This window comes from Dendrobates tinctorius, unplaced genomic scaffold (assembly GCF_039654945.1).
Source record: "Dendrobates tinctorius isolate UK_male_01 unplaced genomic scaffold, ASM3965494v1 ptg000243l, whole genome shotgun sequence".
Taxonomy (NCBI): Eukaryota; Metazoa; Chordata; class Amphibia; order Anura; family Dendrobatidae; genus Dendrobates; species Dendrobates tinctorius.
Genome location: NW_027361910.1, coordinates 10,082,680 through 10,154,768, shown reverse-complemented (window position 1 = coordinate 10,154,768; position 72,089 = coordinate 10,082,680). Strand labels below are relative to the sequence as shown.

At 42.1% G+C, this 72,089-nt stretch overlaps 1 long non-coding RNA gene across 1 annotated transcript; it reads left to right on the top strand.

Annotated features, from left to right (window-relative positions):
• Window positions 1–20,769: 20,769 nt before the first annotated feature.
• On the top strand, window positions 20,770–66,274 carry LOC141060696 (uncharacterized). The gene is made up of 2 exons (XR_012222749.1): window positions 20,770–21,012; window positions 65,307–66,274. It is a non-coding gene; the product is annotated as an uncharacterized lncRNA (long non-coding RNA).
• The last annotated feature ends 5,815 nt before the right edge of the window (window positions 66,275–72,089 follow it).

Here is a 72,089-nt window from a genome sequence, read left to right as displayed (position 1 = left end):
TATATTTCAGAGTGCTGATATAGTGGGAGAAGTCTAGTGACTTTAGGGTTAATTTTGCTATCAGAAGTATTGGACTTTATTTTTGTAGGGTTTTTTGCAGATTGCAGACAGTGTCTTTCCTTTCCTATCCTTTCTAGTTAGTTTGGGCCCCATCGTTTGCTCAGCCTATGTTTGTGCCTTTGTTTGTGCTTTCATCTTGTTTCACTGTCAATACATGTGTGGGGGCTGTCTTTCCTTTGGGGTCTGCTCTGGGGCAGTTAGTTTTCCCCTTTTCTTGCTTCAGGCTTATTTAGTCCTCCGGCTGTGATGAAGCATTTAGGACCATCGTAGGTATGCTCCACGGCTGCTGCTAGTTGTGTGGTTAGGATCAGGGATCTGCAATCTGCATAGTTACCAACCTCTCTGGTTTTCTGTGACTTAGCTTGCTTAGTTTTTTTCTCCTCGGTGACCCATTCATAACAGTGATAGCCATACAGAAGACTTGTGTAGATGCCTTCATTCAAACAAAACTCACATCAAGTACTGATTTTGGTATGTGGTAGAGTAAAAGGAGCAAAGGCAATTTGGCTATTGTTGAGGATCATCAATCTTGTTATATATCAGTATGCTATAAAGCCACTGTCGTTAAAGTGTGGACAATGTATTTCCTTGTATCATTAGCTTAGGCTGGTAATCCCCATCACAGCTCATATTTAGTATGCAATGTAAATTCATGGCCTTGTTCTGTTTAGTACTACTAGTGGGATTTATCCCAAGTGAGATCTTTGTCACTGCTGTGTTTTTTTCTCAGGGGCAAAACATTAGTTGTACATGAGGCACTGAATATATTGGGAATCACTCTGATTTATGTTTTACTAAACAAAATTGAAATAAACTGAGATACACAAGTCGAAAAATATTAAATGCTAACTAGAGCTTTTTTGCACAATGCTGAAACAATCAAGTTTATGTAAAATTATGCCAATTATATTAACTATACTATGTAGACTTCAATCCAAAAAGTTCTAGTCAATCCCAAAGATCATAATAAAGAGTAAGCGGGATAATGTGACATTTCAGAAGACCTCGGGCTTCTACTTCTCCAGCACAAGAATTAATGAACCCGTTTTCTGCATAGCATTAAAGTGTAAGTCCATTTAAAAAAATTGCTGATGTATCGAAAAATTGATTTATGAATTTACTACGCATTCTATAGGCAGAAGAATGTGACTGTCATTATCTCACAAAGGCACTTAATATGATAGATTGAAGTTTACTACATGGTGAATAGCAAAAAGCAATCTGCCAATAATGAAGAGGAAAATCCTCTTAATAAACAACTTAATACTTTTGACTGATAAAATAAATATTTAAACTATTTAGCAAGGAATACATTTAAGGAAGAAAAAAGCCAACTAGAAACTGCCATTGGAATGTTTAGTCTATACACAACTTCCATGATCATTTCTGTTCTGGCAAATTCTAAAATGATTTATATATATAAAATATTTGTCATTAATCTTGCATGTGGGTTTGTCATCTGCAGGAAGCATTTGTAATCTGGATGTCTAGTCCTACCTTATTATTATGTGGCTACTGTATGGAAAGGTAATTTACTCTCATATGAATGTATACTTATGAAGGTACATGTTATGCTGTTTACGGTGTTTGTTTTATGGCTTGCATGTAATATTTAGAGTATCAAGTATTCACTCTATGGAGCCATTAATTACATTACATGACTGTATGATTTATATAAGAGTTTTAATTCTGCCCTGCAAGGTGATAAATAAGTTCTGTATGATTTTTTCACCGGTGTATGGCAACATTGATTTGAAAAGTACAGTCTATATCTTTTACATCTGGCCCGTTTTTGGACCTTACCAACATTAAAAGGTTATTCCACCAATTAATAATGTGGTCTTGTAAGAATGATAATAATTTACATGTACTAAAGTTTGCCCAGTTTTGCACATATCACACCCCCAAGGAATGCCCCTCCCATCTCTATTTTCCTTCACATTGCCATTGGAAGAACCTTGCTGTAGTTCCATAGTTCCATGCCAAGTGCAATTAATCCCAGCTGACTATCTTCCTATCAGCCTAGCGCTGGGGTCTCTGTTATATTACCGTGGAAAGAATTCATACCAGGAAGTAATGATGTGCCTGTGTCCTGGTAAGTAAGAGCAGTAGGTGGACAGTAGGATTTAGATGTAAATAGAGGCACTGAGAGGAGTAATACACTGTAGGATGGGGCTGAGAGGAGTGATGTATTGCAGGATGTAGCATTGTACAGGGAGGGATGAGAGGGGAGATATATTACAGAATAGGGATGCATAGAGGGGAACTGAAAGGAGTGATGTGCTGCAAGATGGGTCTGTATATAGCGACTGAGAGGAGTGATGAGGCTGTAAATAGAGGGGCTGAGGGGAGAGAAGCTGTTTCTTGCCTCCTGCTAACAGATCATGGATGTGAAACTCCAACTCAGTTGATGCATATGACAAAAGATAATCTTGTTTTAAAAAACCTAACAATTGTAAAATGATCAATCTATATTTTTAAATGTTTTTAATTTGTTGTTTTTCTTGCCTTTTTCTGTAATTATAACAAACATAATCTGTTATTTATCTGGATGTGCAGTCTTTCATATACACATGTTCTTTTCTGATTTTGTTTGATATCTCATAGCTTGCGTGTCCGACTTTAAAGCACATATTAAATAACTTAAAAGCCCGTTGTGAAAAAATTCCCACTCATCTTTTGAAAATTGTGTAATGTAAATAGAGATTGTTCGCCCATTTAACAATTAGACCGGCAAAACAGAAGAGTGGAAATTCAAATCCTAAATAGATATGGCTCTCAGTGATTGGTTGATGTTGTTCCGAGGCAATTGTTCAGTGCAGTTGGAGTTGGAGTTAAAAGTGAAACAGCCAATCAGAGCGATAGTAATATTTCATCAATGAAAGAAATATTACTATCCAGCCATGGCCGATGCTGCAATAGCATCGGACATGGCTGGAGATCGTGATCCGACCCCCCCCCACCAGGCTGGTAGTGGCGATGTGCCGCCGCCACCTTCTGACGGTGGCGATCGGCAGCCGCCGCAATAATCTGCTCCCCCTCTGCTTCTCCCTGCCTTCCGATTGCCCCCTATAGCCTCCCCCGGTACCTTATCAGTCCCGGTACCTCCCGGTGTCCCGCTGTCTTCTCTCCATGGGCGCTGCCATCTTACAAAATGGTTAAACTGAGTTCCTGAGTTATTACCTCATAAAGGGACACTGGACAGAATTGCAAAAAATGGCCTGGTCATTAAGGTCAAAATAGGCTTGGTCATGAAGGGGTTAAGGACTAATTTTGATTTTGATACTGCTCACTATGTAATCCCCTACATCCTGGACCTCCGCCTATGACATCAGCCAGTGTTTGTAGTTTTCTCCCATAATTTTTGATTTACCTTTGTTAACCATGTACATTTAGTTGGCAAACAGATTCAAGATTTCCAGAAGAGTGTAGCAAAAACTAAATGGGTTGTCTACTGCAGAATATTTTTTAGGCAAGGATATTTGCAAAAACTTCGCTTCCATTGTCCTTGAGGACTAGCGCAGGCTGCTCTATAGGTTTGCAATGGCTACAGAAGCATTATCTGCACTGTCCAGGACCAATGAAGTCTGTAATTATCTAGAAAGTCATGTTATCAGAAAGACAACAGATGATGATCTCTTTTAGTCAACACACCACTGCAGCCAATCACAGGCAGCATCCATCCTATTTACATCCAGGCAACACAGACATTGCTTCCTGAACTTGCACAGACTCCTGAGTGGCCTGCACTAGACCATAGGGATGACAAAAGGGTGAAGATTAGTGATGAGTGAGTGTGCTCGTTACTCGAGTTTACCAAGCATGCTTGGGTGTTCTCTAAGTATCTTGGGCGTGCTCGTAAATTGTGTCTGAATCCCCGTAGCTGCCTGATTTGCGGCTGCTAGACAGCCTGAATACATATCATAGAATCATAGAATCGTAGAGTTGGAAGGGACCGCCTGGGCCATCTGGTCCAACCCCCTGCTCAAAGCAGGATTCGCTAAATCATCCCAGTCAGATGTCTGTCCAGCCTCTGTTTGAAGACTTCCATTGAAGGAACAACCCCCTGCTCAAAGCAGGATTCGCTAAATCATCCCAGTCAGATGTCTGTCCAGCCTCTGTTTGAAGACTTCCATTGAAGGAGAACTCACCACTTCTCGTGGCAGCCTGCTCCACTCATTGATCACTCTAACTGTCAAAAAGTTTTTTCTAATATCTAATCTGTGTCTCCTCCCATTCAGTTTCATCCCATTGCTTCTAGTCTTTCCTTGTGCAAATGAGAATAAAGTTGATCCTTCTACAGTGTGACAGCCCTTTAGATATTTACAGACAGCTATTAAGTCTCCTCTCAGTCTTCTCTTTTGCAAACTAAACATTCACAAATCCTGCAACCTTTCCTCATAAGACAGGGTTTGCAGACCGGTCACCATTCTGGTCGCTCTTTTCTGAAATTGCTCCAGTTTGTTGATGTCTTTTTTAAAATGTGGTGTCCAAAACTGGACACAATATTCCAGATGAGGTCTGACCAAAGAGGAGTAGAGGGAAATAATGACTTCACGTGATCTAGACTGTATGCTTCCGTTAATACATCCTAGAATTGCATTTGCCTTTTTGCTGCTGCATCACACTGTTGACTCATATTCAGTCTGTGATCTATTAGTATACCCAAGTCTTTTTCACATGTGCTGTCACTTAGCCCTATTCCTCCCATTCTGTATATGCTTTTTTCATTTTTATTGCCCAGATGTAGTACTTTGCATTTCTCCCTGTTAAAAACCATTCTGTTAGTTGCTGCCCACTTCTCCAGTTTATTTATATCTTTTTGAATCCTCTCTCTCTCTTCTCTAGTATTAGCTATCCCTCCTAGCTTTGTGTCATCAGCAAATTTAATCAGTTTACCCTCAATTCCTTCATCTAAATCGTTGATAAAGATGTTGAACAATACAGGGCCCAGGACAGAGCCCTGTGGTACCCCACTTGAGACATTCTTCCAACTGGATGTGCAGCCATTTACGACCACTCTTTGGGTCCGATCACTAAGCCAGTTATGAATCCACCTAACAGTTGCCTTGTCCATTCCATACTTAGTCATTTTTTCAATAAGGATTGTATGAGAGACTTTGTCAAATGCTTTGCTGAAGTCAAGATATACTATATCTACAGCATTTCCTTGATCCACCCAATCAGTGATTCCGTCATAGAAGGAAATTAAGTTAGTCTGACATGACTTATTAGTTACAAACCCATGCTGACTCTGTTTAATCACTTCATTCTTATCCAGGTACTGACATACATGTTGTTTAATAATTTGTTCAAAGATCTTTCCTGGTATAGAAGTCAGACTCACCAGCCTATAGTTGCCTGGGTCCACCTTCTTCCCCTTTTTGAAGATAGGAACAACATTTGCTCTTCTTCAGTCTTCTGGCACTTCTCCTGTTCTCCAAGAATTTTCAAAGATTATGGAGAGGGGTTCAAAAATTTCTTCTGCTATCTCCTTCAGTACTCTGGGGTGTAATTCATCTGGACCTGGAGACTTGAATTCATTTAGGTTAGCTAAGTGTTTCCTCACTATCTTTCTGCTTATAGATATCCTGGATTCTTCTATTCCCTTAATAGGACAGTGAAGAACAGTTGATGTTACATTTCCTTTGTCAGAGAAAACAGATGCAAAATAGGAATTTAAAAGTTCAGCCTTCTCAGCATCCTGTCTTACCATTTCATCATTTTCATTCTGTAAAAATCCTATAGCATCTTTGACTTTTCTTTTACTTTTGACATATCCCCAAAATCCTTTATTATTGCTTTTGACATCTCTTGCAAGCCTCAATTCATTTTCAGCTTTAGTCTGATCTGTGCCCTGCAGGTTCTGCAGACAGCATTATATTCTTCTTTAGATATGCCTCCCTCTTTCCATTTTATAAACATTTTATTCTTCCTTTTTAGCATGTGCTTAAGTTCTGTGTTCATCCATCCTGGTTTCCTTAAATGCTTCCTATTCTTCCCTCTTTTCGGAATTGTTAACAACTGTGCTTTGAGAATTTCATTTTTCAAGATTTCCCATCCTTCCTGGACATTTTTGTCTTTAAGGATATCCAGCCATTGGATCCCTCCAATTCTCTTTCTGAATCCCTTAAAATCTGCCTTTCTGAAATCTAACCTTGACGTCTGAGTCTTCACAGGTCTTCCGCCTCTTGTTATGCAAAATTCTAAAATAGCATGGTCGCTACCTCCTAGGGTCCCAGCCACTTTTACCTCCTCAACCATTTCCTCCCCCTAGCAAACAGGCAATCCTTGCATGTATTGAGGCTGTCTAGCAGCTGGAAATCATGCAGCTGCGGGGACTCAGACATAATTTATGAGCACGCCCGAAATACTCGGAAAACACCAGAATATGCTTGGAAAACTAACAAGCACACTCGCTCATCACTAGTGAAGACGCCTTTTTTTTTCTAAACATCCATGTCTGCAAGGAAGAATTCCTTTAAATTCTCATGTCAAAATTTATTATCAAGTTAAAGTAAACAAAATAAATGATCAATGTTATAATGTAGAAATGTTTGCATTATGTCAGGGAAGTGATGGAGTATGGGTTCCCATGAATATTAATATTGTGACCACGGAGTGGTTGTGAATTCCCTATCTGTTTCAACTCTCTAAGCAGTTTTTTTTCTCTATAATATCCACTGTGTTATCCAATCAGGCTATAAGCTAAGAAAAAACAGTAGTCATTGTATATGTATCTCTAGATACTGTAAATGTGCTTAGTTTAGAATCTGAAATCTATTTCTACATGCTGTGTGAGCCCTGCTCATAGACATGTGTTAGAGAAGCTCAGAATATCTTATTTAGAATGCTGAATTGTGGTTGATGAGAATTTAATAAAGGAGAGATGGATTCCCAGTGTGTTTTCCGATAAGACTCCCTTCTATTTAGTGTCAGTGTAATGATATCATGAATTGCACAACACATTTTCCCATTCCAAGGAGTTTAGAATTACAATACGCACGTTGGCATTTTTAAATGCCAGCATTGTGTATGGGTTGTCAGCTGCAAACCGTAGCACAGGTATTTCTTACAGCTGAAAATCGTGCAACTGTTAAAATACATGTTCATTTGCAGATGAAATTTACAGAATGCAGTAACCTTTTGTGCAGCTATGGGAGGAATTATATATGTGCAGTGTAATTGCTGCCACTTCAGCCAAGTTCAAAGCAGTTACTTTCCTGAAGAGACAGAAGACCTTATCAGATTCCTTATAGTTTATATGAGCGCTGAAAGCAATCAGACTCCTACCAATCACTGCAATTTATTCCTCTTTACAATATTTATGTTGGCATTTAGGAATAACCTGTGTTTCTTGTATGTTTAATAATAGCAGCAAGATTGGAATGTGATTTCTGATATGGTAAAACTAACAAACAAGTATAAAACTAGTAATTCTCATTAACTGCATTTTCCTAAGGTATGGCATGAAATACAGAGATTTGCATAAATGACTTTCATTCCTTTTGTGGAACTCTGTTTTCATTACACATGCTGGTTATATTATCAGTAGTGTTGAGCGATTCCTTCTGATATTAGGAAATATGGAATCGGATTGGTTCGGACCGATACCCCAAAAATATCGGGTATCGCCGATTCTGATACCGGAAACCAATGCAAGTCAATGGGACACAAATATCGGAATGAAAATAAACCCTTTCTTTCCTTGCACATCCTGTTCGGGAGGGGGGGAAGAGTGTGGGCGGTGCGTGGGTGGAGACTGTGCGAGTCTGTGTGTGTGGACGGGGGCTGTACAGGCATCTCGGGGGTCTGTGCGGGCCTGCCGGGGGTCTGTGCAGGCCTCTCATGGGTCTGTGCGGGCCTGCCGGGGCCTGTACGGGCCTCTTGGGGGTCTGTGCGGGCCTGCCTGGGGTCTGTGCGGGCCTCTCGGGGGTCTGTGCGGGCCTGCCGAGGCCTGTACGGACCTCTCGGGGGTCTGTGTGGGCCTGCCGGAGGTCTGTGCGGGCCTCTCGGGGGTCCTTGTGTCTGTGTGCAGGCATCGTCCGATGGGACTACAAGTCCCATTGGGCTATGCCTGCTACAATGACAGTGATTGACACATTAGCCAATGATGGGACAGTAGTAGTGTGTTGAATGTAAAAAAAACAAAAACACAAACATACATACTACATACATACAACATACATACATACATACAACATACTACAACATACATACAACATACATACTGCATACATACATACACACAAACAGTTATGGCCAAAAGTATTGACACCCCTGCAATTCTGTCAGATAATACTCAGTTTCTTCCTGAAAATGATTGCAATCACAAATTCTTTGATATTATTGTCTTCATTTAATTTGTCTTAAATGAAAAAGCACAAAAGACAATGAAGCAAAAAGCAAAACATTGATCATTTCACACAAAACTCCAAAAATGGGCCAGACAAAAGTATTGGCACCCTCAGCCTAATACTTGGTTGCACAACCTTTAGCCAAAATAACTGCGACTTTAGCCAAAATAACTGCGACCAACCGCATCACTGAGTTTCTTACAATGCTCTGCTGGAATTTTAGACCATTCTTCTTTGGCAAACTGCTCCTGGTCCCTGATATTTGAAGGGTGCCTTCTCCAAACTGCCATTTTTAGATCTCTCCACAGGTGTTCTATGGGATTCAGGTCTGGACTCATTGCTGGGCACCTTAGAAGTCTCCAGTGCTTTCTCTCAAACCATTTTCTAGTGCTTTTTTGAAGTGTGTTTTGGGTCATTGTCCTGCTGGAAGACCCATGACCTCTGAGGGAGACCCAGCTTTCTCACACTGGGCCCTACATTATGCTGCAAAATTTGTTGGCAGTCTTCTGACTTCATAATGCCATGCACACGGTCAAGCAGTCCAGTGCCAGAGGCAGCAAAGCAACCCCAAAACATCAGGGAACCTCCACCATGTTTGACTGTAGGGACCGTGTTTTTTTCTTTGAATGCCTCTTTTTTTCTCCTGTAAACTTTATGTTGATGCCTTTGCCCAAAAAGCTCTACTTTTGTCTCATCTGACCAGAGAACATTATTCCAAAACGTTTTAGGCTTTTTCAGGTAAGTTTTGGCAAACTCCAGCCTGGCTTTTTTATGTCTCGGGGTAAGAAGTGGGGTCTTCCTGGGTCTCCTACCATACAGTCCCTTTTCATTCAGATGCCGACAGATAGTACGGGTTGACACTGTTGTACCCTCGGACTGCAGGGCAGCTTGAACTTGTTTGGATGTTAGTCGAGGTTCTTTATCCAACATCCGCACAATCTTGCGTTGAAATCTCTTGTCAATTTTTCTTTTCCATCCACATCTAGGGAGGTTAGCCACAGTGCCATGGGCTTTAAACTTCTTGATGACACTGCGCACGGTAGACACAGGAACATTCAGGTCTTTGGAGATTGACTTGTAACCTTGAGATTGCTCATGCTTCCTCACAATTTGGTTTCTCAATTCATCAGACAGTTATTTGGTCTTCTTTCATTTCTCCATGCTCAATGTGGTACACACAAGGACACAGGACAGAGGTTGAGTCAACTTTAATCCATGTCAACTGGCTGCAAGTGTGATTTAGATATTGCCAACACCTGTTAGGTGCCACAGGTAAGTTACAGGTGCTGTCAATTACACAAATTAGAGAAGCATCACATGATTTTTCTAACAATGCCAATTCTTTTGTCCACCCTCTTTTTTATGTTTGGTGTGGAATTATATCCAATTTGGCTTTAGGACAATTCTTTTTGTGTTTTTTCATTTAAGACAAATTAAATGAAGATAATAATAACAAAGAATTTGTGTTTGCAATCATTTTCAGGAACAAACTGAGTATTATCTGACAGAATGGCAGGGGTGTCAATACTTTTGGCCACAACTGTACATACTACATACAACATACATACATATAACATATTACATGCATACTACATACATACTACATGCATACTACATACATACTACATACATACAACATACCACATGCATTCTACATACATACTACATACATACAACATACTACATGCATGCTACATACATACTACATACATACTACATACAATACATACATATAACATACAGTACATATAACATAGATTACATACTCACCATCACTTGTCACTTTGTTCCCCGAAGCCAGTGTCACCTGTAAAAATATTAAAATAACAAACAAACAATATACTCCCTGATCCGCAGAAATCCACGAGTATCCCACGACGATCTCCCATGGAGAACAGCAGCATCAGCTGATGCGACCGCACTCTAGGGGCTCTGGGAATACATTGACGGGAGGAAGGTATCCTTCCGCACTGTATTTCTTCGCCACTGTAAAAAAATAGTCCCTAGTCTCACTTTTGGCATTGCTGTGTGAGAAAGTTCCCATGCAGCTTTTGCCATAAAGTGAGACCAGTGAACTATAGTAACCTCTCAGTGATGCACTGCAGGAGCCATTGTCTCCTGTCAGTGTGTCACTGAAGGTCCTATAGAGTAGTGACATAACCCGATGTCACTGTTCTATAGGGGAGATCGTCGTGGGACACTCGTGGATTTCTGCGGATCAGGGAGTATATTGGTTGTTTGTTATTTTAATATTTTTTACAGATGACACTGGCTTCGGGGATCAAAGTGACAAATGATGGTGAGTATGTACTCTATGTTATATGTACTGTATGTCTATATGTATGTATTGTATGAATGTATGAATGTATTGTATGTAGTATGTGTGTATGTATGTATGTATGTAGTATGTATGTTTGTGTTTTTTTTTTTTACATTCAACACATTAGCCGGATGATGGGACTACTACTGTCCCATCATTGGCTAATGTGTCAATCACTGTCATTGTAGCAGGCGTAGCCCGATGGGACTTGTAGTCCCATCGGACAATGCCTGCACACACAACCCACGAGAGGCCTGCACAGACCTCCGGCAGCCCGCACAGACCCCCGGCAGGCCCGCACAAACCCCCAGCAGGCCCGCACAGACCCCCAGCAGACTGCACAGTCCCCCGGCAGGCCCGTACAGACCACCCACGGTCACGCAAAGACCCCGCCCACGCACACAGCACGCTGTCTCTGCCCACGCACCGCCCACACTCCATTATAGCGCATCATGACATCATTTCAGCAGCCAATCACAGCCATGCCATTAGTTAACATGGCTAACATGCCTAACAGGATGTGCCCACACTTCTTAGGATCTCATTGCATTATGGGAACTTCCGGTTCCGGTATTCGATATTGTAAAAATATCGGAACTCAGTATTGGAACTCCGATACAGCGAATATCGGCCGATACCCGATATTTGCAGTATCGGAATGCTCAACACTAATTATCAGTAATACAAATAATCGTTTGTTTTTTATACATTTACCCAAATGATAAAATCTAGCAAAATCTTAAAGTCCCATGCGTTATTGAGAATCACAGACTCCATGGCTGGAGCAACCAGATATCCTTCTGTATCTCTGATGTGCTAGTCCAACCTGCCTATTATCTATTATTCATACTTTTCTCTGATACCCAGCCCATGTTTTTAATCATGTCTTGTGTCATCGCATGTTCTTTTACCAAATATGTCAACAAAGAAATACTATTTTTGAAAATGTTGGTCATCTTTTTGCTTTTATTGGGTATATTTTTGCTTTAATTATTTTTCATTATTTTTGCCACTTATGGTACTTCCATCTAAAATGTATTTTTATACATAAATATATATATATATATATATATATATATATATATTGTGAGGTAGCGCTGTCATTTAAGTAGGGGATCACTCGCTTGGCAGCCACAAAATCAGATCCAACACAGGTTTTCCATAAACCAGTATAGTCCACGCGGTTTATTAACCCCTTCACTACCAAGGGTGGTTTGCACGTTAACTACCGGGCCAATTTTTACAATTCTGACCACTGTACCTTTATGAGGTCATAACTCTGGAACGCTTTCATGGATCCTGGTGATTCTGACATTGTTTTCTCGTGACATATTTTACTTCATGTTAGTGGTAAAATTGCATTCAAATAACTTGCGTTTATTTGTGAAAAAAACGGAAATTTGGCGAAAATTTTGAAAATTTTGCAATTTTCCAACTTTGAATTTTTATGCCCTTAAATCACAGCGATACGGCACACAAAAAACTTAATACATAACATTTCCCACATGTTTACTTTACATCAGCACAATTTTGCAACCAAAATTTTTTTTTGCTAGGAAGTTATAAGGGTTAAAAATTGACCAGCGATTTCTCATTTTTCCAACACCATTTTATTTTTAGGGACCACTTCACATTTGAAGCCACTTTGAGGGGTCTATATGATAGAAAATACCCAAAAGTGACACCATTCTAAAAACTGCACCCCTCAAGGTGCTTAAAACCACATTCAAGAAGTTTATTAACCCTTTAGGTGCGTCACAGGAATTTTTTGAATATTAAAAAAAAAATGAACATTTAACTTTTTTTCACAAAAAAAATACTTCAGGTTCAATTTTCTTTATTTTACCAAGGGTAACAGGAGAAATTGGACTGCAAAAATTATTGTGCAATTTGTCCTGACTACGCTGATACCTGATATGTGGGGGGAAACCACTGTTTCGGCGCATGGCAGAGCTCAGAATGGAAGGAGCGCCGTTTGACTTTTTCAATGCAAAATTGGCTGGAATTCAGATCGGACGCCATGTCACGTTTGGCGAGCCCCTGATGTACCTAAACAGTGGAAACCCCCCCAAGTGACCCCATTTTGGAAACTAGACCCCCCAAGAAACTTATCTAGATATGTGGTGAGAACTTTGAACCCACAAGGGCTTCACAGAAGTTTATAACGTACAGCGGTACAATTAAAAAATCATATTTTTTCCACAAAAATGATCTTTTCACCCACAATTTTTATTTTTCCAAGGGTAACAGGACCCTAAAAGTTATTGTGCAATTTGTCCTGAGTACGCTGATACCCCATATGTGGGTGTAAATGACTATTTGGGCGCATAGCAGAGCTCGGAAGGGAAGCAGCGCCATTTGACGTTTTTGGCTAGAATTGAGATCGGACACCATGTCGCGATTGGAAAACCCCTGATGTACCAAAACAGTGGAAACCCCCCACAAATGACACCATTTTGGAATCTAGACCCCCCAAGGAACTTATCTAGATGTGTGGTGAGAACTTTGAACCCCCAAGGGCTTCACAGAAGTTTATAACGTACAGCAGTACAATTAAAAAATCATATTTTTTCCACAAAAATGATCTTTTCACCCTCAATTCTTATTTTTCCAAAAGTAACAGGACCCTAAAAGATATTGTGCAATTTATCCTGAGTACGCTGATACCCCACATGTGGGTGTAAACCACTATTTGGGCGTATGGCAGAGCTCGGAAGGGAAGCAGCGCCATTTGACGTTTTTGGCTGGAATTGAGATCGGACACCATGTCGCATTAGGAAAGCCCCTGATGTACCAAAACAGTAGAAACCCCCCACAAATGACACCATTTTGGAAACTAGACCCCCCAAGGAACTTATCTAGATGTGTGGTGAGCACTTTGAACCCCCCAGTGCTTCACTGAAGTTTATAACGTCCGGGCGTGAAAATAAAAAAATCGTATTTTTTCCACAAACATGATCTTTTAGTCCCCATTTTTTTATTTTCCCAAGGGTAACAGGAGAAATTGGACCCCAAAAGTTGTTGTCCAATTTGTCCTGAGTACGCTGATACCTCATATGTGGGAGAAAACTACTGTATGGGCACACGTCGGGGCTCGGAAGGGAAGTAGTGACGTTTTGGAATGCAGACTTTGATGGAATGGTCTGCGGGTGTCATGTTGCGTTTGGAGAGCCCCTGATGTACCTAAACAGTGGAAACCCCCCACAAGTGACCCCATTTTGGAAACTAGACCCCCTAATGAACTTATCTAGATGTGTGGTGAGCACTTTGAACCCCCCAGTGCTTCACAGAAGTTTATAACGACCGGGCGTGAAAATAAAAAAATCGTATTTTTTCCACAAACATGATCTTTTAGTCCCCATTTTTTTATTTTCCCAAGGGTAACAGGAGAAATTGGACCCCAAAAGTTGTTGTCCAATTTGTCCTGAGTACGCTGATACCTCATATGTGGGAGAAAACTACTGTATGGGCACACGTCGGGGCTCGGAAGGGAAGTAGTGACGTTTTGGAATGCAGACTTTGATGGAATGGTCTGCGGGTGTCATGTTGCGTTTGGAGAGCCCCTGATGTACCTAAACAGTGGAAACCCCCCACAAGTGACCCCATTTTGGAAACTAGACCCCCTAATGAACTTATCTAGATGTGTGGTGAGCACTTTGAACCCCCCAGTGCTTTACAGAAGTTTATAACGACCGGGCGTGAAAATAAAAATATCGTATTTTTTCAACAAACATCATCTTTTAGTCCCCATTTTTTTTATTTTCCCAAGGGTAACAGGAGAAATTGGACCCCAAAAGTTGTTGTCCAATTTGTCCTGAGTACGCTGATATCTCATATGTGGGAGAAAACTACTGTATGGGCACACGTCGGGGCTCGGAAGGGAAGTAGTGACGTTTTGGAATGCAGACTTTGATGGATTGGTATGCGGGTGTCATGTGCGTTTGGAGAGCCCCTGATGTACCTAAACTATTGAAACTCCCCACAAGTGACCCCATTTTGGAAACTAGACCCCCCACGGAGCTTATCTAGATGTGTGGAGAGCACTTTGAACCCCCAAGTGCTTCACAGAAGTTTATAACGCCTGGGCGTGAAAATAAAAAAAACATTTTTTTCCGCAAAATTATATTTTTGCCCCCAATTTTTTATTTTCCTAAGGGTAACAGGAGAAATTGGACCCCAAAAGTTGTTTTGTAATTTGTCCTGAGTAGGCTGATACCCTACATGTGGGGGTAAAACACTGTTTGGGCACATGGCAGAGCTTGGAAGGGAAGGAGCACCATTTGACTTTTTCAACGCAGAATTGGCTGGAATTGAGATCAGACGCCATGTTGCCTTTGGAGAGCACCTGATGTGCCCAAACAGTGGAAACCCCCAATTATAACTCCAACCCTAACCTCAACACACCCCTAACCCTAATCTGAGCCCTAGCCCTAACCCTATCCCTAACCCTAACCCTAGCCCTAACCCTAGCCCTAACCCTAACCCTAGCCCTACCCTAACCCTAACCCTAGCGGGAAAATGGAAATAAATACATTTTCTTTTAGTTTTATTATTTTTCTCTAACTAAGGGGGTGATAACGGGGGGTTTGATTTACGATTTATGGCGGTTTTTATGTTTGGCGGCTGTCGCACGCTAAAAGACGCTTTTTATTGTAAAAATAGTTTTTGCATCACCACATATTGTGAGCTATAATTTTTCCATATTTTGACCCACCGAGTCATGTGAGGTCTTATTTTTTGCGGGACGAGTTGACGTTTTTATTGGTACCATTTTCGGGCACGTGACATTTTTTGATCGCTTTTTATTCCGATTTTTGGGATGCAGAATGAACAAAAACCAGCTTTTCATGAATTTCTTTTGGGGGGTGCGTTTACACCGTTCCGCGTGCGGTAAAATTGATAACGCGTTTTTATTCTTCGGGTCAGTACGGTTACAGCGATACCTCATTTAGGTCGTTTTTTTATGTTTTGTCGGTTTTTTGCAATGAAAACAATTTTATATAAAAAATAATTATTTTTGTATCGCTTTATTCTGCGAGCTATAACTTTTTTATTTTTTTGCGGATGATGCTGTATGGTGGCTCGTTTTTTGCGGGACAAGATGACGTTTTCAGCGGTACCATGGATATTTATATGCGTCTTTTTGATCGCGCGTTATTGCACTTTTTGTTCGGTGGTATGATAATAAATCATTATTTTTTGCTTCGTTTTTTATTTTTATTTTTTAAGGGGTTCACTAAAGGGGTTAACTAATGGGACAGTTTTATAGGGCAGGTCATTACGGACGCGGCGATACCAAATATGTGTACTTTTATTGTTTTGTTTTTTTTTTATTTTCAAAAAATGGATTTATTGGGGAATATTTTTTTTTTTTTTAACTAATTTATTTAGCGATTTTTTTTAAATTATTTTTAACACTTTTTTTTTTTTTTTTTTTACTTTATTACCTTGTCCCAGGTGGGACATCACTGTCCTGTGACAGATCGCTGATCTGTCACATCACAGATCACTGTGACAGATCAGCGATCTGTCACAGGCACTGCTGCAGACTTCCTCATGCCTGCGCTTTGCAGGCACTGAGGAAGCCAGCTTCCTCAGGCCCCCGAAGGCCCCCGTCGCCATCTTGGATTCGGGGGCCTGGAGGAAGGGAGTCCCCCGCAGCAGCGCTGCACATTGCGCTGCCGTGGGGGGCTCAGGGAAGCATGGAGGGAGCCCCCTCCCTGCCGATGCTTCCCTTTAACCCCCGGTACACCGCGATCGCGTTTGATCGCGGTGTGCAAGGGGTTAACGTGTCGGGGGCGGTCCGTGACCGCCCCTGACACATTGTGCCGGGTGTCAGCTATGATAATTAGCTGACACTCGGCCGCGATCAGCGGCGCTCACCACGTGGGCGCCGCTGATCGCGATGACGTAATATTCCGTCCATGGTAATTAGGTCCATGGTCACATGGACGGAATATTACGTCAATTGTAGGTAAGGGGTTAACCATCATAAATCATGACCAGCAATATATAAACAGCATAGCGACCATGACAGAGTTTCACTCTGTTAGCAATGTCCATTACGCAGGCTTTTCAGCCTCACAGTTATATCTCACCCCGTCAGGGTTCTCTCATGGCTGCTTCTCCATACTGCAGACATTCATTCCCTCCAGGGAACTCTCAGGCACTTGCAGCCATTACTCACAGCGTCCACACGTGCTGTCAGGCTGGAAGCCCCATCTCAGTGGGACCTTCCACACTGGACCAACCAGGTCCAAGTATTCACCACCTGTGACCTACCCAGGCCACATTATATGGTTCATAGCCACGCCCACCAGGTCACATGACTCTGACCTCATCACAGGTCCTTCAAGCATTTACACACTCTTTCCAACAGTGCTTTAAACACACCCCCTGGGTGGGTTTGTAGGTAACCCATCTCTCTAGTTACCTGGAGACTTCTCCCTTACACATTGAAAAAACACCTCAGCAATATCATTGCTGAACAACACATAAGTCTCCATCCCAAAGCCACCCACTTTGGGATACATAATGGCCATTCCGTATTCTGTCATTCATCCTCTCTCCTGGGACATCCACACAGCGCCCCCTAGCGGTCTCAGTGGTTACTACACCACAATATACAGCTCTGGAAAAAATTAAGAGACCACTTTCACATAAACAATTTGTCTGATTTCTCTCTTTCTAAGTATATTTTTGAGTAAAATGTAAATTGTTCTTTTAGTCTATAAACTTCTGACAACTTGTCTCTGAATTTCCAAGCAAAAAATTTAGTATTTATTTTCTGACAAAGAAAAATGGTCAAAATTAAAAAAACCCCAGTGCTTTCAGACCTCAAATAATGCAAAGAAAACAAGTTCATAATCATTTAGATGCAACAATACTAATGTTTTAACTCAGGAATGTGGGAATAACCATGATTTTTAAAACAGCTTTCATACGTCTTGGCATGCTTTTCATCAGTCTTTCGCACTGCTTCTGGCACAAAAATTTAAGCAGTTCTTTTTTGTTTTATGGATTGTGACTATCCATCATCCTCTTGATTACATTCCAGAGGTTTTCAATGGGGTTCAGTTCTGGAGAATGGGCTGCCCATGACAGGGTTTTGGTGTGGTGGTCTCTTAATTTTTGCCAGTGCTGTATATGTTTATACGCTTACCCTAAGCAACTGGCCGTCACCGTCCTGTCATCGCTCTTCACAAATGTTATTTCTTTCTCTTTCTCCATAAATTAGCAATCCGTCTGACCAAAATGTCTATTGAATTGGATTACAATACATTTTCACATTTATTATATTGGAGTTCTGAGTTATTGTTCTTGTGATATACATGGGATGGAACCCTACTCGACCACCCATCTTCCAGCGTAGATGTGCCATACAACTATACTAAGTTTCAGTGTTTTGTGCATCTGAGTTGACAACCTGCTTTTCAAATTTTTTTGGGAAGACAAAAATCTTACTTGTTTTTTTCAGTGATGTTTTGAGGATTTATTTTTCAGTTAATTGATTTTAATTTTACTATAGGGACTTATATTAGGTGTATCCTTTATAAAGTTCGCCAGTTACAGTATTTTGGCCAAAATATCAACTAATATTTCATGCATTTTTTTAATCTTTGCTTGATTCAGCCATGCTCTACAATATTGGTGAGAAAAAAATGGGGTGTTTGTATTTGTGCGAGTGTGCTTATGTAGGTTCTGAGTGGTCTGCCTAATCTGATATTATAGGCGTGACCAATAGGCTATTAGCCAACATGGTGCACTACACTGAACCGTGAGACTGGTAGGTTATAATAGCCTTATCTGTGTGCATTTAGAATTCTAAGCATCTACCAATTTCATGGATCATGGGGAGTGGTGTTGTTCATTATTTTCCACCTGTCTTACTTTCATTATATACTATTAGGGCATATCTACAGTCTTCTCTGAATTGTCATGTTACGTGGAGTACAAAAAAGCCACCGTATTTGTTGGTGGGAGGCACTGTGACAAGGTAGTCTTTAACTGATGTAATTAGAATCAGCATTGAATCTTCTAACCACTTCATACTAAGTGCATTATCTTGTACATGTATGGTATAAATTAGAAATATATAGCTTTCTTCTAGTCTCTCCATTCCATATTGTGATATTGTGCCTTAATCTTCTACTCCCACTACTTAGACAGAAGCCAAATGTCAATTACTGGGCAATGTGCCACTGCTACTACAGCTGGCTGTCATCCAGGCAGACTCCAGTGCAGGGCCTAGGGCCTGATGCTGCATTATTATTACCAACTTGAGAATGACTAATGAGTAGGACATTCCAAACCATTCAGGGTTGACTGCTCTCTTTCTCCACGCTTTGACTACCCATCTTTCATCTATACAAACTCCAGCACCATGCTTGTTGCTGCAGTTACCAAACTATTGGTCATGGAGTTGCCTGCATTACTCTCTGAGCCAACCAGCTTCTTGGGTGCTGGTGTGAAAATAATAAAACAAGTGCAGATTGGCTGAGTGACAAAGGCGCATGTACAATGTAAGCTTATTAATAGACATACTTGTGTTAACATAAATAACAGACTACATTTTTTCCTAACAGACACTAAACTGGACAAAAAAATGTTTTTTCGGTGGATTGTGTGAGGCAGTGACCCCTGTTACAGCTAGGGGGCACTGTATGTTCTCTCCAGGATGCGCACGGAGGCATATTGAGGCTATGAGGATGCATTGCGGTCACAGGTGTAGCTGGGATTGCAATGGGGTAGCAGTGACTGATGTCACAGGTAGGGGTCGCTGTATAGTCTCCCCAGGATATGTACGGAGGTGTATGAAGGCCATAGGTGTACATGGCAGTCATGGGCATAGGTGTGCATGGCAGTCACGGGTGTAGCTGCGACTGCAATGCAAACTGATAATAAAAGTAAGTGTAAGGCTACTTTCACACTAGCTTTTTTTGTGCTGCGCCTCATGCGCATTCCAAACGCATACAAAAAATGCATTAAGTGTTTTGTATGCGTTTGCTGTTTTTTGTGCATGCGATTTAACCAGTTTGTCACCATTTTAACTCTAAAAGCGCATGCAATTTTAAACGCATGTGTGCGCATGTCCTAGCGCACGCGTGCGATCCCATAGACTTTAATGTTATTTTTTTGCGAATTCCGTGCGCTAACATGCGCATGCGTTTTTTGGCAGCAGTTGGGCGCACAGAAAAATGCAACATGTAGCGTCTGGCGTGCCTGGGCGCACACCTGGAAAAAATGCAGCACACGAAAATGCACATGAACGCATACACGCGCTATACCATGCGCCCACCATGTTAAAGATAGGGGAGCAATGCGCATGCGCATAATAGCGCACGAGGCGCAGCGCAAAAAAAGCTAGTGTAAAACCAGCCTGAGGCTAGTTTCACACTAGCGTTTATGAGCGCAGCGACGGCCTGCGCACGGCCGCCGCTAAGCCCTGCCCCCTGCTGCGCCTCCGCCGGTAGCTCCGCCTACCGGCGCATGACGCTGCATGCGCCCTGCGTCCCCTATCTTTATCACTGGGGGCGCAGGCCGTGCGCAGTATGCGTTTGGCGGCGCATGCGCCTTCCTGACGGAGCGCCGGTGCAACCAAACTGCAGCAGGTTGCGTTTGGCGCAGGTCGGCGCACCGTCAAAAGGACGCATGCGCCGCCAAATGCATACTGCGCACGGCCTGCGCCCCCAGTGATAAAGATAGGGGACGCAGGGCGCATGCAGCGTCATGCGCCGGTAGGCGGAGCTACCGGCAGAGGCGCGGCAGGGGGCGGGGCTTAGCGGAGGCCGTGCGCAGGCCGTCGCTGCACTCATAAATGCTAGTGTGAAACTAGCCTTAGTCTTGGACATGTGAGTGTCCAAGACAGAGGTAGGGAAAACCTGTTCTGGATGTTGTGTTTGAAACAGATTGCAGTATGATAGTGATGCAGTCTGTTCCATTACGGATCCAGGTTTTCCATGTGGCTGAAAGCCACAGGTTTCTGTGATAAATGCCCTGCAGGAAAGGGCTAGTGAGATCTGAGGGATTTGAGTAAGGGCTTAGTGAGTCTCAGGTGTGTCAGGGCCAGAGTGAGGCCTGGCAACCTGCAGTGTACACAGGGATATAAGTCGTCCACGGTGACTGGTCTCGGATGTGGACAGTCCTGTGTCCAGAGGTGAACCAAAGGTGGATGTCCTGTGCCCGAAAGAAGACTGGCATGTGTAACCATTGCAAAACAGGTGGATATGGTGTCCGACTGTGAACCAGAGGATATCCTGGACTGTGTATGGCTGTGTGAGTAAAGAGACTATTATGCAGCGATGCAAAACACCCATGGGAACTAGTCAGAGGAGGACTAGCGTGTGTAGTGCCTGCAACATGTAATGCTGTGTGAATAGAGTCTTGGATACGGTGCATAGACACCCATTGGAACTAGTCAGAGGAAGACTGGTGTGTTTAGTGTCTGTAGAATGAACGTTGACATATAATATATACTCTGAAAATGATGAAATGGATACTAGTTATATGCTCTGAAGTTATATGCACTTGTGTGGATTGGACTTTTAATGCTGTTAGGAAAAACATTAAAGAGACTTTTGTGTTTGAATTTTGTGGGTCACTGCCTCTTCACTGTGTACGGTGCTACCGCACCCTACAATTGTCAATAAATTTGTGGTGGATTGTCAAGTTTGATCTGCATCTCAGAAGAGTAAATCGCATAGATAGTTGAACACAGGCTATTTCATGAAAGAGCATAAGCTTATTAATTTTCTCTTGAATTTAGAAATGTTCGATTTGGATAACTAATTCATGTCAAACTTTTGTCCTACTGTCTTGCGCTGACTGTATATTGTAGATGATTAATAGTGAAGGATTCTTACTCTATATAAAAGTCTTGGAGTTTATTTTGTATGAGCAGTTATTTCATTTTCTGATATTTATTACCCTGAGTCACGCTCACATGTGGGAATGTGGGTGGAAGCATTGCGTTTCCTTTTAATTCCAAGCTATTTGCTGACATGCGGAAGTTATGTAACTTATACTCCTGAAAAGTGTTACTTTAACTGTATAGAGGTATAGAAATATATGTAGCTGTATTGATATATCCATTAATTTCAACTTGAATTTCTTAGTATGTAAACTAACTGCATGGCTTCATTAGGATTTTGTACAACAGGGAGATGTATATCAAATTATCTCAAATCTCCAAAGATCAGTCTCAAAAGTTTAAGCTCTAATTCTATTCCAGATTCGGAAATATTTATTTTAAAGCAAAAATATAAAAAAAAAAAAATTGTTACTTAACTTCTATGCATTGGAATAATTTTATTGTTTTGATCTCCAGAATTCATAATGCACGCTGCCTCCACAAAGCTTTAGTACTTTGCCATTGTGCACCATGTCAAGTTATCGAGTTATTATTAATAAGTAATTGGTGACTGTAAAAACACAACTGAAACTAATCAACATAATCAGAACGTTCTTGCCAGGACACAGTGCTGTCAGCAGGATTTTGCTAAATTACAGACAGTGTCAGGTTGGCGCTGTTGCATTGATTAAAATCATACATGGGGTGAAGAAATCCGTCTTGGGATATGTGCGCACGTTGGATATTTGCTTGCAGAAATTTCTGCAAGGGTTCTGCATTTCTTGGCAGCAAAAACGCTGTGAAAAAAATAAGCTGCATTATTGGTGCATTTTTTGTATGCCTTTTTATCCTGTGCTTCAATGGGTCTAAAATACAGGAAAAAACGCAAAAAGAATTGACATGCTGCAGAAAAAATGCACTGCAAATAAACACGTAAATTTACTTATGTGCACAACACTTCCGGATTGCCATTGAATAAGCTTGCATAAGTATTCCAATGCGTTTTTGGACCATTTACGAGTGGAAAAAAATGCAGCAAAAATACATCAAATACGCAACGTGTGCACATAGCCTTATGGTTCTTGTATAATCAGTGTTAGAAGTTTTCAGCTAATGATATTCTCGTAGTCTGGGGCAGAACTGTAGGCAGAGTCTTACCTTCCTGCTTACAGTCGCAACCCAGAGAAACCAAGGAAAGACCTACCCACAGGTCATATCTTCACCAAAATGGTATCAATAAAAACATCAGCTCAGAGAGCAAAAAATAAGCCCTCACCCAACCCCAAATCATGAATAAAGAAGAAGCTACAGGCAGGTCCCAGAAGGTGGCGCCATTATCTTTTACCAAATTTTGGACTTTTTTTTTTCATCACTTAAATAAAAAAGAACCTAGACATGTTTAGTGTCTATGAACTTGTAATGGCCTGGAGAATCATAATGGCAGGTCAGTGTTAGCATTTAGTGAAGATGGTAACAAAAAAAAACCCATTGTGGAACTGCACTTTTTTTTGCAATTTCACCGCACTTTGAATTTTTTTTCTGTTTTCCAGTACTTGATATGTTAAAACCAATGGTGTCGTTCAAAAGTACAACTTGTCCCACAAAAAAATAAGCCCCCGCATGGCCATTTTGAATGAAAAATAAAAAAAGTTATGGCTCTGGGAAGAAGGGGAGCAAAAAAAACAAAACGGTAAAACGAAAATGCCTCTGGTCGTTGAGGAGGTAAATAAAATTGGAGCTAATCTAAATAATAATTGAGATAATATAATAGACACTAATGAAAAATTAAGATATATAATGGCATAAAATATGTAAAAACAGTTAAAGCTCACTAGATGGCACTCAGTAGATAGATTATAACAATATGGCAATCGACATCATATGAGTACTACATTAGTGACTAAACGACAAATCACATTTACATATTGAAGAATATAATGGATCAGACTGTCAGAGACACCGCACTGAACTTGCTCACTGAGCCAGTGCGCGTGTCCTGAGTAAAGTGAACAGTGCTCAAAGCTACCTGTGGAGCGGGCAGCAACCGAATAGATGCGTACTTCAGACCCGCAGGACCTGAAGCACGTGACTGCTAGAGGCGTGGCTTAAACTCCACAGAGCTAGGAGCTGCAAGACTATTCCTAGCAGAGTAACTGCGAGACAAAGTTACCAAGGGGCATAGACAGTGAGAATAGTCAGGACGTAGCCAATGAGTCACACACAGAGATAGCTGCAGGGTACAAGAGGGGCGAGCAGAGAGTAGTCAGGTCACAGGCAATGAGTCATACACAGATAATAACGCAGTACAAAATCAACAGGCAAACTCACAACGGGAAACAGAACCGGGTCAGAACCATATAAACAAGCTATAGCAATATACAGGCACACGGGGGTCAGCACACTAGGCCAAAGGCAAAAGTATAACTGGCAGGGATTGAAGCTACCCAGGGGTTTATGAAGCTCTCCCAGAACCAGAAAGAGGCCACAATCATTAACCCCAAGTGTGCAGGTCAAAACCTGCACAGAGCTCCAGACATTAACCCCCAGTGAGCAGCTCAAAAACCTGCACTGGGATCATGACAGACTATATTTAGCTAGAAAACAGCTATTTAAGTGACAACCACATATAGTGGGTAACCAGGTCAAAAGGACCATAGAAATCATTAGATAGAGGGGCAAAATAGTTAAATGTTATGCCTTAAAACTTACCGGAAAGTGTGCTATGTTTATATAAATAAATCCATGATCACGAGTTAGATAGATATTTCCATGTTTACTGTGTTCCTAAATTTTGATTCTGCACTTATAGTTCTCCACTTTCAGTGCTGCTCAGATCAATGTATTTCAGATACTATCAATGATGAGCACAAAAAAAAAAAAAAAATATATATATACACTCACTGGCCACTTTATTAGGTACACCTGTCCAACTGTGTGTTAAGACTTAATTTCTAATCAGCCAATCACATGGCGGCAACTCAGTGCATTTAGGCATGTAGACATGGTCAAGACAATCTCCTGCAGTTCAAACCGAGCATCAGTATGGGGAAGAAAGGTGATTTGAGTGCCTTTGAACGTGGCATGATTGTTGGTGCCAGAAGGGCTGGTCTGAGTATTTCAGAAACTGCTGATCTACTGGGATTTTCACGCACAACCATCTCTAGGGTTTACAGAGAATGGTCCGAAAAAGAAAAAAAATCCAGTGAGCGGCAGTTCTGTGGCCGGAAATGCCTTGTTGATGCCAGAGGTCAGAGGAGAATGGGCATACTGGTTCGAGCTGATAGAAAGGCAACAGTGACTCAAATTGCCACCCGTTACAACCAAGGTAGGCAGAAGAGCATCTCTGAACGCACAGTGCGTCGAACTTTGAGGCAGATGGGCTACAGCAGCAGAAGACCACACTGGGTACCACTCCTCTCAGCTAAGAACAGGCATCTGATGGCTACTTTCAGCAGGATAATGCGCCATGTCATAAAGCTCGAATCATCTCAGATTGGTTTCTTGAACATGACAATGAGTTCACTGTACTCAAATGGCCTCCTCAGTCACCAGATCTCAATCCAATAGAGCATCTTTGGGATGTGGTGGAACGGGAGATTCGCATCAGGGATGTGCAGCCGACAAATCTGCGCCAACTGTGTGATGCCATCATGTCAATATGGTCCAAAATCTCTGAGGAATGCTTCCAGCACCTTGTTGAATCTCTGCCACGAAGAATTGAGGCAGTTCTGAAGGCAAAAGGGGGTCCAACCCGTTACTAGCATGGTGTACCTAATAAAGTGGCCAGTGAGTGTGTATATATATATATATATATATATATATCTATCTATCGTCTTATCATGTCTGTCTGTAACCGAAATCCCGCGTCGCTGATTGGTTGAGCCCGGCCGGCCGCGACAAATCAGCGACGCAGGATTTCCATGACAAACAGACAGGTACTCTATGATAATGGGGGTATGGCGCCAGAGATCACGATCTCCGGCGCCATACTTACCTCACCGGGAGGAGCGTTGCCACAGCGCTTCTCTTCTTACGGTGACTGGGGAAGGAGTGTGGCACTGATGCTGGAGTACGCGCATGGCGGTATTTGGCACCATTTTCCTGAAGACACATTTGCAGTGTGTCTTCAGGAAAATGGCGCCGGACAGCGCGGTGTGGGCATGCGTGTACTGTGGCGCCAGTGCCACACTCCTCCCCCAGCCTCCGGCAGAACGGGACAGCGCTGGACCACAGGAAAGATGGGTGAGTATAAATGTGTTTTTTTTGTATGTTTGCAGTTTCCTAGGGGTGAGGGGGACCATACATACCAGGAAAGGGGGGTGAGGGGGACCATGCATACCATGAAAGCGGGTTGAGGGGACCATGCATACCATGAAAGGGGGGTGGGGGGACCATGCATACCACGAAAGGGGGGTGGGGGGACCATTCATACCATGAAAGGGGGGTGAGCGGTACCATGCATACCACAAAAGGGGGTTGACGGTACCATGCATACCAGGAAAGGGGGGTGATGGGACCGTGCATACCACGAAAGGGGGGTGAGGGGTACCATGCATACCACGAAAGGGGGGTGAGGGGTACCATGCATACCACGAAAGGGGGGTGAGGGGTACCATGCATACCACGAAAGGGGGGGTGAGGGGTACCATGCATACCACGAAAGGGGGGGTGAGGGGTACCATGCATACCACGAAAGGGGGGGTGAGGGGTACCATGCATACCAGGAAAGGGGGGGTGAGGGGGGGACCATGCATACCACGAAAGGGGGGTGAGGGGGGGACCATGCATACCAGGAAAGGAGGGTGAGGGGGGGACCATGCATACCAGGATAATGGGGGTGAGAGGACCATGCATACCAGGAAAGGGGGGTGAGGGTGACCATGCATACCAGGAAAGGGGGGTGAGGGGGACCATGCCTACCAGGAAAGGGGGGTGACGGGACCATGCATACCAGTAAAGGGGGGGGTTAGAGGACCATGCATACCAGGATTGGGGGGTGAGGGAGTAGCATGCATATCAGGATTGGGGGTGAGAGGACCATGCATGCCAGGATTGGGAGTTGCATTATTGCATTAATATTAAATCTTCATAAAGAAACTACATACATATTCTAGAATACCTAATGCATTAGAATCGGGCCACCATCTAGTTACAATATAAAATACTCTAAAATTCTCATCCATGACTGCAGTATGCAAAAATAAATTTTCCTGATGGGCAACGAACAGGTACATACTTTGGGATTTTCCACATTTTTGAAAGATATCTAACACTAATCATAAATGGTGGTAATCTATAACATTTGTCTGATAAATAATCTTCAGACAACTTACATTAGAGGTAATACACCCATTCAATAAAATGTTAATCTGCTCTAAAACTACAACTGAAGCCTTTGCCTTATTCATGGAAATCTTCCTGAGGTATAACTTGTGCAGGTAAAATGTGTACATATACAGATAGTTATGCTATAATTATAATGTGTAATACGTGGCTCTTGTTTTTCTTTACACATTCAGATAGAGTATCTCAGTTTTTATCAGTCCACTCAAGCCATGTTGAAACGTGTATAAAAGTGTGATATTGCTGACTTTTCCCGTAGTAAAAGTCTAACTTCTGGAGAAAAGGTGTAATACATGGCATCCATTCAGATGAATATTTGACAATGTAATACATGCCAACTAGAGATGAGTGGATTAGGAAAAAACTTGGGCAGATTTTCCTAAAAATTTGAATTTGTACAGAATTTATTCTCTGAAAAATGTAATGTCGCCTATTGTGCTCTCTAGACTGCAGAGCATAGTAATGGTAAGATGTAAAAATAAACAAAATCTTTATATTCACCTCACCTTCCTGGCCCCACTGCTCCTTACTGTCATCCACTCAGTGCTCATGACATCTATTTGCCACTGGGAGTGCTGAAATCCCTGGGCCTCACAGAGGCAGTCATAAGATGCTGCAAGGGCTGGACAGGTTCTGGTGAGGATCAGCATGGCAAGAGAGGGGAGTAAGTAATGTGTGTGACAGAACAGACTCCATTTTGTGTCTGTTGTATACATCTTGTATTTTAACTCCTGTATCATGGTGATCAAATAACACTGCTGAGCAGACAAGGTTTACATACCTATTCATACCCCTATAGCTCCTATTAGCTGCATATTTCAGAAGGAACTTTCCTTTGTCTGTGATAATATTTAACCTTGGGCTCTGTATTAACAATCCATAAATCGTGAGTATACCATGCAAAGCTGGGCTGTATTGTTTTCCCGAATCTTATTAATTTGGAGCCCAAAAGGCATAGAGAGTGCATTTTGCTCACAGTGAGTATAAGGATTTTTGTACATCTTACAAATACTATAATAAAGGACATTAAAATTGTGGAGAATAAGATTTTTTTTTTTTTTATTTTCTGTATTTTATTATCTGTAGACTGTGAGCCCTCGAGGGCAGGGTCCGCTCTCCTTTTGTATGTGTGTGCTTGTATTGCTCATGTTTATTGTGTTTGTTTTTGTATGCCCCTTTTTCACATGTAAAGCACCATGGAATAAATGGCACTATAAAAATGAATAATAATAATTTATGTTCATTTGATGGCCCTTTACAGTTCAGCAAAATTACAAGAAATCTGCATTTTAGTCAAATTTGTAAAATCCAAGTAGAATTAAATTTCACTCAGTTATATCTGCTCATCTATAATGAACACACTTAGTCTGTCTATTTGCTTTAGCTAACAGAGAGGATTGTAAAAATTGAGACTACTTTCTATGAAATATACAAGTGCTTCTCAGTAAATTAGAATAGCATCAAAAAGTTAATTTATTTCAGTTCTTCAGTGCAAAAAGTAAAACTCATTATTATACAGAGTCATTATAAACAGATTGATTTATTTCAAGTGTTTAACCCCTCTCTGCCATCTGATGTACTATCCCGTCCATGGGACCCCCGCAGCAGCGCAATGTGCAGCGCTGCTGCAGGGGCCTCCTTCACTGCAGGTCCCCGGATCCAAAATGGCGGCGGGGGCCTGCAGGGAGCCGGCTTCCTCAGTGCCTGCAAAGTACAGGCACGCGGAAGCCTTCTGCAGTGCCTGTGACAGATCAGCGATCTGTCACATGAGTTATGTCCCTACTGGGACATTTTAATAAAGTTAAAAAAAGAAAGCGTAAAAATAATTTATAAAAAATCGCTAAATAAAAAACAAAAAATATTCCCTAATACATTTTTTGGAAATAAAAAAAAAAACAAAAAAACAATAAAAGTACACATGTTTAGTATCGCCGCACCCGTAACAACCCGCCCTATAAAACTGTCCCATTAGTTACCCCTTTATTTAACCCCTTAAAAAATAAAAAACGACGCAAAAAATAATACTTTAAATAACCATGGTACTGCTGAAAACGTCATCTTGTCCCGCAAAAAACGAGCTGCCATACAGCGTCATCAGCAAAAAAATTAAAAAGTTATAGCTCGCAGAAAAAAGCAATGCAAAAATAATTTTTTATCTAAAATTGTTTTCATTTCATAAAAGCGCCAAAACATAAAAAAAGACATAAATGAGGTATCGCTGTAACCGTACTGATGTGAAGAATAAAACCGCCTTATCAATTTTACTGCACACGGAACGGTGTAAACGCACCCCTAAAAAGAAATTCTTGAAATACTGGTTTTTGTTCAAAAAAATCAGAATAAAAAGCGATCAAAAAATGTCAAGTGCCCGAAAATGGTACCAAGTAAAAAGTCAACTCGTCCCTCCAAAAATAAGACCTCACATGACTCAGTGGATCAAAATTCGGAAAAATTATAGCTGTCAAAGTGTGGTGATGCAAAAACGATTTTTACAATAAAGCGTCTTTTAGCGTATGACAGCTGCCAAACATAAAAACCCGCCATAAATAGGTAATCAACCCCCCCGTTATCACCCCCTTAGTTAGGGAAAAATAATAAATTTAAGAAATGTATTTATTTCCATTTTCCCATTAGGGTTAGGGGTGTGTTGGGGTTAGAGTTGGAGTTAGAATTGGGGGGTTTCCACTGTTTGGGCACATCAGGTGCTCTCCAAATGCAACATGGCATCTGACCTCAATTCCAACCAATTCTGCGTTGAAAAAGTCAAATGGTGCTCCTTCCCTTCCAAGCTCTGCCATGCGACCAAACAGTGTTTTACCCCCACATATGGGATATCAACCTACTCAGGACAAATTGCAAAAAAACTTATGGGGTCCAATGTCTCCTGTTACCCTTAGGAAAATAAAAAATTGGGGCAAAAATATCATTTTTGTGGAAAAAAATGATTTTTTTATTTTCAAGCCCGGGCGTTATAAACTTCTGTGAAGCACTTGGGGGTTCAAAGTGCTCACCACGCATCTAGATAAGTTCCGTGGGGGGTCTAGTTTCCAAAATGGGGTCACTTGTGGGGAGTTTCAACAGTTTAGGCACATCAGAGGCTCTTCAAACGCGACATGACACCCGCAGACCATTCCATCAAAGTCTGCATTCCAAAACGTCTCTACTTCCCTTCTGAGCCCTGACGTGTACCCATACAGTAGTTTTCTCCCACATATGGGGTATCAGCATACGCAGGACAAATTGGACAACAACTTTTGGGGTCCAATTTCTCCTGTTACCATTGGGAAAATAAAAAAAATTGGGGACTAAAAGATCATGTTTGTGGAGGAAAATATGATTTTTTATTTTCACATCCGGGCATTATAAACCTCTGTGAAGCCCTTGGGGGTTCAAAGTGCTCACCACACATCCAAATAAGTTCCTTGGGGCGTCTAATTTTCAAAATGGTGTCATTTATGGGGTGTTTCCACTGTTTGGGCACATCAGGGGCTCTCTAAACGCGACATGGCGTCCAATCCCAATTCCAGCCAAAAAAGTCAAATGGCGCTGCTTCCCTTCTGAGCTCTGCCATGCGCCCAAATAGTGTTTTACCCCCACATATGGGGTATCGGCGTACTCAGGATAAATTGCACAACAACTTTTGGGGTCCTGTTATCCTTGGAAAAATAAAAATTGAGGGTGAAAAGATCATTTTTGTGGAAAAAATATGATTTTTTAATTGTACGGCTGTACGTTATAAACTTCTGTGAAGTCCTTGTGGGTTCAAAGTTCTCACCACATATCTAGAGAAGTTCCTTGGGGGGTCTAGTTTCCAAAATGGGGTTACTTGTGGGGGGTTTCCACTGTTTAGGTACATCAGGTGCTCGCCAAACGTGACATGGCGTCCGATCTGAATTCCAGCCAATTTTGCACTGAAAAAGTCAAACGACGCTCCTTGCCTTCTGAGCTCTGCCATGCCCCGAAACAGTGGATCCCCCCACATAATGGGTATCAGCATACTCAGGAGAAATTGCACAATAACTTTTGCAGTCCAATTTCTCCTCTTACCATTGGTAAAATAAAAAAATTGGACCTGAAGTAATTTTTTTGTGAAAAAAAGTTAAATGTTCATTTTGTTTTACACATTCAAAAAATTCTTGTGAAGCACCTGAAGGGTTAATAAACTTCTTGAATATGGTTTTGAGCACCTTGAGGTGCAGTTTTTAGAATGGTGTCACTTTTGGGTATTTTCTATCACATAGACCCCTCAAAGTGACTTCAAATGTGATGTGGTCCCTAAAAATAAAATGGTGTTACAAAAATGAGAAATCGCTGGTCAAATTTTAACCCTTATAACTTCCTAACAAAAAAAAATTTTGGTTCCAAAATTATGCTGATGTAAAGTAAACATGTGGGAAATGATATTTATTAAGTTTTTTGTGTGCGATATCTCTGTAATTTAAGGGCATAAAAATTCAAAGTTGGAAAATTGCAAATTTTTCAAAATCATTGCCAAATTTCCATTTTTTTCACAAATAAACGCAAGTTATTTGAATGAAATTTTACCACTAACATGAAGTACAATGTAACGAGAAAACAATGTCAGAATCACTGGGATCCATGGAAGCATTTCAGAGTTATTATCTCATAAAGGGTCAGTGGTCAGAATTGTAAAAATTGGCCTGGTCATGAATGTGCAAACCACCATTGGGGGTTAAGGGGTTATTGTGTTTATTTCTGTTAATGTTGATGATTATGGCTTACAGCCAATAAAAACCCAAAAGCCATTATCACAGTAAAAGAGAATAATTAACAAAAAAAAAACCTGCAAAGGCTTTCTAAGCATTTAAAATGGTCCCTTAGTCTGTTTCAGTAGGCTTTACAATCATGGGGAAGACTGCTGACTTGACAGAAGTCCAGAAGGCAGTCATTGACACACTCCACAAGGAGGGTTAACCACAAAAGGTCATTGCTAAAGAAACTGGCTGATCCCAGAGTGCTGTATCCAAGCATATTAATGGAAAGTTGATTGGAAGGAAAAAGTGTGGTAGAAAAAGGTGCACAAACAACCGGGATAACTGCAGCCTTGAAAGGATTGTTAATGAAAGGCCAATCAAAAATTTGGGGGAGATTCACAAGGAGTGGACTGCTGATGGAGTCATTGCTTCAAGAGCCACCTCACACAGACATATCCAGAACATGGACTGCAAGTATTGCATTCCTTATCTCAAGCCACTCATGACCAATAGACAACGCCAGAAGCGTCTTACCTGGGTCAAGGAGAAAAAGAGCTGGACTGTTACTCAGTGGTCCAAGGTGTTATTTTCAGATCAAAGTAAATGTTGCATATCATTTGGAAATCAAGGTCCCAGTGTCAGGAACACCGCACTGTACTTGCTCACTGAGCCAGTGCGCGTGTCCTGAGTGTCAGCATCCTGTCAGCGCCAGCATGTAGCCTCCGCTGAGCAGGGACTCGCCCGCACTGTAGGGGTACCGGGGTCAGGTACAGCCAGAAAGTACCGATGCACAGGACCTGTGGATGCTGAAGTTTAGCAAGCAGACACGGGACCTACGTTCATGTGACTGCAAGGGGGCGGGGCTTAGCGTCCTGCTTAGTCAGATGGAAAGACACTATACAGAATTACTCAGTCAGGCAAAACGGGGTTCATACACAGAGATAGCCGTAACGTACCAAGGATGAGACAGAGCGGATAGTCAGGGCCAAGCAGCAGTCAAGCACACAATTCAAGCTGCTTGAGGTGGTCTAGTGTGAAGTTAACACAATCAATGATGGTTTGCGGAGCCTTGTCATCTGCTGGTGTTAGTCCACTGCATTTTATCAAGATCAAAGTCAGAGCATCCGTCTACCAGGAAAGTTTAGAGCACTTTAAGCTTCCCTCTGCTGAGAAGCTTTTTGGAGATAGAAATTTCATTCTCCAGCAGGATTTGGCACCAAAAGAACCAATACCTGGTTTAAAAACAACAGTATCACAGTGCTTGATTGGCCAGCAAACTCACCTGACCTTAACCCCTTAGAGAATCTATGGGGTATTTTCAATATGAGAGACACCAGACAAAACAATGCAGATGAGCTGAAGGCTGCTATCAAAGCAACCTGCGCTTCCATAACACCTCAGCAATGCCACAGGCTGATCACCTCCATGCCACATTGATGCAGTAATTGATGCAAAAGGAGCCCGAATCAAGTATTGAGTGCATTTACTGATCATACATTTCACTAGGTCAATATTTTGGATTTTAAAATAATTTTTCAAGCTGGTGTTATAAAGCCTTCTAATTTACTGAGATAATGACTTTTGGGTTTTCATTGGCTGTAAGCCATAATCATCAACATTAACAGAAATAAACACTTGAAATAGATCATTGTGTTTGTAATGACTCTATATAATATGAGTTTCACTTTTTGTATGAAGAACTGAAATAAATTAACTTTTTGATGATATTCTAATTTAGTGAGAAGCACTTGCATATACACTAAAATAAATAACAGACTAAAGACAAGGCGTCAAGACCAAATGTAGTCAACGATTTGCTCTCAAGGCATCAAAAGGCAGACATTCTCAGTTTAATAGAAAATGATTCCAAGCACTTTCTGTACAAGCCTGCAGTTTAAAAATAGTTTGTTTCGTCTGCAACACAACCTGTGCATTGCTATATGAAACATAAAAAGAAAATAAGAAAGAATGAGTGATGGAAATGATTTTCTGTTGTACAGATATGGATTGTCGGACAGAATACCCCTTATAAGATGTACCATAGAAATTAAGATAAGCTGGAAGCTCAAGCACACTTATCAGCTCACTAATTATGTTTTCTAATATTGTAAGTTATCAAATTAATAATAATCTTTAGTGATGTGGAGCCTTAATGAGAAGGTCATTTTAATTAACTCATGAAATCTGTCTGTAAATCACGTAAGTGCTTCCAGAATGTTTCCAGAAAGGTGAGACTTGGTACCTTTGAGGAATGTGCACTTTTGGGATTTTAAAATTTGGGAACATTAATTTAGCAAACTGGGGATTATGTTGCTTAAGTAAAAAAAATACAACACTGTTTCTCTTCCTGAAATTATTGTAATTAACTTATAAAAGTAAGCTTCATCTTAAATTAAGACCATTATGTTTTAGGCAAATGAGTGCATAATATTCACTTAAAAAAGCCTGCTACTATGTTGAAAATTTTGATTTGCATCACAATACTGTGTAGACTCCTTTTGTATCATAAAACACTGATTTAATAGTTCATTACAAAAGTAATTTTTCTGGTATGCAAAAAAAGGTCTGAGTTTCATCAGTGTTTTGGATCGGATGTTTTTCTGAGTTTGGTCAGCAAATAAAAACTGACCCAATTCCTGCCCAAAAATGTCTTATTTTGACTAAAAAATGATGTTGAAGCACCGACTGCTTTTTTCAAGAAATTAATAAATATCTTCCATCAAGACTGAGTGCAAGCTATGATTTCTCAAAAGGCACTACAATTCAGTATCTTTTGTGCTCAACTTTGACAAGTGGGAGTTTCTACACAAATGAATGACTGGATGTATATTTCTTGAGCATATAAGGCTAACTGATGACACCATGGAGGGAGAGGAGGAAGAGTTCTGAAAACAATAAGAATGGTGAAGATGCTGATAACAATGTCCAGTCACTACTTGAAGATGTGACGTGGCTGCCAGAAAAACAATCAAGAGATGATGTAGAATAGCTTGATATTACTGGTCAGTTTTCTTTGCCCACTAGGGAAGCTGAGCCATGTCATGTGCTGATAGAAAGTCATTCTTTCTAGTCAACTTATGAAGGGTCGTACACAGCTTATTTATCTACTGCAGAGCTTTTATACTGACCTTTTGCCAAGATGGAAAATAATTCCCTTACCAGAAATGCAGCATATAGGACTACTAAGCAGCTACCAGGCACTGTTGGGCCTCATTCACTAACAGCAGTTGTGGCATAACCTACTTGCGAGGTGACTGGGAAAGAATCAGATATGTCTCCAGAAGATTTTTGGCTGGATGTCAACTCAGCTTTTTATGGCTGATGCCACCACACATGTCCTCTGATATCATCTCCTTGGTACCCTAATCTGGTTCCTGGATCTTGTCCACCAATCAACATCACCCTCATTGTCATCATGATCCCTGACTGGGCTGACAGTTGCTTCAGTGTTGAAAATGTCTTGACCTCTTCGCCCTCTCACCTGATTTCCACCTCAAGATTGCCCCTGACTCAGATTGATACTATCACTCTGGCTACCACTGCCAGTGCTCCTCCCACCATGGTCCTCCATCTCCTACAGCCCCATGATATGTCATGATAGGTGAGAACAAGTATTGACTCCATCTCATTTGGTTAATTAACAGGATGTTGCTGTAAAAAAATATATCATTCTTAGTTCCTGGAGTGCTGTGCCTAAGGGGCAGAACATATAGAAGTATCATTGATGGAATTGAATATCTGCAATATAAAATATTAACTCTTACGAAATCATAGGAGGAAGACTGCAGATCAATGACTAAAACTAAGAATGTCTTTTTCATAGGTAAAATTATCCCTCTGTTAATGCATTGCATGATGTACCATATATTCCATAACACCCTCCGCTTACTCCCACTAATCTGCTTGTCAGAAGAAAAGAAGGCCAGTTGTGACCTGCATTTGGTTGTGCTGTTGGTGATGGTGATATTTGCTGCCCTCATCTTCTTTGCTGTGAAATTTGGTTTTGGTTATTTACACTGTCGCCCCTTATAATTGCCATTTATTTTACCATACATTTTGCACCACATCAAAATTAAGTTTTCACAATCTTTTCAACTTCAGTTACTCAACCCTTGCAAAAAAAGATATATCAGGAATTACTAGGTAGATGGACAACAAGCAAAATGCTGCAGCAGGCTGAAGTGTAGGAGTGCTGTCAAATTGCATTAGTAAAACAGGTGTCCATAAAGCCAGCATTTACATCAGGATGCTGTATTGGTGTGACATGTGCAGATGTCAAATTTGGCTAGTATGGAAACACCACTGCGGCACACCGCTGGAAAGGTGCTCAAGTAGGGTCCCAAGCCATATAGCATTATAGATAAACTTGGCACTCAGGCCAGTTAATTAAATTTTAAATTGCTTTAATTGCAGTGGAATAGTACAAATGTAGACGTTTCGGTTAGATAAGACCTTCTTCAGAGAACACATACTGCTATACGAAAGTGGAGAAAGTGACACAGTGTCCGGTAGTGAATTACTTGGTGCTGAATGTGTCAACACGGTATCCACTGCTGGTTCCTAAGTGAGGAGTATGTGTACTATAATGAATGTCTTATCCAACCGAAACGTCTACATTTGTACTATTCCACCTCAATTAAAGCAATTTAAAATTTCATTATCCGCTGGAGTGCCAAGTTTATCAATAATGCTATAAAATTTGGCTAGTAAAACATGTGTCCGAAAAAATTGCTTGCTACATGCACACTTTGTGATTTAAATAGTCACAGTTAAATGTTTAGATTTGAGTAATTTTCTTGTTTATCGCTAAAAAACAATTATTCCCTTCAACTCAAAAAGGATTGAACAATAAACAAAATTTCTCTGTATTTTCGCTTCTGACAAACGGCTCACTCTCTGACACTGATTTCAGCTTTTTATCCCTGTAGAAAATATTTTCTTAGAATTCTTTAGTGCATTATGAATAAAAAAATGCAATTCAAATATAGCAGGAGAGATGCCAACCACACCATGTCAATCATCATTCAGACTGAGTCTGTCATTGCTGCTGGCACCTCTCCTATCCCTCTCTCCCCATACTATTATTATAACTATTATTTGTCATGAATATGCTGCATTATACGGGGACCTGTTTTACATCTGAGATTAGAAAATCACAATGTTTAGCTGAAAACAGGATCTCTTTAAATCTACATGGCCACTCATGAGTTAACAGGCTTCTTGCAGCATGGGAAGGGTTTCGAATTCCTCGTGGTCTAATGGCTGTGCTGCTTATTGGATCCACACCCTTCCATTATATAAATCTGTGCCTGGCTTCCCTCCATGTGAGCAATAGAATCTTCATTGTATTCTTGGCTTCAGTGGAGATGTTCTGGAGAATTGCTCTAGTCGTCTCTTGATTGTTGCATTCGGTTTGTTGTGAATACCTCTACCCTCCCCTTTTCGCATTTTTTCATGCTGCTTTACTGCCGCTTTACAATGTTCCTATTTTCCCTTTGTATTTTATCCTGTGTGTCTTTTGTTTGATTGTGCCTAAGGGAACTGTCACATTTAGCGATGCACCAGTGATCCCGACCACGATACGACCCAGTCAGGATCGCTGGTGCATCGCTAAATGGTCACTAGTGAGCTGCCAAACAGGCAGATCTCACCAGCAATGCAGCAATGCAGCAGTCGTTACTTACCTGTCAGACGCGGCGATGAAGATGTCCTCCAGCCCGCGTCCACGCATTGCTCGTTGGCCCCAGCAGGAAGCGGCCGACGAGAAACGGCCCAGGACGTTCTTGCGCAATCAGTGATAGCCAGCGGGGGAGCCGGTCGGAGGTAAGTATCACACATAGCGATATCGCTAGCAATATTGCTGCTGCGTCACAAAATCGGTGACGCTTAAGCAATATCACTAGTGATCTCGCTTAGTGTGACGGGGCCTTTAGTTTCCTCCTTGTCTATCCAGCCGGTGTTATCATTTTAGTCCTGCCTCTTTCCTCCCTGGGGGAGGATGGGCATTGCATAGGATTTTTTAGAAGCAACAGAGGTATGTGACCCCGGTGTCTCTGCCTTTAGGGGTAACCCCAAGGTTAGGGACAGACTAGGGCCTCTGTAGATTAAGGGACAGTATAGGGCCCCTCCTCCCCAGCTTTCCTACTGTCACTGCATGACACTATTATTCACAGACTACTACACTCATCATCTTCACAGCGCAGTTGTACAGCACATTACTGTTTGGAGTGTTTGTCCAATGTTTTAGGTCTTTTCACCTTATTATTGTTGAGCTGTGAACTCTGACATCCTCTCACTATCCTAAATCACCCAAAAATGCTGTTACAATTTATGCTTACGCTTTTATATCAGTTAAGCTAGTCCCTCCTGATTAGCTATGCTGTGCCATGTGATGACAGTCATCTGCAATGCTTAACATGGCAGCGGGCATTTTTTTTGCTAATGTGACCAAATTGAATCACAAACTGTTCAAGCCTGCCAGAACTTGCAAATTTCATAAGTTCTGCATGAATTCGATTTTTATAAAATTGACTTGCTCATCTCTGAATACAATATCTGATATTCATAGTTACTGCCGACTGATGCAATTTATAATTATACAAATTGTTTAGTGCTAAGTCATAGTTTGAAAAGTCAGTAACTGTAAAGAAAAGCAGTGTTTTTTCATGTCGATAGGTTTTCGGCATGAACCTTAGTGTATTATTGCATCCACTAAATACTTTATTACAATATTAACTGACTCAATAGGTGGAAAAAAAATGACAAAGATGTTAACATTTATTTTATAATTAATGGCAAGATTACAGCGTTTAATGAGAGTTGCATTTGTATGAAGGTCAGGCTCAAGGTATGTGATCCAGGTTACAAGAATTCTGATTTGTTGTCAGATTTATTGCCATATTGTGTCATAAGAATGGCATGGCAAGAAAAAAATATCGTCATGTCTGTACGGTAGTTTTTATACGTAATTTTACTCTATTGAAGGAAATTTAGGGTGAAATAACATAATCCACAATTTCATAAACAGGGCATATTTTCTAAAACTGTCTAATTTTTATACTGTATATACTTTTATTTAGACTAAACAGTCTCAAAATTTGACAAATGTATCATAGTAGCGCATACTGTTTGATAAATTTCGTTCATCTTTAAACTGTAGTTTACGTTTATACCATCTATTAGTTGTCTGTCTTCCTCTCAGAAATTTGTGCCAAAAGTATTGGAGCGCCCCGCGGGGCCTGTGGGTACTCGGTACCGGGCCCGTCGACTTCCATGGGGGACGGTGTCATGGCGGTGGCGACCCAGTCCGTGGCCCAGAGGCGTCCAGTAATAAAATAGGGGAAATTTGTGTGGTATTTATGTGGTAAAAATGAAAATAAAGTTATTAGATGGTGAAATACGTGATGCCACCTGTGGTATTCTAGTCAGAGGTAGTCCCAGGGCAAAGATATTAAATAAATAGTAAAAATGGCTGTAAATGTTGGGGTGCAGATAAATGAAAGACAGAGAGAGGTGCAGTTTCTTTACCTTTTACTGGTAATTGGTTGTAGTCCGGAGTACCACATACAGGTGATGGAATGAGTCTGGCTCACCTGGAGGTATTCAGGGGATCCACCTTGCCAGGTGGGGATTTAGGACCTTCCTTTCTGCGTTATGCGTGTGGGTCTCCGCTGTGTATAACTATGCTGCGACCCTCTATTCGTGATGGTTTCACTAACCTGTACGGCTATCAGCGTGAGCCTATTCTTTGGGTATCGTCCTTTTCACCGTCGGCCCCGGGCTCCTTATCCGCTGACGTGCCCTAAGGTGTTCAATGTGCACAGGAATTTACAATCCCCTGTACTTTCAGATTCGGCTATCAGGATGTACAGTTCCTGTCAGCCTAGGACTTTGATGCCCCTTTTCTCTTTATTAGCACTTCACTCAGGGGTCTGCTATATGCAGTATTTTATTGCAAAAAAAAGGGGGGAGACAAAAGCGCAATAGGGTCTAATCCACGTTACAAAGGACAGTATATATTGAAATATGCTCACCTGGTTAGGATGAGATAAGAGTGTGTAGGTAGCGGCTGCAGCAGATCCACAGGTCTTCAGTGACCAGAAGAAATGATAAATCCAAAGGGAGTTCGTAGCTATATTCCGCGCTGCCGCTTTAGACAAATTCAGGAGAATGCTGTATGATTGCAGTGGTTTTATTCTATGCGTTTCAGGGGTCTCATGCCCCCTTCAATCAGGAAATACCACAAAATACATACAGGTATCACAGACATAAATAGGTTTGGAAGGACGCGGCAAAGTGAATAAGTGACTTCCAAATGCAGTATTTTAGCATCCCTAGAGTCTCTCAGTCTCTGCTCTTGTCCTTTCCCTCTTCACAGATCAGCTCCCTGTCTTCATTTGACAGGATCTTCCAGAAAGATCTCTTTTCCTCCCCTCCTCACGTTGTAACTGTCATTTCTCCTCACAGCTGCTTTGTTTCCATGACAACTCCCTCAGCTGATTTCTAGCTGACTCGCCAACCCCCTCTGCTGGCCAGAATTTATAAGGCAGCTCCCTTTTCTGACTTGCAGCAGGAAATTGTGATTAAATCTATGCTGCCTGGCATGGGGGTCCCTTTTCTGCCTCCAAGCATGACTTTACCCATAAGAGGGAGGTAATGTCACTGTGACAACCGGACTCTGGGGTGTCACAGTATCCTATTACTTGAAGTCTTAACCGTTTATGCTTCTGATGAGCAGAGTACAAAAACCCGGTGACAGATTTACTTTAATAAATATTATGCACAGAATGTGAGATAATTTTGTTTCTGCAAACTGCTCCAGAATTTTGTTAAATCTCCCCCTATATTTTTGGGATATTTATGAAATGTGTAACACTCTTATATTCATATAATCACACCTCAGGACATGGCACCTGGGTTTGTTCCATGAATATATCATTTTAAAAATGTTGATTTTCGTCAAGTTAGAACATTTTTAAAAGTCATATAACTGACAGCCTATCACAACCTCCTAGAAAGGTACCTTATCATTCTAAAATTTTAATTGGGCGATTATAAAATTGATATATTTATCAAAATGTATTTTTTTGCATCAAGTGACCCATTGCTTAACGTTTGGGTTTATCAGTTTTTGAATTTCTGGTTTTTGCTCCCAGTCTTCCCAGAGCCATGACTTTTTAATTTTTCCATCAATAAGGCCATGTGAGGGCTTGTTGTACTTTTGAACGACACCTTTGGTTTTGCCATATTGTGTATGGGGAAAAAAATTCAAAGTGCGGTGAAATTGCAAAAAAAAGTGCATTTCCACAATTGCTTTTTGTTTTGCCTTTCTACCATGTTCACTAAATGCTAAAACTGTGATGTAGAAATACTTGGCATTCATATAGGCGTGTTCAAGAACTTATTTATTGAGTGAAGAAATTCCAGAAAAATGGGACATTTCGGTCAACAACTGACCTTCATCAGTCATCTGGATAGAGGAGAGGTGTGTGGCAGCGCACTGTGTGAGAGTCTGGCGTGTCCACTGCTAAGACAAGTTAAATGAAAAAAAAAAGCTTTACAATGATCCAAATCTTTCCTTGCTGCACTATGACCCAACCTTTTCACTATCCATTGTACCATGCCTATAAAGGGTGGAGTATTATACTGGAGAGTGACCATCTGAGGCTGCATCATTTCATGGGTAGTGTTGAGCGATACCTTCCGATATCGGATCGGATTAGATTGGACCGATACCCCAAAAATATCGGATATCGCCGATTCCGATACCGGAAACCAATGCAAGTCAATGGGACACAAATATCGGAATGAAAAAAATCCTTTACTTTCCTTGTAGGTTAATCCTACATGAAGGAAAACAACTAGGAATAATGTAGAATGTATTGGGGGAGGTGGAGGAGACATTAAAGGCATAGAGGTTTAGCCCAATCAAATGGAATAGCAGGAATTAATTTTTTTTTTTAAGACGTTCGGAGTTACAAAGATATTGACTATGTTAAACGGGTTGTCCGGGCTTTTCACATAATCTCAGTGCATATCTGGGCTGCAGAATGCTGACAATAAGTAATTTACCTTCTGTGGCTAGTCTGCACGGTTTCCAAGATATCATCTCTTGCTTCTAAGATAAACGTCCGGGGGTGTGTGTTCTGGCATTGAAATGAGAACTGGTCATTTCCTCCTCCCTCACTAGTTTCACTTTCCATAGATCACTGTTCAGCGTGTGTCTGGTGGAGGAGCAGCTGGGTGGTCTGCTCACAGCCATGCCATTAGTTAACATGCCTAACATGCATAACAGGATGTGCCCACACTTCTTAGGATTCCTCATTGGCTGAATAAAATGGCTCATTGCATTATGGGAACTTCCGATTCCGGTATTCGATATTCTAAAAGTATCGGAACTCCGATACAGCGAATATCGGCCGATACCCGATATTGCATTATCGGAATGCTCAACACTATTTATGGGGCACATGAAGGCTCACAATTGTTCTATAGATCACCATAGTGGAGCTGTACAGCTGAAATCCTAATTTAGTACACCATAAATATTTTTTTCTGAGCATTTGAAAGTTCTTACAGTAAAATGTTTTATTAACTTAACAAGTATACATTATTTATTAGATATGCTTCATTTAATGTACATAATTGAAACTTGAGACTGTATATATAATAAATTAAGGGATCATTGGAAAAGTAATGTTGTGATAAGGAATTAAAACAGCCTAATCTATTGTTTAATTTCACAGTTAATATGTGCTGTATAATTAACCACCATTGTCTTTAAATAAAACATTCTAATGATAGCAAATAAGTCAGGGAAATGTACAATACATTAAATCTGTGCTTTTAGATTTAATTTGCTGGATTGCATGCTTGGCTAATGCTTTATATCTGGTAAAGGTCTAGTAAAATCTGTCTTTCCAAGAGAAATTCTCAAGTTGTCTCATGAGCAGTTCATAGCTCTGAAGTCTCCATGCATTCTCCTTACTTCATAGTTCCTTGGTGGGTGGACAAAGCTTCACTGGTCTCTGCCCAGCTACAACAATGTTATCACTATATTTGGGTCCTGGGTCAGAAACCGGCGAATCCCAGCAGCGCACAGTGCTTGCTCTGGGGGGATTCATTAAGCCCCTTCACACATAGTGAGATCGCTAGCGATATCGCTAAAGCGTCACCGATTTTGTGACGCAACAGCATATCGCTAGCAATCTCGCTACATGTGACACTTACCTCTGACCCGGCTCCCCACTGGATATCGCTGATCGCGCGAGAACGGGATGATCCATTTCTCATCGTCGGCTTCCTGCTGGCGCTGATGAGCGACTCCATGGACGCGGGCAGAAGACTTCACCCTCGCTGCGTGTGACAGATAAGTGACGACAGCCGACCGCTGCTACATCGCTGGTGAGATCTGCCTGTTTGGTAGCTCACTAGCGACCGGTTAGAGATGCACCAGCCATCCTGACCGGGTCGTATCGTTGTCTGGATCGCTGGTGCATCACTAAATGTAACGGGACCTTTAGTCTGCAGTCACACGGAGTGACTGCAGACTTATCCATTTGGACCAAACAACTCATTTAAGGCAAATTCCAGATTGCAATTGTCAATTTAAAACTACACCTTACATTGTATAAGATGCTCAATTTGTATTTTACTTAATTTTTTTTTTTTTAGGGTTGCTAAAAGCACAATTAATTTCCAAATATTAATGGTGACATTATCCATATCTGCATAACCTTTACCTGCTCAGCTTATTTTCTCTATGAGAGCCGAGAGGAGAGATTATTAATGATTTGCATAGCACTGATATTTTTCTAAGATAAACTAAAAATAAGAAGCCGGCCCAAATCAGACTGTAATCTAATTGACATAAAACAAGGTTTATAATTGTAAATGGTTCTGTCTTTCAATTATGATTTGTCAAGCTGACAGTCAAGGTCTCACATAGAAGAAGTCTATTATCGTTGGTCTCGAAAGCAATGACCAGTGCAAAACATTTATATTCACTTTCTCCCACTTGCATGACATTTTCATGGACACTATGTTATGCTGTTCAGTTGCAGGTGGTGCTGAATGAACAGCTCCTTTGTGACAGTTTCAGTAATTCTGAGCTAACACGACTCTACCATTTGGCTAATCATACATTTCTGACAGCAGAAAGAAATATGTTATCCTCTTGGCAATAAGGACACTTTTTTCCTACTCAAAATCTCCATTTTTCTAATTATGTATTACAGATACAACATTGCATAGGTTTTTGTAAGACATATCATAGCTCTTAATGCATTCTGCTCAGTGTTTTACTGACCTCTAGTGATGCAGTTCATAACTAATATAAATATCACACTACATTACCTGTTCTGTGATAATAATGCAAAGTTAATATTCAAACAATAAGCTGGGTAAGTCGAAATTAAGTATACTGACTAAAATTAAAAAATCTAAATACATATTATTTTGGCACGCAGTCACTACACAACTGTGTATGAAACAATCCATAAAGAGGACAGCTCTAGGCAGACATAGTATTCAAATTTTGAAAAGAAGCCAAGTGGTGATGACAAAGCACTTAAATAATCGGATGCTCGTTACTCGAACCGAGCAATTCCTAATGCTTGGATGTTTGTTTCAAGTAACGAGTAAAATGGGAGTCAATGGAAAATCCAAGCATTTGTCCGGCAGACCTACAAGGAGTACTGAGGGGCAGTGAAAATATTAGAATGGATGGAAAAAGTACTGAATGGAGAACAGCATCTGGAAGACCCCAGAAGAATTTCTGACTCCCAAATTGTTGCTGTGACCAATGGTGTCACACTTTTACTCCACTTTAAGGACTGACAATAAAACATTCAAAATCGACGAGAAATTGGACTTTACAGGAAAAAAATGTTAACAAATATTCTTTCCTGTATAATGATTTGTATATAAGGCACAATGTGAAAAGGATTTAAAAAAATAATTAAGTAAACCAAAATTTAATTTTTTATAAATAAAAAATTGAAAATTTCAGTGTAATTTACGACGGAGGCAAGAACTGACGAAAATATGATGGAAGAGGGACACAGATACACCTTATATTAGACATAAAGGAGGGCCTCATACTCATGCTGTTCAAATTGTCATGTATTGGTACTACTAGACTCATAAAGGTTATTCCCCAAGTGTAAATCCTGCCAAAAATTACAAGCAGGGTCATCCATACACCCTTGAAGGCATCAACTATAGTGCTTCATTCAAATATTGTGAATAAAGTGTAGTTGTGGTACTTCTACTTTCAGAAAGGCTCTTCACACCGTGCAAAGCCAGAAACAATTATAAGGAGGGTCATCCATACACCCTTGAAGGCAACAAATGGTGGGCCTCATTAATATATTAAGAAAGTGTAGTTGTGGTACTTCTACACTCATAAAGACTCTGCACCCTGTGCCAAGCCAGAAGAAAATTATAAAGGGGGGGAAATCATCCATACACCATTGAAGGCACCAACTGGAGTGCCTCATTCAAATATTAAGAAAGTGTAATTGTGGAACTTCTACACTCAAAAGTGCTCTGCACACAGTGCAAAGCCAGAAAAAGAATTATCAGAAGAATCATACATACAACTTTGAAGGAAACAACTGGAGGGCCTAATTCAGCTCAAGCCATGTGTCCAGCTTGAGTAGTGACTTTTTAAGTAGCCAAAGAAGTGGGATTGTGGCGCTGTTTATGGCATCATTACTGCTCACCATTTTTGTGGAGTCCTCAAAGTCTTGTAGAGCCGCCAAATGTCAGACATCCATGGCCACTTTTCAGTTGTTATGTGCGTAAACTCACAAGAATACCGACGGGCATGTTGGAGCTGGTATTCAACAACTGGCCCCTGCTACTCACAAAAGCCTTTCCAGCATGTGCAGTGTTGAATTCCAGCATGAGGTCATGTCGCACACCAGCTGGTGAGGTGAGACTTTTATGTGCTCTTGCAGCACTGTTATAGTAACTGAAGCTGTAGCTGACTTGCAGAAATGGGCGTTGACATGGCGTTCCTTGACCAAAAGCTCTGTCAAATCTGGGTAGGTTTTCAGAAACCACTGAACTAAAAAGTTGAGCATGTGGGCCAAGCATGGTATGTGTGTGAGCTTTCCAAGCTTCACGGCTGCCACAAAGTTACTGCCACTATCACACACGACAATGCCTGGCTGGAGTTTCAGCTGTGAGAGCTACAGATCTGTCTGGTCTGTTATTCCTTTCCATAACTATTACATGGTGTGTGGTTAGTCTCCTAGACAAATTAGGTTAAGCAGAGCCTGTTGCCATTGCTGATGTGGATGATGCGCTCTATGATACCAAATTAGAGATGGAGGACAAAGAAAAGTAAGAGGTGGTGCAGAAACAGGTGTAGGAGGTGGAGGAACCCCTTGTAGAAGTAGTGCCAATAATCTTCGGCTTCAGTAGCACATGTGCTTTGCCACAGTGCGACTCTGTACCCAGTGTCCACAATATTCACCAAGTGTGCCATCAGAGAAATATAGCATCTCTGGCCACGTGTTGGTTATTAAGTGAACAATCTCAGTAAGTGCATTTGTAAGGGCCCTGGTGATAGTCCTGGACATGTTCTGGTACATGGTAGGGACATCATGATTCAGAGGAGATCCTCCATGTCTAGATGCCTAAACTTCAAAATGTGCATGGTTATCAGTGTGGAAATGTGCCTGTTTAGTGTTTGTGCCTGTGGGTAGGTAGCTGGCAACTTTCTTTTTCACTCCAAGGCCTGGGTTAGGGACAGCTGAATGCTGAGCTGGGACAAGGATTTGGAAGTGCCTGATAATGGTGCCTCAGAATGTGCAAGGATGGGTGCAGGGTGGAAGGCATCTCTGCCAGAGTCATGGACAGAGAATTGGCAAACGCCTAGTACAGGGAAGGGTCAGTGGTGTCACCAGCTGGCACTAATTGTGGATCCAGGTGTTCAGCCCACCGAGTAGGGTGCTTAGAGGACGTGCCTGATCATGCTTGTGATGGTAAGGTTCTTAGTTGTAAAGCCTGTGTGGATCTTGGCATGGCACAGCTCGCAAATGACCATTTTTTTTGTCTCAGAGTCTCTGAGAAAAGTCCCAGACTGGGGAACACCTAACTCTTTGACGGGGAAATTCAGGAGTGTGGGTGCTTTGTGGAACAGTTGCCTGCTTTCTCTCTTTAGTCACCCACTGCTTTTTCCTGTTTCTTTTGGTACTGCTGATCCCGACCCCTCAGCGTTACTGGCCTTGCTCTGCATGTCAGCTTCCCAGGTAGGCCAGTTACTTCGACATCCACCACTTTGTTTTTCCACCATGGCACCCTGGTTCCCCTGGTGACTTAACAACAATTTGACTTATCAGCAACTGTGTCTCATCATCTATCTCCTTAGACAAAATTTTCCGTTTCCCATGGAATGTTCTGTTCATGACTAAGATGCAAGTCGAAACGCATTGATCTTTCAGTGTGTTAATGCCCGACAATATGTGTTACTTGTTTTAATATCTTTGCAATAAGTTATTTTTAGCTATCTCCGCTCATTGCTGTATCCTTCCTCCCTTTTTTCAACTTTACACAATGAGGTTCACAATCTAAATTCCCTACCAATATGCCTTTGGAGTGTGGAAGGAAACCAGAAGAAACCCATACAAACTCAATGCAGTTGTTTTCCTTTGGTTGGTTTTCAACCCATGACCCCAGTGCTGCAATTCTACAGTGAAGAAGTACCTGAGGAAGGCTGTTCACAGCCAAAATGAGCTGCATTTTTTTAAAATAACTTTTGTAAAAATAAAAATCCCCTTGGAGACAAATTGCATTTCTACTCCTATTTTTATTTGACTTTCAATAGTGAAAGCACCATTACCTGTTTTCTTTTCCATGGTACTATGGTGCGTTCGCAGCCCGGGGTCCACCATGCAGAGATGTTAACTGCTGCTCGGTAATGGCGAACACTAAACGATGGTATACCAAGTACACATGGGTTAACTTCACCCGGTGAATATGAGGCGGACCCTGTTGCTTCACAGGGCCGCGATACCGCATAATGAACGCTAGTGATTTGGTCACAGGACCCTGCCCCAATGACACAGGGTTAGGGTCCCTCTAGACGTGCTAGAATTTGGCGCCGCAACTGTGAAGCCAGAATATACTAAACAAACGATACAGCAGACAACGTGCTTACAGCACCGCACTGGCAGACGCCACTAACCAGCCTAGGCTTAGAGCTGGAAAGCGCTGCATTTGCACATGGCATCGCTCTGACAGTCGCTGCAGAAGACGCAGTACAGTAGTGCCTTGTGCTGGATGGCACAATCTGGCGCTAAGCATGGTGCTGAGGACTGGGTGCACCATGGAACATAAGCAAAGCCATTATTAGGCGCTGACTTTAACTCCAATACCCTATACACATACACAACCCGACAGAGGGCGTCTTAATGAGTCAGTCACAAACACATGCATCCATCAGCACACACACAACTACAAATTACTGTCTATACTAGCGCATGAAATAAACTAAAATAACTCAAGGGAAGTGCAATATAAAATCACCTAATAATCGTAATTATGCACCCATGGAATAAATTATAAAAAGACAACTCGGGCAAATAAAATAAAACAAACGAAAAACCGAGAATAATGTCCAATAATAGAAAATATTTTATTTTATTAGATATCCAACAAAAATGTATATATGTATAAAATTAATAATAAGGGGAGGCCAATGCCAAAATGAAGGCACAGCCTGGGGACAGCAATAGTCACTCAATTCAATGCACCTGCAATGATATCACACATTGTAAAGTGAAAAAATAAAAAAAATTATATATAAAAGCATATATAGAAAATGCTGGTGCTAATATAATATATTTAAGCGCAAACAACATAAAATGAGTGCAAGCAAAAAAGGAACTGTGTAAAAATTATTGTGTGTGTGTATATATATATATATAAAAATAAAATACCAAAATAATTAATAATAAATATGTTACCACAAATAAAGTGCAATGTGCCACAATGTTGTAAACAAAGACATGTGCAAAAAATTCCACATATATGTGAAAGCACAAACAGAGTGCTGAAATAATTGATAATAAATAAGCTGCCACAAATAAAGTGCAATGTGCCGCAATAATGTAATAATTCAGCGCTGATAGCATAAAATAAAAAATAAAGATACACAAAAATTGTGGACAGTGTAGATACCTTTCAGCTGCTTCTGTCCCCAGGATGTGCCAGCCCCGACGCGCGTTTCGGCGTACCTTCGTCAGGGGGTGGCAATATCCAGACAGGAAGGAGTTTAAATAGGGCAGATGACCAATGAGAGCGGGAGGAGTGTATGATGACGCACGCAAGGCATCGTAGGTAACCAGGCAACCCCACGCCGTCGGCCCACGTGTATCCCCGGTCGTCGCAATACAATGATGCGGCGAACAAGGACGCAGGCTCGGCGGGCGGGACTCCCGGAACCCGATGCCAGCGCGCGTACAACACGGACCGCTGTCATTGGGCTACATATAACACATGGTACATGAAGACATAAGGCGCTCTGTGGTTGGATAGGTAGGACACATGACACACAGGTCCTGAGCGCACATAACATAAACAAAAGAATCACATGGTATGAAGGTCCTATTTGATATAAAAGAAAAGAAAAGCTAATACAAATATAATGCTAACAGATAATACATAATATATAATATATAATGTATAATACACAATAGCATATAACAAGCACCAATAGAAATGACCATATACAATTATAAACAGAATAAGTTATAACTAAAAAATAATAAATAATAGTAAATAAATAATAATGAAAAAATAGTAGTGAGTAATAATAAAAAAATATAGTAATGAATAGATATATAATGGTAAATAATAAAAATGAGTAAATTAATAAAAATATATAAAAAATAAATAATAAATAGTAAATAATAAACTAAATTAGAAATAAAAATGAAAATAAATAACAGTAATAATAATAAAATAATATGATGAAAATAATAAATAGTAATAATTAATAATAATGGTATACAATTATATACTCCTTTTTCATTAAAGTATATATTTGAAAAAATATATTTTATAAAGCAAATAAATATATATGACAAAATACTAAGTGCATATTTAGTCAGATTCACAAATACATTGATGCAATAAATCTTTATTCTTTGTCCTTTTTCCTTTTCTTCTTTCTTATATAGATATATCAGCAGAAGAGTAATGGCATCGGCATCAATCAACTCCAAGATTCAACATAATGGACGAATAGCACAAGGTAATTGCTGATACAACTTAGAACTAAAAAATGACAAATAAAAATATGTATAAGCATTATATATAATCAGTACATTGTAATAAAACCATGTGAATAAATAAACAATTAATAAATATATCACATACCCAATAAAAAAGAATAATTAATAATAAAATATAATATATATATAAAGAGATATAAAAGAAGCTGGATGACTAGGTGGTCATAAAAAGGGGACGTAACTGATATTCTCATTTAAACCTAGAGGAGATGTAGTTTTAAGAGTCCAAATCCATCTTGTCTCCATTTGTGCTAATTTTTGACTGATTTGGCCTCCCCGTATGGAAACCGGAATTGTATCTATTCCTCTTACCGGGAACTTACTTGAATCGCAATTGTGAAATTGTTTAACCCCTTAGCGACAGAGCCAGTTTGCAGCTTAATGACCAGGCCAATTTTTACAATTCTGACCACTGTCCCTTTATGAGGTTATAACTCTGGAACGCTTTAATGGATCCTGCTGATTCTGAGATTGTTTTTTCCTGACATATTGTACTTCATGTTAGTGGTAAAATTTCTTCAATAAGTCTTGTGTTTATTTATGAAAAAAACAGAAATATGGCAAAAAATTTTAAAATTTTGCAATTTTAAAACTTTAAATTTTTATGCCCTTAAATCAGAGAGATGTGTCACATAAATTTCTTAATAAATAACATTTCCCACATGTCTACTTTACATCAGCACAATTTTGGATGCAAAATTTTTTTTTTGTTAGGAAGTTATAAGGGTTAAAAGTTGACCAGCGATTTCTCATTTTTACAACAAAATTTACAAAGCCATTTTTTTTAGGGACCACATCATATTTAAAGTCATTTTGAGGGGTGTACATGACAGAAAATACCCAAAAGTGGCACCATTCTAAAAACTAGACCCCTCAAGGTGCTCAAAACCACATTCAAGAAGTTTATTAACCCTTTAAGTGCTTCACAGGAACGAAAGCAATGTGGATGGAAAAAATTAACATTTAACTTTTTTTTGGAAAAAAATTACTTCAGAACCAATTTTTTTTATTTTCACAAGTGTTAAAAGAGAAAATCAACCACAAAATTTGTTGTACAATTTCTCCTGAATACGCCGATACCCCATATGTGGGGGTAAACCCCTTTTTCAGCACACGGCAGAGCTCGCAAGGGATGGAGCACCATTTGACTTTTTCAACGCAGAATTGGCTGGAATTAAGATCGGATGCCATGTTGCGTTCGGAGAGCCCTTAATGTGCCTAAACAGTGGAAAACTCCAACAAGTGACTCCATTTTGGAAACTAGATCCATGAAGGAACTGATCTAGATGTGTGGTGAGCACTTTGAACCTTCAAGTGCTTCACAGAAGTTTATAACGTAGAGCCGTGAAAATAAGAAATCCATTTTTTTTCCACAAAAATGATCTTTTCGCCCCCAAATTTTTATTTTTACAAGGGTAACAGGAGAAATCATACCCCAACAGTTATTATGCGATTTGTCCTGAGTACACTGATACCCCATATGTGGGGGGAACCACTGTTTGGGCGCATGGGAGAGCTCGGAAGGGAAGGAGTGCCATTTTGGAATGCAGACTTTGATGGAATGGTCTGCGGGCATCATGTTGCGTTTGCAGAGCCCTTGATGGGCCTAAACAGTGGAAACCCCCCACAAGTGACCCCATTTTGGAAAGTAGACCCCCTAAGGAACTTATCTAGATGTGTGGTGAGCACTTTGAACCCCCAAGCGCGTCACAGAAGTTTATAAACGCAGAGCCGTGAAAATAAAGTCTTTTTTTTATTTCCACAAAAGTGATTTTTTTAGACCCCAATTTTTAGACCCCCAAAGTTGGTAAATAGTGGAAACCCCTCAATTCTTACCCTACCCCTAACCCTAGCCTAAACCTAACCCTTATGGAAAACTGAAAAAAAAAATATTTTTTTTATTTCATTATGTGTGCCTATATAAGGGGGTGATAAATGGGGGGGTTATGTACTATTTTTATTATTTTGATCACTATGATCGTTTATCATAGTGATCAAAATAATGAATGGAATCTGCCAGCCGGAGCCAGCAGATTCCCGGCGGGCGCACTGCGCAAGATGGCGGCGCCCATCGGATGACGCCGGCGGGCGCGGGACCACCGGGAGGGGATGGAGGACAAGGGAGAGGTACCGGGAGGGGACCGGGGGGATCGGGGACCCTATTTCTCTATCCTCCGATGTGCGATCACATCAGAGGAAAGAGAAATTAAATGTAAAATCGCGGCTTTTTTTTTTTTTGCGGTCGCCGTTATAGGGTTAATAACGGCGATCGCAAAAGCGGGGGTCGGTAAAAAACGACCGATTCATGTTCTCTGGGGTCTCGGCTACCCCTGGCAGCCGAGACCCCGTAGAAAATCCGACACTGGGGGGCGCTATTCACTTAAATCACAGCGCCGTGAATTAACAGCGCTGTGGTTTAAGTACCCTTAATTACCGCCGTTAAAAGGCGTATCGTCGGTCGTTAAGGGGTTAAAATGTCTCGGAATTGTTTTCAAAACAGAAATGTCGCTCTCAGTTTTTGCTCCATTAATTCAAGTAAGTTCCGGGTAAGAGGAATAGATACAATTCCGGTTTCCATACGGGGAGGCCAAATCAGTCAAAAATTAGCACAAATGGAGACAAGATGATTTGGACTCTTAAAACTACATCTCCTCTAGGTCTAAATGAGAATATCAGTTACGTCCCCTTTTTATGACCACCTAGTCATCCAGCTTCTTTTATATCTCTTTATATATATATATATTATATTTTATTATTAATTATTCTTTTTTATTGGGTATGTGATATATTTATTAATTGTTTATTTATTCACATGGTTTTATTACAATGTACTGATTATATATAATGCTTATACATATTTTTATTTGTCATTTTTTAGTTCTAAGTTGTATCAGCAATTACCTTGTGCTATTCGTCCATTATGTTGAATCTTGGAGTTGATTGATGCCGATGCCATTACTCTTCTGCTGATATATCTATATAAGAAAGAAGAAAAGGAAAAAGGACAAAGAATAAAGATTTATTGCATCAATGTATTTGTGAATCTGACTAAATATGCACTTAGTATTTTGTCATATATATTTATTTGCTTTATAAATATATTTTTTCAAATATATACTTTAATGAAAAATGAGTATATAATTGTATACCATTATTATTAATTATTACTATTTATTATTTTCATCTATCATATTATATTATTTATTATTACTGTTATTTATTTTTATTTTTATTTCTAATTTAGTTTATTATTTACTATTTATTATTTTTTATATTTTTTTATTTATTTACTCATTTTTATTATTTACCATTATATATCTATTCATTACTATATTTTTTTATTATTACTCACTACTATTTTTTCATTATTATTTATTTACTATTATTTATTATTTTTTAGTTATAACTTATTCTGTTTATAATTGTATATGGTCATTTCTATTGGTGCTTGTTATATGCTATTGTGTATTATACATTATATATTATGTATTATCTGATAGCATTATATTTGTATTAGCTTTTATTTTCTTTTATATCAAATAGGACCTTCATACCATGTGATTCTTTTGTTTGTTATGTGCGCTCAGGACCTGTGTGTCATGTGTCCTACCTATCCAACCACAGAGCGCCTTATGTCTTCATGTACCATGTGTTATATGTAGCCCAATGACAGCGGTCCGTGTTGTACGCGCGCTGGCATCGGGTTCCGGGAGTCCCGCCCGCCGAGCCTGCGTCCTTGTTCGCCGCATCATTGTATTGCGACGACCGGGGATACACGTGGGCCGACGGTGTGGGGTTGCCTGGTTACCTACGATGCCTTGCGTGCGTCATCATACACTCCCCCCGCTCTCATTGGTCATCTGCCCTATTTAAACTCCTTCCTGTCTGGATGTTGCCACCCCCTGACGAAGGTACGCCGAAACGCGCGTCGGGGCTGGCACATCCTGGGGACAGAAGCCGCTGAAAGGTATCTACACTGTCCACAATTTTTGTGTATCTTTATTTTTTATTTTATGCTATCAGCGCTGAATTATTACATTATTGCGGCACATTGCACTTTATTTGTGGCAGCTTATTTATTATCAATTATTTCAGCACTCTGTTTGTGCTTTCACATATATGTGGAATTTTTTGCACATGTTTTTGTTTACAACATTGTGGCACATTGCACTTTATTTGTGGTAACATATTTATTATTAATTATTTTGGTATTTTATTTTTATATATATATATAATAATTTTTACACAGTTCCTTTTTTGCTTGCACTCATTTTATGTTGTTTGCACTTAAATATATTATATTAGCACCAGCATTTTCTATATATGCTTTTATATATAATTTTTTTTTTATTTTTTCACTTTACATTGTGTGATATCATTGCAGGTGCATTGAATTGAGTGACTATTGCTGTCCCCAGGTAGTGCCTTCATTTTGGCATTGGCCTCCCCTTATTATTAATTTTATACATATATACATATATACATTTTTGTTGGATATCTAATAAAATAAAATATTTTCTATTATTGGACATTATTCTCGGTTTTTCGTTTGTTTTATCTATACTAGCGCATGGCCAAGCGGCCATGCGAGCCTTTTATAGCAGCATCCTTCCGGGACCTTCCTGATGGTCCAATATGAGCTGCTTGAGGACCTGAGCATGTGACTTCTGACCTCCAATGAGAGGTCGTCCTACAGGAATGCTCAGTAGGCTTCAAAAAGGTCTTAGCCTCTGGAGCTGCTTGCTGCTGGCTAGTGTAGATTGCTAAAGCTGAACCAGAGGTGGCAGCAGCAATCAACCTGACAGCACTAGCCTGAGCAAGGCGCTGGGATCGACATCTTTGCTGAGCAGCTTCCTCACTGGTCGGGACTGAATGGGAGACCACAGAAGGTAAGGCTCGGGATTCCTCCTGTGCAAAGGCAGGAACCCGACGCCTAACAATTATTCCCTTTTATTTTTATTTCTTATTACCCTAAAATGTGTTTAGCTTTTATATCTGTTACTTGGCATTGAGATAAGATTTTAAGGTAAACTGTTCAAAATATTTTTTTTCTTATTTTTCCTTTTTTATTTGCATATTCTTTAGTATGTATTTACATTTCCCCTACTCAGTACTTGTTAGGAACGGCGGAACGCACTAAATAAAATATAAATAAAGTGCATTCGCCGCTCGGGGTCCACCGTGCAGTAGGTGAAATAACCGCTGCTAGGTGGTGGCAGGAGCAATATGGTGGGATTGCACACGGGGTTAAACTCCACCCAGGTGTGCAGAGCAATCTCAGTTAAACTCACGGAGATGCCAAAAATACAAACACAAGTAACTGAGCCTGTTGTAGTCACAGAACTCAGTAAAAAACGCACACACGGTATACGGTCACAGGAGTAGTCCAAGACTGCGGCACTACGTCCATCTAGACCTACCGTGTGCGCAGCGTTGCAACTGCAAACGCAAAGGAGGCTGCTACTGCAGCGCGGCATGAACACTGCCGCCAAACGACAAAGGCAAGGTGCAAGCGCAATGTCGGACGCTAGCAGCTGTGCGAGTTGAAGCAGAGGAGCGCTGGCGCTGAAACTAACTCAGTCCTTATTCACATGCGTAATATCAGAGGGAAGGGGTTTCAAATGAGTCAGTCACCAGAATCATGCATCCGTCCTCATACACACAGCAGCAAGTATGACTATACTAGCGCATGGCTGAACAGCCATGCGCACCTTTTATAGAAGCTGGGACCTTCTGCACGCTTCCAGATCTCTGAGATGGACCAATGAGAACTAGAGCGGGACCTGAGCACATGACTCCTGATCTCCAATGGGAGACCATCCCACGAGCATGCCCAGTAAGAGGACAGAAGGACTTAGCCTCAGGAGAGATTTGCTGCAAGGCAATCTCCTCTGCAATCTCCTCTGCAGTGGAAAAACAGGAGAAGAGTGCAGAATGTGAGGATCTGGATCCCTGCTGAGTAAACGCAGGAATCCGACTCCTAACATTACCCCCCCTCCTAGGCCCCCCCCTCCCTGAGCCTAGCGATCCACAAACTTGTGCCCGTAAGAGGTATAGGCCTCAGACTCGTCCGCAGGCAAGTCTGATGTCCCGGTAGATGACAGAGAGACCCGGGACACGTGGAAGGCCTCAGGGGTGGCAAGATCGCCAGGTCAGAGAAGGGACCCGTGGGAGACAGCAGGAGCTGAAGTGGAACGCCATCGTGTGCCGGCGGGCGTCTCCGCTCTTCGCTTAAGGAGGCTATTCCGAGCACAAAAGGCGCAGGCCCGAATATATTTTTTAACATCCCGAGCCCTGTGCGGCCACCAGTAAGACCCTGCCAGGAGTTTTGTGGTCTGCATATAGCCGCAGTGACCACCCCTCCTGGATGTGTGTGCCCAGGCAAGAACCTTCGGCCGAAGGTGGGGAGGAACAATGGTCTTACCCGGCGGTACAGAATCTGGCAGTTGCGGGGCACTGTTGTTCTGAGACCCTGCGTGTTGACAAATAAGGCCACGACTGGAGTCTTGTGCCGGACACGCCTGAAGAACGGTGTGAGACACCTCTGTTGTGGAAATATATAAGTATTTCATCTAGATCTCACTTGCCTGCTATAGGCTATATACTCTTATATACTCATATGCACACAGATACATATTCACAGTTTGAACCTTGTAACTAGTTTGTGGAAATGACCTGCTACCCCCCATGAGCCAGTCTGGGGAGCTGATGTTAACTCATGATAGCATTGTCTTGTGACATTTGTCCCAGACATATAGAAGAGGAAGTAACGACAGATGGTCCAAGCCGATATTGGAGTCTTGCTTACATTGCAGGACAAGGGACAGTAGATCATATGATGTCTAAGTCACCTCAGGTCAGACACCCACATATGTTAATGTATTTAAACTGACCAATTAGATAAGAAGTTCAGCCTTTATGTTAATGAGTAACCACTCCTTTGTACGAACTGATAAAACCAAGTATATTCAATAAACTTCCAGAGTTCTGCTGGAAAGGATTGCTGCTAACTAGGCTTGGCATCTTTCCTTCCTTGAGCGCTCAATAAGACTGTGTTATGAAGGGGTCACCGAGGAGGAAAAAACCTAAACATGCTAAGCCCAGAAAAACCAGAGAGTTTGGTAACTATGCAGATTGCAGATCCCTGAACTTACCACAACAACTAGCAGCAGCTGTGGAGCGTGCCTACGATGAACCTAGACGCCTCGTCACGACCAGAGGACTAAATAAGCCTAAAGCAAGAAAAGGGAAAACTAACTGCCCCAGAGCAGACCCCAAAGGAATAGACAGCCCCCACACATGTATTGATGGCGAAACAAGATGAAAACACAAACACAGGTAGGAAAATAGGCTGAGCAAACGATGGGGCCCAAACTAACTAGAGAGGATAGGAAAGGAAAGACACTGTCTGCAATCTGCCCAAAACCCTACAAAATACTGTCCAACACTTCTGATAGCAAAATTAACCCTGAAGTCACTAGACTTCTCCCACTAAATCAGCACTCTGAAATATTCTGAGACAGAGCAAAAAGAGGCCAATCTAATAAGGGACAAAATACAGATAAATAAGAGTGGAAATTCAGCACAGCCCAAGCCGGGGCTGGCTGACCACACAAAAAACTGAATAGAACAACAAAATCAAGTGTGAACATTAGCAGAGAACTTAGCTTGAGCTGACTGGAACAGAGCTGAGAACCAAGACCTGACAAGCAGACGGAATCACCAGCAACTGAATAGGGCGTCGGCTGTCTTAAATCCAATCTGAGCCTCCTGAGGTCCAATCGTCATCCTCAGGTGGCAGATCTCCACCGATCAAATCAGCCTTACTACCTCCTGTGACCACCAGAGGGAGTCTGGAAGGAGAACTCACAACTGGTGAACCAGAGAATGAACTCACAACACTCTGTCTAATTAGGACAGGCCGCAGCACACACAGAGATATAGATCTATAGCAATCAAAAATCCATGACAAGTGGCGCACCAGACGCGAGGCTGTGGACGAAAACACACGGGGACCCTGCTGACCGGAGAGGACAGAGGTGCTGGCCAAGGCCTTGGCTCAAGGGAATGGATATTTGCGCAACTCCATAAGTAAGGTAAGAAAATCTAGTCATCTTACCTGAATTTTCCCTGTGCCCAGTCCGGGTCAGCAACTCTAGCCAGTCAGTGTGTTCACCAAACCCAGGTAGTGTAAAAAAGTCCACGCTCTTATCCAAACCCTGGGATAAGCAAAATGTCTGCTGTGGTCCTGAGTGTCTAGATCCGGGAGAGAGCTGGTGGAAACACGGTGACTGATTTGTGCTTGTGGTTGCTGGGAAACTGATAATAGGGGAGTTTGATTCACTCAGATAGGTCCTCACAAATACACCTGGACACAGGGGAAGGCCAGGAGAAGCCTTGCCCAGGGACAGGTGGTGGGGTCTTACTGAGTTATCACAAGGCGAATCTCCCATCAAGCTATCGCAACAAGCACACCCGTGCATAGGAAGGGACAGGAGCGCCCATGCCAGGCACATGGTGGTGTTAGCTTGGGGAAGATATTGCAAGCCAAACTACTTGACGGTTTGCCACCAACACACCTGGTCACAGGGAAGGACAGGAGAAGCCGGCCCAGGTATCAGGTGGAGGCAATTTTGTGGGATTTATCACATTCCTGTTATGGACGAGCCAGGCAGGACGTCCGATACAGCGTGGTAAACATTCCCGGGTCACCGAGCGCAGTGCACCCAGTGTGGTTGGCAGTTATCGGTTACCAGCGTCTGTTTGACATACGTGTCACAAAACAAGGGCTTCGATCTCTCCCCGGACATCTATATGTGCATCAACCTGTTTTTTCACTGCTGATTTCCACAAAGATCTGAAGCAGAAAAAGTTTTTTTTCTTCCTTCTTGTACACTTCCTCTTTTTGCCTACAGGGTGTGCCCCTGATATATATATATATTTCATATTGTCATATTTGTTCTCTGCTTTTCCCTATTTTATGCTTTATCTTGCATTTTTGGTGCAGATTTTTATTCTTGTTACTGTAGTGTGAGAATTTTCGGGAAAGCTGGGTCTTTTGAACATATCACTGTAGTCTCAGTATGCTTTTTGGTTTCCATTGTTCTCAGAGAATTTTACTGAGAGACGCAGGCGTAGAAAGAGGAAGTGGGTGCGTGATCTGCATTCTGCACTAACACTTTATTGTTGGAGGTTGTACTGATTTTTGGATTTTTATTTTATTTTCTTTTTGGAGTGTTTTTCCAAGGTTTACCAACTTCTTGACTGTACCTTTTTGTTTTTCTTTCTTTTTTCCCTCCAATTTCCCTGATTTCTTTTGTTTTTTGATTTTCCTGTGTGGTTCTTTTTAAAGTTTATATACTTTTTGATTTTATCAACTTTTTGGTTTCTAGCCTTTTAAAAACTTTTTAAAATCTTTTTCCATTTTTATCTCTTTTAGTTTTCTTCCACTTTTTGTCACATTTTATCAGTTTTTCATTTTTAGCTTTCACTTCTTTCTTTCAGTTTTTTGTTAAAAAGTGAATTTTTACCTGCTTTTGGTTATTCCTGTGTTCTCTTGTCAGTTTTGATTTTCCATTTTTGTTTCCACTACTTTTGGAGTTTTTTTTACTAAATATTTTGGTTTTGTTTTTCCTTCCCTTTTCAGCAAGTTAAAAGGGGTTGCAAAGTTTTTAAAGTTTTGATCACTTTTTTCAGTTTTTAAAACAGACATAGTATGTGGTTTTGCAAGAACAGTTTTTCTTCAAAGCTGTAGCATGGCATAATGTATTGAAAAGGAAAAGGGAAGTTTTAGCTAGTGAATCTGAATTACTGTCTGCATTTCTTAAAGTGACAGCGGATTTTACAGCATAGAAGGTGCTGAAAGTTAGTGTGGCAGGAAAAAGATTATTTTTTACGCGTACAAAAAGTGTTTTCAGCAGCATTCTAATCTGTGCCGTCTGAGAGGGACCACAGATCTAAGCATGCCTTCTGTGACAGCAGAAAAGGGGAAGCAGTCCACTCCCCCCACCATCTCCTCTCTCCCCATCTCCTCTCACCCCACTCTTCCCTCCTCCCACCTCTCTCACCTCTCTCCTCCCTCTACCTCTGCTATTCTTACTCCCACCTCCCCTCTCTCATCTATTTCTCCTCCTATACCTCATCCTCCCTCACCATCTCTCTCACTCCCCTCTATCTTCTTTACCTCCGCCTATCTCTCCCCCTTCTCTCTCTCCCATCTCTCCTCCCTCTCCACCTTCCTCACCAACATCCATTTCTCCTCCTCCCTCATCCCCCTCGTCTTCACTCTCTCCCCGTCTTTCGTCTCATCCCCACTCTCCTCCACTATCTCTCCACCTTCCCTGCTTCTCTCGCTCTCCTATTCCCCCACCTCTCCGTTCACCAGCTGGCCCGGTGCCAGATCCAGACAATGAGGTGTCCCTATTTCCACGGCACCCTCTCTAAAGAGACAGCTATGACACCGGGAGAAGAAAGAGAATCACTCCCCACACACAACAACACAGGTGCCCTCCCGATACAACAGCTAACAGAAGGGAGGTGTGGGCCATCAGAGACTGCAGCTGCTAAGTCTGAGACTGAAGATCCTATGTGTCAGACGGAGCTACAGTCTCAGAGGGGGGGAGTGTTGCCCACACACAAAACAAACACACAATAGCACGGTTCCTCCTCTGATGAATATGAAGAGGGGATTATGCTACATAGTACTAGGGGAAGCTCACAGACACCAAGAAGGCAGGGGTAGATAGAGCCAGAACTCTTCCACTATGTGCCCTTCACCCCTAGTCAGGTGTTCAGTATTGAAAGAACTCTGCCAGACCTAGATATGGACCCCATGCCATTTTACCGAAGAATGCAGCAGAGCCAGCAGACATATGCTGCAACCTGGAGTGATCTCTGGTCCATAATGGAGATAAAAGCAGGTGAAACACTCTGGCCAAACATGAGGGAACACTTCAAGCTTCCATCAGAATTAGATGTGCATTCCTGGGAATCAGGATCAAAGCTAATTGAACAGCTCAGAGAGTGGGCCAAAGCCAGACAAGAACTCATCCTGCATAACATGAGCCAAGCCGAGACAGAGTCTGTAGATGCGTTTCATGGCAGAGTGAGGCAAGTATTCCAAGTTTTAGGCTTCACTATTCATTATCAGATACACAGATAAATGTTGGCACGGGCCTTTGTGCATGGACTAAGAGAACCAATCAAGAAACTACTGATAGTGGCCAGGCCTGAGTACAGGACAATAGCAGTAGATGTCTTACTCGCAGTAGCCATAAGAATTGAGTGCGGAAGGGCAAGCCCTCCTGTGGTGGCCACTGACATGGAGGAGCAACTATCACACAGAGTTAGGAGAGCTGACAGGTGTTTCAACTGTGGCAACTTTGGCCATTTCTGGAACCAGTGCACAGCACCCTGGCAACCCAGGTCATCCCGCAGAGGAATAGGCCAAGAAAGAAACACAGAAGACAGTGAACAACCCTGTCCGTAGCACAGAGGCAAACCAGATCCGCCAGACGTCATGCCCCTGACATGTGAAACCCCATCAGCGGACCCAATGCCTCAAATCACTGGGGGCTGTCATATCTTTCCTTGTGGACACTGATGCAGTCAGAAGTGAAAATCCCCGACCCCACCAGTCTATCAGAGCACTCTGTGTCTTGTATGGGGATTAAAGGTCAAGACAGACGTTCCCCAGCTTGCAAGCCCCTGAGCATGAGGACACTGCCAGGGCACTCCATCCAGTTCCAGTTTACGGTGGAGACCTGCCCACCCCACCTGATGAGTGCAGACCTACTGCAGGAACTGAAGGTGACCAAAGTGTCCCATGATGATGGGACCTTGACCTCTTCTCCACCCCAGACCCAAGAAGAATCAATCATGCCCATACTGGTTGTCCTACAAGAGCCTCACTCGAACAACCGGCGCAAGCCTACCCAAGGAGGTGCTGGACATAGCACCCGGAAGCCTATGGTCCAAGGGAGACTTCAAGTTGCGCCAGTGCGGGTGTCACTCAAGTCTGGAACCCTGGATGCTCAGAAGGCCCAGCATCCGCTGCTCATCACCCAGAGCTAAACTGCCTCTGATCAACTGGAGGTCTAAGTGGAACTGCGGTTCAAGAAGCGGCCTAACAAATTTGGCATGGGCCAGGAAAACTCTCAACCCAGAGGGACCATACCCGCTTTGTGGAATGGCTGCACTGCTTCCAGCTCCAGCGCCAGAGGATCATCTTGGACAAGATTCTGAAGGTGCTCCCTGAAGTTAATCCAGGCCCTAGACCAGAAGACAGCCACTCAGACCCTCAAACTGGTTAACAAATACAGACCTGAGATCAAGCTGGGTGAAAGGAACGGCTGCTGGCTTGTAAAGAAGACGCCCCAGCAAAAAGACCCCCTGCGAGAGCAAGAAAGCTCAGCTGGACGTCATCTCTGATGAAGAGGACCCCAGTATAATGGCTTGTTTTCCTGCTGGCCCTGTGCCAGAAGATGGGAGTCACTCACGGCACTGTGAAGAGCAAGGCCAGATTGAGCCGCCTCACCCACGGGAATCATCATGCAGTCCCAGCTTTTCTCAATCAAGAGGAAGACTGTGAAAGGAGAATCAGACTGGGTTGAATGGTGCATAACCTGAGGGCTGTGAGCGAAGCAACCGTGTTTGAAACCCCAGTTGTGCCAGATTTGCACTCTCTGCTGACAAACGTGCCAGCCACAGCAACGGTGCTCACGGCAATGGATCTGCCCGAAGCTCCCCTCAATATTCCCCCTCACCTGGACGACCAGTTCCTGAGAACGCACAAGGGGGGTGCCAAACAAATGGACAGTGATGCCCAAGAAGGCCCGGAACAGCCTTTCACAGCTCGCCAGAGCATTGTCCTCCATCCCCGTCAACTGGATTGCGGAGCATGCAGAAGTCATCGACATCGCTACCTGCACAGCGCTTTCCATGTCTCCTCTACTCTGCCTGGCGGAGCAGCAACGTAAGTTCTGCAAAACAGAGTCCAGTGGTGTCAAAAGCAAGTTCCTGAAGACACCGTATCGCCCACTAGACAAAACTCTTGACAGATGACCGGAGGACCGCGGAGGAGAAGATGGCTCCCTCAACAACTCTGAAGATGCAGGCCTTCCTTGGTCTAGTCTCGTACTGCAGAACTTGGATCCCTGGTGCTCCAGTCTTAATGTAGCCTCGGTATAATTGCATCAACGCATAGCAGCCTTCGTCTCGTACAGCAAACTGAAAGACTTCATGGTCTTTGCGCCAGCTCTAGGCCTCACTGACTACGAGAAGCCATCCCGTCTTGGCCGAACGGAAAAGGAAGGACAAAGATGGAGAAGGTCATGCTACTGGTGTCTTAAAACAGACCCATGGAGGAAAACCATAGGCCTCCAGAATACCTCTCAGCTGGCCTGGATCCAGTTGAAAGGGGGGCCCTCCTGCATGAAAACAATATCTGCAGTACACGCCCTCCTGACAGGGCTGTTCTCCTCCACTCTTCAGTGCTCTCAGCCGTTACCTGTCTCTACTCCCACTCCCAAGGGGGGATACGGATACGGACCCTCAGATGAAAAATCTGCAAGATACCGTAGATGGCTCCAGTTTTGCAGATGATGAAGGAAGGTTCCACACAGGCTGTGCAGTGACCAGCAATCAAGACATCCTATGGTCAGGAAGTTTGTCAGCCAAGAGCCCAAAAAGTGGAACTGATAGAGCTGACGAAAGGCCTGCCAGATTGTGAAGAACAAAACTTCCAGGTACTCGCATGGCATAGCACACGATTTCGGACCCATCTGGGCTGCAAGAGACTTCTTCACAGCCAGAGGGTCAACCGTGAAGCATCATGGAGCTATCAGAGACCTGCTGGACGCTCTTCAACTACTAAAAGTGGTGGCAGTGTTGAAGGTCAAGGCACACGGAAAACTGAACACAGTAGAGACACAGGGCATCAACATGGCAGACGTGGCAGCCAAAGAAACAGCCAGAGGAAGACAATATGGAAAATGGGAGAGGTCATAGAGCCGGACGGCTACTACATACGACTGAAGCAAACAGAAGTCAATGGGAAAACCAGTGAAGATGCCATCTCTGAATTGGACAGAAGTGCCTCCTCCTCCTCCACCAGCCAACGAGCTGAATCACTTCCAGGATGAAGACTCTGACATGGATATGAATTCTGAGGCAGAAGAATGGTGCCCACCTTTACCAGGAAGGATGTTTTTAATGGTGAACACTCCAGAAGATTGTCCTCCACCACCCTCTCGTGGGGAATCTTCATCTCCAGCACAGTCCTACGGTCAGCAGTCCACGGCAACACTTACCCCGTCTCCCCGAGACGAGCTGCCTGAGTCCGAAGGTGTCCCAAGGCTATAACAGTTTGACCTTCCCCCTCATCCCCGGAGAATGCCGGCTGGATCTGTACCAATGCAAAGAGTCCTAAGTCCTCCTCTGACACAGTCTAACCCGAGTCTTCATACAGAGGGAGGGGAGATGCCACAGCACGGACATAGACTAAACATCAGCCAAAATCCCACAATCAGCTCAGAGAATGTCAATTACCACAATCCAGTCACTAAACCTGACAAAATGACTTCCTGAAACCTGTACAAGAAGTAGCAGGACCAGACTTGGAAGGAGGAGAAGGAAAGCTGGATGCTAAAAGGCAAAAACACTGATCTCCAAGAAACATGTCTACCTCAAATGTCTACCTCAAACGTCTACCTCAAACGTCTACCTCAGTGTGTACCCTACGGTGGTTCAATGGGCACATGGCCCCGCACAGAATTGAAGACACAGATGAATGACCTGATTGGACTCAACTCACATCTTAACAGCCAAATTCCCAGCAGCTGTTTGGCCTCCGACAAATTCAACATCGGACAAGCGGGAAAAGTTCCCCCACGCCATCTGGCCTGAAGACTTCCCAGTAAGGAACCGGTTGGCGAAGACTACTGCAAAAAAGCTACTCTCAAAAATAGTGTGCAGATAGGGGGGTTCCAGAAGCGATAGCAAGTGATCAGGGACCCACATTCACAGCAAACCTGACACAAGAGACCTGATCAGCAGTAGGGTCAGACTTAGGCCTACACACACTTCCCACCATCCGGCACCATAGACTAGGTGGGACACTTAAGAGCAGCATGCTAAAAAATTCTGCCAAGAGACAGACAAACCCTGGCATTAGACACTCCCCTAGGCTCAGAAAAAGCTGTCACCAATATGAAACTTTATTTGGGTCTAACCCCCAGGTTAAGGGTATTCTTTACTTAGCAGTTAACTATGCAAAATTATACTTTGTCTGCATGTGTAATTGAATTTATCAAGAATCTTGCTAATGTCCACTCTCAAGTTTTTTTCTTTCATTGCCAGGTCCAGATTTGGTGCCTGGTATGCACGCCCTGAAGTCAGGAGACTGTTGAGTGTGGGTGGAAAAAGTCTGTAAGGAGAAGCACTCGATCCCAGATCCGATGGCCCCTCTCCAAGTGCTGATGCCACCAACCTGGAAGGAAAACCCCCACCTGGATCCATGCACCGCATTGCAGGAAAAAGCCCTCATGCCAGAAGATACACCTGAGCTGGAATGATGCTGTTGATGAACTACCTGACTGAATAAATTACCTACCTGATAGAGAATACACATGCACTGACTGCATAGACTACTAACTAAGAGACTTTGATTACATTGCACCAAACCCCCATTAGGGAAAGATCTCTTGACCGCCCATTTGCGAAAAGTCTATACAGAGGAGGATGTATGCGCTAGGCGTACGTCAGTCCACTGACAGCATAAAAGAGTTGCAGCGCTTTGGGCAAGAAGCAGGAATTTAGGGAAAGTGATATCTAAGGGGGGGATTGTTATGGAAATATATATGTATATGTATTTCATCTAGATCTCACTTGCCTGCTATAGGCTATATGCTATATACTCTTATATACTCATATGCACACAGATGCATATTCACAGTTTGAACCTTGTAACTAGTTGGTGGAAATGACCTGCTACCCTCCCCATGAGCCTGTCTGGGGAGCTGATGTTAACTCATGATAGCATTGTCTTGTGACATTTGTCCCAGACATACAGAAGAGGAAGTAACGACAGATGGTCCAAGCCGATATTGGAGTCTTGCTTACATTGCAGGACAAGGGACAGTAGATCATATGATGTCTAAGTCACCTCAGGTCGGACACCCATATATGTTCGTGTATTTAAACTGACCAATTAGATAAGAAGTTCAGCCTTTATGTTAATGAGTAACCACTCCTTTGTACGAACTGATAAAACCAAGTATATTCAATAAACTTTCAGAGTTCTGCTGGAAAGGATTGCTGCTAACTAAGCTTGGTGTCTTTCCTTCCTTGAGCACTCAGTAAGACTCTGTCTAATTAGGACAGGCCTGCAGCACACACAGAGATATATATCTATATCAATCAAAAATCCATGACACTTCCATGGGCTCTGGGGGTGGAACCTCTGGCTCGGGTAGTTCCAGAGGCTCCAAAAAATTGGGAGCCGGAGTAACCTTCCGTTTGGATTGAGCACGCTCCATACCGTGCTCCGAAAAACGGAGCTCAATGCGGGTGGAAATGGCAATCAGCTCTTCCAAACTGGCAGGAACCTCTCTAGTGGAGAGAGCATCTTTGCCTGCTCCGCCAAACCTCTCCAAAACACAGGGATGAGGGCTTTATCGGACCACTCCAACTCGGAAGCCAGTGTCCGAAAACGGACGGCATACTGACTAACCGAGAGAGCACCCTGAGTCAAGGCTAGAAGCTGGAGAGAGGTATCGTGCGTGACCCCTGGACCGAGGAAGACCTGCTTAATATCTGTTAGAAAGTGAGCAGCGGTCCGGACCTCTGGGTCACCACGCTCCCATAGTGGCGTAGCCCACTCCAATGCCTTGCCTGACAGCAGGGAAACAATAAACCCCACCTTGGCCCGTTCCGTAGGGAATCGCGCAGCCAGTAACTCCAGCTGAATGGAGCACTGGCTGATGAAACCCCTACAGGAGGCGCCATCGCCAGAAAATTTGTTGGGCAACGGGAGGCGGGTAACTGTCGGCGCGGGGGAGAACGTGGACATACGGGAAACCGCGTCTGTGATTGCCTTTACAGCAACTTCGGTGGATTGTGCAGCTGAGGGAGCCCTCTCAAGAGTGGCCAGCTGGCCCTCAAGCTGTCGAATACACTGTAAGAGTTGCTGCTGTTCTGCCATCACTAGCCAGACCAAGGCGCTAGTATAATGTTAGGAACGGCGGAACGCATATTCTTTAATATGTATTTACACTTCCCCTACTCAGTACTTGTGAGGAACGGCAGAATGCACTAAATAAAAATATAAATAAAGTCCGTTCGCCGCTCGGGGTCCACCGTGCAGTAGGTGAAATAACCGCTGCTAGGTGGTGGCAGGAGCAATATGGTGGGATTGCACACGGGGTTAAACTCCACCCAGGTGTGCAGAGCAATCTCAGTTAAACTCACAGAGATGCCAAAAATACAAACACAAATAATTGAGCCTGTTGTAGTCACAGAACTCAGTAAAAAATGCACACACGGTATACGGTCACAGGAGTAGCCCAAGATGGCGGCACTACGTCCGTTTAGACCTACCTTGTGCGAGGCGTTGCAACTGCAAACGCAAAGGAGGCTGCTACTGCAGCGTGGCATGGACACTGCCGCCAAACGACAAAAGCAAAGGCAAGGTGCAAGCGCAATGTCGGACACTAGCAGCTGTGTGAGTTGACGCAGAGGAGCGCTGGCGCTGAAACTAACTCAGTCCCTATTCACATGTGTAATATTAGAGAGAAGGGGTTTCAAATGAGTCAGTCACCAGAATCATGCATCCGTCCTCATACACACAGCAGCAAGTATGACTGTACTAGTGCATGGCAGAACAGCCATGCACGCCTTTTATAGCAGCAGGAACCTTCTGCACGCTTCCAGATCTCTGAGATGGACCAATGAGAACTGGAGCGGGACCTGAGTACATGACTCCTGATCTCCAATGGGAGATCGTCCCATGAGCATGCCCAGGAAGAGGACAGAAGGACTTCGCCTCAGGAGAGATTTGCTGCAAGGCAATCTCCTCTGCAGTGGAAAAACAGGAGGAAAGTGCAGAATGTGAGGATCTGGATCCCTGCTGAGTAAACACAGGAATCTGACTCCTAACAGTACTTTTATGCATGCCTAAAAAGGTGTACAACACCGTATCATAGGCAAGATGGAGTTTACACTGCCTCATTATAGGAAATCTTTTGCCAGGGGTTCCATCTGAATCACGTATTTCAAAGATTTACATGGAAAGCTAGGTGTCAGAGCTCAGCATAGAGTGCAAGATAAATATGCGCTAAGCCTTAATGTGATCTTAGAGAGGCAGAATAACATGCTGTGATGGTCTTTGGTAAGCTAGGGGGGCCTCAAATTGTCCCTGGAGCTGGGACTTTAACTATCCCTGTCCCAGGGGTACTCTTGGATGTAGAGATGCCTGAGTCTCGGATTTAAGTATGCTCCTAATAAACCCTGATCTGCCCCTTCCCTACCCCATGAGACATGGCACAGAAATGTAAGGTAACCCAGACACAAAGACAAAACTGGGATAACAGAAAACCTCTATCATACAAAAGCACTAAACAACAATAAGGAGGAGGATAGGGACAGGGAGGAATAAACTAAATGGGAACAGGGACTAGGAGATAAACACACAAGTACTACAGCAAACCACATATCACTACTACAGCAACTCCACTCCAACAACTTAGTGTTAGCATGCAGCAGTGGAAGACAAATCTTTCACAAGCAGGGACAAGAAGGTCTGGTCAATTTTTATAGGAAGAAGTAATGACCAGCTGAAAAGCAGATGAAATGGAAATGCATGCTTTTGACAAGCATAGAAAGAGATGTTAACCTCTTCAGCAACAGAGTAAACTAAATCTATTTATTATGGAACACAAAGCACACCATCTTTACATAAGACCAGCAATTCAATACCCAATGTGACCATCTAACTCTTTCTTCCAGGGGGACGTGAAACCGTTATAGCGGTACCCCCCTTTTATGAGTGGCTATTTGACCCTTGGTATTGGGTTTATCCAGATGGGCCGCATGTAAGGACTGAATTATTTTACTGGCATTAACCTCATGTACTGGCACCCACATTTTTACCTTAGGATAATACCATTTCCAGTGCTCCAAGTATTGTAAAAAGTGGTGAACCATATGAGAATCCAAAAATCTCGCCAATTGAATTTCCAAATTACTTTATAAAATAATCGGTGGTGGAGGCAAGGGTGACGGCTCCACAGCGCTACATATTTTTGAGCAATGACCTGTGGAAAACATTGTGAATTTTAAGAGTTTATGAAAGCTCAAGACGGTTAATTAAGGTGACCAACTTGTAAGGACCAATGAACTTAGGATTAAAGATGAGCGAACCTTTCGAGGTTTGGTTCGGTTTGGATTCAGTGAAGGGCCCGATGGTCACCAAACAGTTTGTTGGTCATATGCAAATCCCATTACATTCAATGTGAGAGAAAATCAAATGCATAGACAACACCTTCAGAGGGGCCAAAAAACTGCCAAAAAAGCTCAAATTAGGGGCAGACACCAGAAAAAGTGACATCAATTGACCCAAAGTACAAAAGAGTATAATTGTGCAGCATGAATGCATGGAACAGGGCTTGGACCAGCATTTCTAGCTGAAACATTGATTAGTAACAGGTGGATGAGGGACAGGTGTAGGCCTGCTGCTCTGAGAGGTCTTCCAAATTCAATCAACACAGATGGAGGAGACCCAACTTGGAGTCCAAACATTTCCAAATATTATTGTCACACTCCACTTACTGTAAGTGGAATTAATTTCCCTGGAGTATAAAAAGTATAATAGGGCTCAGACACCCCTTCCACTACAGGCAACCAACGAGATAGAGACCGAAAATTAGGGGCAGACACGAGGAAAAGTGGCATCAATTGATCCAGAGTATAAAATAGTGTAATTGTGCATGGGGCAAGCCCCGGACCACTATTTCTAGCTGAAACAATGAATAGTAACAGGTGAATGAGATATAGGTGTAGGCCTGCTTCTCTGAGAGGTCTTCCAAATTCAGGTAACACATATGAAGGAGACCCAACTTGGAGTCCAAACATTTCCAAAAATTAAGGGCAGACACCAGGAAAAGTGGCATCAATTGACCCACAGTAGAAATTTGATAATGGCACAGCAGCAGTCAGCCATGGGCTATGCATGATGTTTCAGGGTCTGGGTTAGCATTTACACCTTTGAAGTTTAAAATAAGTCTAGGTGTGTGAGGGACCTATGTAGGCCTGCTGTGCTGGGAGCCCTGATACCTCATGCAACAGCTCAAACTGGATTTCTGCTCAGCCACACTCAGATGTCATAAATATCAGATTTGTAAACTACTATTGTTAGAAACATTTAAGGATAGTAACACAGGTACATGACTGAAAGTAAGTGCAGGCCTACCAGTCTAGGTGCTCTACTGCTAGATGCAGCACACATTAAGGGGATTGAACTGGGAATCCAAATATTTCCTAAAATTATTGCCACACACCACTAAAGTGACATCAATTTCCCCAGAGTAGAAATAGTATAATGGGGCTCTGATACCCCTTCCGCTATAGGCAACCCACCAAATGGAGACACAACTTGGAGTCTCCAAATTTTAAAAAATGATTGCCGCACACCAATAAAGTGGCATAAATTAACAAAAAGTAGACATCCTTTCCACTACAGGCAACCAACTAGATGGAGACCCAAAATTAGGGGCAGACAACAGGAAAAGTGGCATCAATTGACCCACAGTACAAATTGTTATAATAGTGCAGCTGCCAAACATGGGCCATGCATGAGACAGAGTGTTGCCCAGCATTTACAGCTTTGAAACTAAGTTGAAATTAAGAGATGGGTGAGGGTCCGGTTTAGGCCTGCTGTGCTGCGAGTCCTGCTAAAATCTGGAAACACACATGGGCCATGCATGTGGTATCTGGGTCTGGGCCAGCATTTATAGTTTTTAATTTAAGTTTAAATTTAATTGAGGTGGGTGAGGGATTGGTGTAAACCTGTTTTGCCAGGAGCCCTGATATCTCATGCAACAGCTCAAACTGCTGTTCTGCTCAGCCACACTCAAGTGGCACAAATATCCACTTTTTCAACCATACAGACATTTCTCAAAATTATTGCCACACACTACTAAAGTGTCATCAATTTTCCCAGACTAGAAATAGCATAATTTGCAGTTTTTTAAAAAAAAATTCTGTTACTGTACTGTCTACTCGACTTGCTTTCTTTGGCTGCCGCACAACAGTATTATTATTAGTATACAGTATAATGCTATAGTGCCATTAATTCCATGGTGCTTTACATGTGACAAGGGGTATACATGATAAAAACAAGGACAATAGTTTTAAACAATACAAGTCACCAACTTGTACTGGAGGAGAGACAACCCTGCCCGTGAGGGCTCAAATTCAATAAGGGATGTATGAGGATACAATACTGTAGATGAGGGTAGAGCTACTTGTGCAGCGGTATGTTGGAACAATGGTTTGTGTAGGTTGTGGGTTTGTCAGAAGAGGTGGTTCTTCAGGTTCCTTTTGAAGGTTCCCATGGTATATGAGAGTATGATATGATGGGGTACACAGTTCTAAAGTAGAAGTGATGTACAGGAGAATTATTGTAAGCGATTGTGGGAAGAGGAAATAAAAGGAGAGTAGAGAAGGAGATCTTGTGACGATCTGAGGTTGCATGCAGGTAACTACCAGGAGACTATGTCACAGATATATTGAGGAAATAGGTTTTTGGATGGCTTTGTATGCCAAAGTTAGGATTTTTCACAAGAGTCTCTGGGCAATGGGGAGCCAGTACAGGTTTTGATAGAGGGGAGAAGCCAGGGAATATTGGGGTGTCACGTGGATTAGTCAGGCAGCAGAGTTTAGGATAGATTGGATGGGTGTGAGTGTGTAAGAAGGGAGGCTGTAAAGCAGAATGTTGCAGTAGGTGATGCAGCAGATGATGTGGGCATGCACTAGAGTTTTTGTATATTCAGAGATGAGGAATGTGCGGATCTGGGAGATATTTTTGAGTTGGAGTCTGCTGGAAGTGGAAAATGCTTGGATCTCAGACTTGGATCTAAGGAGAGA